The sequence below is a fragment of the Rutidosis leptorrhynchoides genome, chromosome 6 (assembly GCF_046630445.1).
Source record: "Rutidosis leptorrhynchoides isolate AG116_Rl617_1_P2 chromosome 6, CSIRO_AGI_Rlap_v1, whole genome shotgun sequence".
NCBI classification, from domain to species: Eukaryota; Viridiplantae; Streptophyta; class Magnoliopsida; order Asterales; family Asteraceae; genus Rutidosis; species Rutidosis leptorrhynchoides.
In genome coordinates, this window is record NC_092338.1 from 195,457,864 (window position 1) to 195,529,952 (window position 72,089).

The following is a 72,089-nucleotide window of genomic DNA, read 5'->3' on the forward strand; positions in this document are numbered from 1 at the left end:
TTCCCGGTTTTCTTTCACCTATTAACCTTGCTAGGTTACTTACTTCTTGTTCTAGATTTTGAATAGAAGCTTGTTGATTTCTAAATGCTTGAGCATTTTGTTCATTTGTTTGTTTTTGAGATGTGAAAAACTGCGTTTGAGTTTCAACTAGCTTCGTCATCATATCTTCTAAATTTGGCTTTTTATCATCGGTTTGTTGTGGTGGTTTGTTTTGAAAATTAGGTCTTTGCTGATTATAAGTATTATTGGATACTTGTTGATTGCTAGGACCTTGTTGGTTGTTGTATGGAATATTTCGGTTATAATTCTGGTTTTGATTGTAAATCGGTCTTGGCGGTTGATAATTATTCTGATAATTATTTCCAGGCCTTTGGTTTATGTATGAAATATTCTCTCTTTGTTCCATTGTTAATTCAATACTGAGACAATCTTTTGTCAAATGTGGTCCTCCACACTGCTCACAACTAATTCGTATAGCACGAATATCTTTAGTCATCTTTTCCATTCGTCTCTCGAAAGCATCTATCTTTGCCGAAATGGAATCTAAGTCATGGCTAGAATCGGCTCTAGCTGCTTTAGATGATCTAATGATATCTTTTTCTTGATGCCACTCATGTGAGTGGGAAGCAGTGTTATCAATAATTTTGTAAGCATCAGTTTCGGTTTTCTTCATAATAGAACCACCAGCTGCTATATCTATATCTTTCCTTGTAGTGATGTCGCATCCTTGGTAGAATATTTGTACTATTTGACAGGTGTCTAAACCATGTTGCGGACATCCTCTTAACAACTTTCCATATCTTGTCCACGCCTCATATAGAGTTTCATTTGGCTTCTGTGTGAACGTAACAATTTCTGCTTGAAGTCTTACGGCTTTTGATGCAGGAAAGAATTGTTTAAGAAATTTGTCAATTAAAACATCCCATGTATCAATCGCCCCTTCAGGTAACGATTCCAACCAATCTTTGGCTTCTCCCTTTAAAGTCCAGGGAAATAACATGAGATATATCTGTTCATCCTCCACTTCTCGTATTTTAAATAGTGTGCAGATCCTATTAAAGGTACGTAGATGTTCATTTGGATCTTCCTTCGGCGCACCACTAAATTGGCATTGATTAGTCACCATGTGTAGAATTTGTCCTTTGATTTCATAATCTGGCGCATTAATGTCTGGATGAGTAATTGCGTGACCTTGGCCAGTGCGTTTAGCTCTCATTCGGTCTTCCATACTTAAAGGTTCCAGATTCTCCATAATTGAATTTGTTGACTCGGTATCAATAGATGATTCTGTTTTAATAGTTCGTTCCTCAACAATCTCTGTTTGAATGATTGGTGGTTCCGGAGGAAAGTTTAATGGTTCAGGATCTACGAACCGTTCCTGAATATTTTCTGGATTCTCAATTGTGAGTTTGGGTTCAAAAAATGGATTATCGGAAATTTGAACTGAAGTACTTGGTTGACTGGATGACGATTCTAAAGAAAAATCAACGGCGGTTATATTTGTTAAACGATGTCTTGATCGAGTTACAGGTGGTGAACGTACAAAAGGTGATGAACGTCTTGCTCGGTGCATTCACAGAATATCCTATTAGTTTTTAAAAGGAAAGAAAAATTATAATAAGTTATCCAATCAATAGACTTTTCTGATTTTGCCCACGTTTCGAATAGCCAAAAGATGCAGCAGAGGGGCAGGATTCGTTTGGTCTCAATATAATTGAGGACTGTTTGGCTCCAATAACCCGATCCACGTACAAATCCAACTATTACTACGAACCAGAAAATTTTGATGTCTATTAATTTAACCACTTAAAATAAATTTTCGTAATTTTAAGAAATTTAGATAAGAAGTAGAAAAAATTCTAAGTCCTAAAAACTAGAATGGCGAGAAATAAGAGAGAAAAAGAGTTCGTCGCAAAAGGTCGAAAAAGAAAAATGGTTGAAAAATAAAAGGTGACGGAAAAATAAAAGAAACTTATAAAAACTTAAAAATACTTAACTAATTTAACCTTATTACTACAACTAACTTAAAATTATAATCGCAAATTGATATTACTAATTGGAATGATAATTGATACATAGTAAAAGGTCTAAAAATATTAAAGCTTACAGGAGAAACTAAATCCCAAATGGAAATAACTTAAAAAGAAACTAAAACTTAAAAAGGCGTCGCAAAATTCTAAAGCACCTAAATCTTAGTCTAAAGAAAAAGCACTTAAGGAATTCTACGGCAAAGCCTAAAAATCTAGGAGTAAAAATAACTATAGCAAAAATTTAAGTTTAAAATTAAATATGAGCTAAAAAATACAAATATTACGCTACAACGATTAAAAAGGGACAAAATATAAAAATATACAAAAAGTTGTAAAAAGTACAATTTTTATAAAAATATTATTTTTATATTATTATTTAATAAAACTACAAATTTTACAATTTTATTAAAACTAATTTAACTAAAATACATAAATAAAAAGTATAAGTAAAATTAAAACTAATAATAATAATAATAATAATTATAATTAGGTTAAATAATAATAATAATTAAAAATAACCCGTAATCAATGCTTGATTAGGGTTTTGTCCGTGTGTCAGAAGGTCTCCGCGAGTTGCGGTGACTAATGAGGAAAACCCCGCGAGTCGCGGGGTTCAGGAATTCAGTTGACAGCTTTGTGTTTTTACGCGTTTTTCTTTATTTTTTTTTTTTTTTATTTTGTTTTCTGTTTTTTATATAAATAAAAGATTTTAAAATAAACTTATATTTTTATAAACTAAAATAAAAATAAAGAAACTTATAAAACTTAAATATTTAACAAAATCTTAAAAATACTTATATTTTTGTTTTTCTTTTTATATTTTTGAATAATTAAAACGTATTTTTTTTTCAAAAGCGAATTTTTAATAAAAGTAACTAAAAATCTTTTTTTTTTCTTTTATATTAGCGTTGCGCTTCCGGCGTTTAAGAGTTGTTTCCCCGGCAGCGGCGCCAAAAATACTTGATGTGAAGCGAGGTGTATATAAAATAGTTATTATTTTACTAGGAAAACACTATTAAATACGATACAATTTTACACAAGATATTTATTTATTTATAGAATGGATATACTTAAACCTTGCTACAACACTTATAGGCAGTGTACCTAATCGTACAGTAGTGTAGTTTTTAGTAAGTTCGGTTCGTTCCACAGGGAAATCTTTAAACAAAGCTCAACGCTATATTAGTTTACTTTTATAAAAATACAAATATATATATATAAGTAATATTATTATTATAAAGGGGGGTTTTTACCGTTTAATGACCGGTTTGTCGATTTTAAGACTTTAGTCGCAGTTAAAACCTAATGTAAAAAAAATAAATACAAGACTTTAAATTAAAGCGTAAAGTAAATAACGATAATGAAATTGCGAATAATAAAAGTGCGATAAAATAAACTTGCGATAATTAAAAAGTAAGATAATTAAAAGTGCGATAAAATAAAATAAATAAAAGTGCGATAATTAGAAGTGCAATTAAATATAAAATAAAGGAAATTAAATATGATATAAAAGAATTATGCTTATTTAAACTTCCGTAATCATGATGTTTGACGTGTTGATTTTAGTTTTATGCCCATGGGTTAATTGTCCTTTGTCCTGGATTATTTAATATGTCCGTCTGGTTTTTGTCCATAACAGTCCATCAGTCATAAATATAAATTGCAAGTGTCCTTGTCAAATTATTATTATACCCGAAGATAAATATTCCAACTAATTGGGGATTCGAATTGTAACAAGGTTTTAATACTTTGTTTAATGAATACACCAGGTTATCGACTGCGTGTAAACCAAGGTTTTACCACTTTGTTAACAATTACACCAATTACCCTTGAATGTAATTTCACCCCTGTTTTAATTATTCTAGTGGCTATTAATCCATTCCCGTGTCCGGTTAAATGAACGATTATTCGTACATATAAATACCCCGCCCATCGTGTCCGATCGAGTGTTTATGGTAATTTATAGGGACGCCCAATTGTAAATCTTTATATTAACATTAACAAACTTTCATTTAGTTAAACAAATATAAAGCCCATTATTAGCCCATAGTCTAGTTTCCACAAGTGTCGTTCTTTTGTCCAAACCCCAATTATGGTACAAAGCCCAATTACCCAATTTTAGTAATTAGCCCAACATCATGATTACTTCGTTTTAAATAAGCATAATAATAACTTAGCTACGAGACATTAATGTAAAAAGGTTGAACATAACTTACAATGATTAAAAATAGCGTAGCGTTACACGGACAGAATTTCGACTTACACCCTTACAACATTCGCTAACATACCCTTATTATTAGAATTATAATTAAAATTAAAATATAAATTATAAATATAAATATATTTACGTATGAAGAGGAAGAAAAAAGATGATGAAATTTGATCAGAATTCGGTTGGCTTTATAGCCAGACTTGATTTTTGGGGCTCCGCGACTCGCGGCAAAATGCCCTTAAAACTCCGCGAGTCGCGGAGAGGTATTTACAGCTCACACCCTTGGAGTTTCTTGCTGCCGACGGTTTTTATTATATATATATAATATATATATAATTAATATAATTAATTATATATTATATTATATTTATATACATAGTTAACTTGTAATTTTTAGTCCGTTGCGTCGAGCGTTAAGAGTTGACTCTAGTCCCGGTTCCGGATTTTCGAACGTCCTCGCGTACAATTTAATATCTTGTACTTTGCGTTTTGAATCTTGTACTCTTGTGATTTCGAGACGTTTCTTATCAATAATTGGAACCTTTTTGATTGTCTTTTGTACTTTTGAGCTTTTTGGTCGTTTGCGTCTTCAATTCGTCGAATCTGTCTTTTGTCTTCACCTTTTATTATTTAAACGAATATCTCTTGTAAATAGAACAATTGCAACTAAAAGCTTGTCTTTCTTGAGGAATAATGCTATGAAATATATGTTCGTTTTTAGCATTATCATACTCTTCGAATAATTGAATTATCTTATCCATATTCCTCAACAGTAATAAAACTCTATTTATCAGCTCATATTCGTCAGGAAAACATTTTTATTGTTAGCCATGACCATCCCAATCAAATTTCGGGATGAAATTTATTTAACGGGTATGTACTGTGACGACCCGGAAATTTCCGACCAAATTTAAACTTAATCTTAATATGGTTTGACACGATAAGCAAAGTTTGCAATGTTGAGTCTCAAAAAAAATTTGAACTATTTTCATATATGCGATTACCCTTCGACTATTCTCAACGATTCACGAACAATTAATTGTATGTACTTAAATATATATATATAATTATTCACAATATAATTTGAAATATTATACTATTTAGTTATTAGAATTAATTTTGTAAAATAAAATAATATAAGATATAATAAAACATGTTATTAAAAATTTATATATACATATATATATATATATATATATATATATATATATATATATATATATATATATATATATATATATAAAGAAGTTCAAATATGATTATACGTAAAAAAAAATTATTCTATGAACATATTAATTATTAAATATATATATATATATATATTTAATAGCATAATAAGAACTATTATTGAATTGAAATACATAATGTATGCTTAATTCGTAGAAATAAGCCACGGTTATGTGTGTAATCTTGTATGTTAAGATTTGGACTCTATAAGGTTATCCTTCTTCGTTCATGTGGAAAATAGAATATATAGTGGGTGGAAGAGTGGGGCTATTTGAGTCAAATAATGTATGTAATGTGATTAGTGTGAATATGCTCAAAGTTGCATTATGCACAGGAGGTTCCATCTTAATTGTTACTTGCTAATAATTGGTGTTATGTAGAAATATATGACATATCGATTGTAGCTATAGTTTAATAAATAAACTTCCAATTACTCATTCTTTCTTTTTCTCTTTTTATTAATCCAAGATCACAAACCCATAATCCACCATCTTTAGTCTTTATCTCAGCTACATTGTTTTTGGTTTTGTGTCATTAGAAAGAAAAACATGAACTCACATTTTCTTTTATGTTTGTTGTTATCTTAAAAGTGAGGATAGAAAGTCTTCACATTTAGACCCACATTTATTATCTTTACAAATACCATCACATAAGCATTATGGAGACCACCGAAGTCTTTAGATTAGCTCGACTATTTCATTATTATATTCTTGATATTATTCCAATATGTTACCAACACCCTTGAATACAAATTATTGGATTTTCTTATGTTAAGTGTCGGTACCTACTTTTGTTCTATGTTATTCGATTTATGTTGCAAGAACCAAAAACCAAAACTCATCAGTAAACATCACCACACACTTCCTTTACTACTTTATCTTTATGTTGTCACTTCCTATCTATCTATATCTAAATTTATCTATCTATATTATAAGTATATACATATACATATCCATTATACACTAAGAGAACCCACCTCCTTTATTATATTTCTCTTTCTCTTTCTTTTGGAACAACCGAACACTATCCTCCTTGAAACCTATTATCTTCAAATCACCATTAATCAGATGTGTTTCAGTTTTCGAAGAGCTACAAAGCTGTTAAAAACAGCATGTTAACAAAACCATCAAACTGTTTTCTATTTCTACTTCTGTCCAACGAATAAAGACACCAATTAATCACCCTCCAACACTTACTATTCGGTCACGGTTACAGCTGTTTCTATGATTTATTGAACAAAGACAAATTATTGTTGCTTTAATCGAATTCTGCTATCCAGCTGCTAGGTTAACAACCCAAATGAAAACCCACTTCAACTCAAATATACACCGCCACCTTCATCATGATTCCCCACCTTGATCACCACCACAACTAACCACCAACTCGTCACCTTCACTACTAGCTGCGATCTTCTTTTAACTTTCTGCTTTCTTTTGTTTCAGCTCGATCTAAACGACCACCTGCAGCCCCAATTTGTTGCTGCAGTCGCCACCATCAACCACTAAACCATCATAGCTTCTGTTTACTGCTTTTGTTCGAATTAAAACAAGGAAGATATACATACTTGTAGCTGCTATAACCCGTCTGTGTTGCTGCTTATTTGTCCATAAACCATCACCTTCACAACCACACTTTCATTATTATTATATTATTATTTTTTCTTCTGTTTCTTTCAAACGCCATCACCAACTTGATAAGGACCACCATCATCGTCTAAATGATGTTGCAGGTTCGCTGTTGCTACTGTTTTGGCAGCCAAACACCATCGGAGAACCACCAACCCAAAACCCATTGATGCTATACTGCTTTCGTTTTCTGTTTCTGTCCAACAACATCACTCGAACAAACCTACTGTTGTCCTGATCGATCCTTTCTGTCTTTCTACTGTCAAAAACCATCAATTACTGCGCATGTTCAATCCATTTAAAATTACAGATTATACATAAATGAATGAAGATATTAAGAGTATCAATGAACCATCTACTTACTTGATCAATTGATGAACTGATTACATAATCGATTGATGATGATAACGATTAACGATGTTGAAAATGGATGATGACTTTGAACGATGATAAGGATTAATCGATAACCTACGACACATCTATGATTCTTGATTGATCGATCTGATGATGAATCGAAAGATCCCTAAAACCGTGATAGTTTTTTTTCTGTTTCTCTCCTGCGTATTGACCGGATGATCTCGATCTGTTTTGGGAGCCACCACAAAACGCGTAATTTGCCTTTTTATTAGGTATTATTATTATTATTATTATTATTATTATTATTATTATTATTATTATTATTATTATTATTATTATTATTATTATTATTATTATTGTTATTTTTATGTTTATTATTATTATTGATATCATGATTATTATTATTATCATTAATATAGTTTACATTAGTATCATTTGTATAAGTATTATAAGTAATATTATTATTATTATAGTTATTATTATTATTAGTATTTACATGATTTTAAGATTATCATTATTATTATTTTTAACATTATCATTATTATTAAAATTTCATTATTATTATTATTATTATTATTAAAATTATTATTTTATAAGTAGTTTTTAATATTTAATATTAAAAAAAATATAACTTAACATTATTAATATTATTATTATCGTGGATATTATTACTCTAATTATTAATTTTATTAAAAATATTTACTATTATTATTATTATTAAAAGAAAATACCACTTTTTATTTAACAATATTAATTTATCAAATAACTATTAAAAACTATACTCAATACATATAACTTAACCATATTAATATTTTTATATATAAAATGAATATATTTAATTTATTAAGGAAACCTATAAATTTTTTAATATAAATTCATATCACAAATTATATATAAATTTGTCCAATTACAATTATACGTGTTAATATATATTTGATATAGATTCGTGAATCCGAGACCAACTCTGCATTGTTCAATGTCGTCATATGTATTTTCACTAAAAAATACAGTATTGTGAGTTTCATTTTCTCCCTTTTTAAATGCTTTTGCAATATATATTTTTGGGACTGAGAATACATGCGCTGTTTTTATAAATGTTTGACGAAATAGACACAAGTACTTAAAAACATTCTACGATTGAGTTACGAGTACACCGGATATCACCCCTTTATAGTCTGGTAATCTAAGAATTAGGGAATCGAGCCCCTAATTGACGTGAATCCTAAAGATAGATCTATGGGCACTCACAAGCCCAGTCAGAGAATTTGAACTGCTTTAGTACTTCGAAATAGGTATACAACCTCCAGCTTTAAAAGATATGATTTGTTTGTAAGGTGTACACAACCATCATATTTAAAAGAGTGGCCTGTTTGTATGCTTTTGCATGACCGTGCGGAATGCCGGTATGCGGGGGATATTCTATATGCATCTTGTTAAGGTCGATTACCAGGTGTTTATAAATCGTATGAATGATTTTACATCAGTGAGCAAACCTGCACAGATTGTTTTCGAAATATGAGTATCTTGTGGTCTATTATATTATTGAAAATGATTGTTTATGATAAACTAATGAACTCACCAACCTTTTGGTTGACACTTTAAAGCATGTTTATTCTCAGGTATTAAATAAATCTTCCGCTATACATTAGCTCATTTTAAGGACATTACTTGGAGTCATTCATGGCATTTTTCAAAAGACGTTGCATTCGAGTCGTTGAGTTCATCAAGATTAATATTAAGTCAATTATAGTTGGAGGTATTATGAAATGGTATGCATGCCGTCAACTTTCAATGTAAAGAAAATTTGTTTTTTAAAAACGAATGCAATGTTTGTAAAATGTATCATATAGGGGTCAAATACCTCGCAATGAAATCAACTATTGTGAATCATTCATAATCGGTATGAACGGGGCATTTCATTTGTGGCCTTAATACCAGAATTGGATCTAGTTTTAGATCACTTTCAAATCCACACAAACACTCTCATCCATTCTTAGAGAGAGAGAGATTTCTAGAGAGAGATTTGGAGAATTGGGGAAGAAAGAGCTTGAATCGATCAAAAGCTCGAGTGTTAAAGTTGTTCATCTCGCTCCTAGCTACGTTGTGGTAGTATTGGTAAGTTTTAACTCCGAGTTTTCATTATATGATTAGTGTTCATAATTGGGGTTTTGATTTGGGTGTTCTTGAGTAAACCCACTAGTTGATAATTGGGTGATTGAGCTAGTAAATGGTGTTGATAACCATTGTTGGTGGGTTTTGGGTTGGATGATGAAATTGATTAGTTGATAATCATGTTTGAGTGTTGAAATCACTAGTTAACTAAGGTTATAAGTGATTAAATGTGTAACTTGTAAAATGGGTGTTTTGACTTGAGATTAGGTCAAAATGGGTTTTTTTGTCAATTGATGCAAGTAATATGTTTTGATGATGAAACCTTGAGTAAATGAGTTGTTGGAACATAATCACTAGTCGATTGTGAGTATAGGTGTCTTGGGCGAGATTTGACTTAGTCAAATTAGAGGTAAGTGCTAATGGGTCGAAATTGTACTTATGGTGTTTTGGGCATAAGCTAGAGTGTTTAGCTTGTTTGTTTGTGAATTACTTAGGTGATTTTCATTTGGACGATTAAGAGCTCAAGTGGGATTTCTTTTCAAGTAATCGAGGTGAGTGGAATATTTATATGCGTAAGTATATAATTTTGTTGCTTGCGTGCAATGTGGTAAGTGTTATCCGGTAGGATACGCTTTTCGTGGGCCACATTTGGTTTGGGAAAAATATAGTGAGTGGTATCCGTATGGATAGCTCTTCGTTGGCTATATTTGGTTTGCGTTATGTGGTGAGTGATATCCGGAAGGAATGACTCTTTGTCGATGACAATTGGAAGTGAGGCATGTGATGAGTGATTAATGTTTGACCTATCGCTCTTCGTCAGTCACATGTGCGTGTTTGGTTATGTGGCGAGTGATTAATGTTTGACCTATCGCTCTTCGTCGGCCACATGTGTGTATTGGTGTAAATGGTGAGTGTTATCCGTTTGGGGATTCGCTCTTCGTTGGTCACTTATCGTAGGATGGTAAGCGGTTTCGCTTTTCGTCGGCCATCCTTGTGATTGAGGTAAGGGTCGGCCTCATGGTGCGTAGTGGTCAGTGGTTAATTATTTTGACCTACCGCTCTTCGTCGGCCACGTACGCGTTACGATGGGTGGTGAGTGGTTAACGTATTTGACCTGCCGCTCTTCGTCGGCCACCATCGAGTCGAATGTCGACATTGTGTATATCGGGTTGTGTGAGTTTTACTAGCATTGTACGTATGATTATTCGCTTATTGCGATTTGCTAATGATATTGCGTTGTTTGTGTAGGTGTATGCAAGTGATTGAATTATGTATGTATGCGTATAAGTATTGCATTCACTAAGCATTAGCTTACCCTCTCGTTGTTTACATTTTTAGGTTCGGAGGCGGACGTGGCAAGGGTATGCTCGAGATTAGATGATTTCCCCTTTGATGCTTGCTTGGATTACTTTTGGATTCGACTTAGGATTGGGTATTTTATCCCCAAACATCATGCTCGTAGTTTTGTTTGAAACTTAAACTCATATGGTCGAAATTGTAATTTTGTACTTAAGGGTAATTTGGGCATATGTGGGCCCGGTGTCGTAAAACTCATTTTATTATTGGAACGTGTTTGTTTTACCTAATATAAAATGTTGTGAAAAGCGTTTAGTCTAAAAGTGTCGGGAAGTGGGAGATCTTTAATCAAAAAATGGAAATTTCGGACAGAACTGATCAGGCTCTGTGCGCGCCGCGCACAGAGAGGGTTGCGCGCCGCGCACCCTATCTGTTATAAAAAAAAAAACTTTTGCTGCGTATTCGATTGAATAACGGGTTGGGTCGTTACAACTTGGTAACCATCCTAAGTATGTCTAGATACATTTTAGATGTGCATGTTTTCCTATAACACTTATGTGTTATCCTTAATCAAGGCTTAATCGTCATTAATGTGTCATTAGGTGTGATTAACCAAGATTAGTGTTCTAGTGACCAAAACTCCTTTGGGTATGAAGGAGGCAACTATTCTAAGCATGTTTAAACAGGTTTCATAAATTATAGCTGCCCCGAAGTAGTCGAACTAAAAACGGTGGAAATTAGGACAGAACCTTTTACAATCGACCCACGGTTGACCTTGAGGTTGACTGTGCACACCTGATTTCATAAATCAGGGTGCAAGGCTCCACGGTCTGACATGCGGTCGACCGTGGACCTAACCGTGTAGCTTACGTTTTCCTTTTAAGTTTTATTTGGTTTTGGTCTTTTGCTAGAATAAGTGTGGATTAGTGAACTTGTATATTTATGTCAAGATGTCTATCATCACTTCTAGTTATGTGCGTATGTCATCATCAAAATACTTATTGTTATGGGTTAAGATTAGTATAGTCATTAAGCATAATCACATATTAACCCACATTCTCTCCCAACACAGTGGTTGAGGTTGTTTACCTTTTTTTTGCACATGTTTTCATTTGCCTCAGTTTGGGAAGGGGTATATGTCTCTATGTCTCATAAACACAGACTAATTTTCATATTAAGTGATAAATTATGTGACAAAGAAACAATAATTTTATTTACTGAATTAAGGGCGTGTCTACTTTCCACTCAATGGTCTGATCTTGTATAACTCTTAATTTAATCAGTAGAATTGTTGTTTGTTTGTCACTTAATCTATCAGTTGTCATTTGAGTTTAAAATTGGTGTGTTTCTAGTGAAAATAGAATCAGACATTCATTTCCATTAAAAGGCAAATGAAAACATGACATAAGTTAATAGTTCAAACGAGAATCACAAAAAGAGCGAGACCTACGAGAACTTTTAATTTACAATGATTTTTACGTGTGAGTAGATTGAATCACCAATAAATGTTTATGAAGAATAAGAATAAACATAAAATAGTTTAAAAAAAAACTTGTATTTTACCTATATAATCAAATATATAATTTCTCGTTCACATGTGCATAATTGTTTGTGAACATGTGAATATTTTATATAATTAACAATTTAACATGTAAATTGTGAAAATGAACATATGTTTGCTAATGATATGAGTATTAATTAACATTTACATGTAATTTGCCGTATTTAAATGAATAAAAAGTATAAAATTTAAAAAATTTCACCATTTTAACTTTTTTGTGATTCTCGTTTAAACTTGCCCCATAATTTAATATAGAAAAAAATTAAAGGGACAGATTATGGAAAGTAAAGAATGTAATCTGTGACTAGGGTTGTTGCGGTACGATGATATTGGTTATTTTGTAACCAAACCCGACCCAACTGGTTTAACCCGATACCAAAAGGCATTTCACCCGAGCATTTGATCCAACTGATAGTGTCTGCAATCTAACACAAAATGAAAAAGTAAGTCACCAATTACTGCAGCAAAACATGTTTTTCAGATTATCTGATTATTTTCTTTTCGCATATTTTTCTTCTTCCTAAATGTTTCTTAATTTATCAAATAATCTAATTTACCAAAAACTTATAAAATCGATTATTAGATTATTGCGTTATCAAACAACATAATCAAATTTAAACACTATTAATTTATACCACGTTTTTATTCAGCTAATTTTTTAATTATAATTATTCAAAACGCATAATCAAATTTCTAAACGTAATCTAAACACCCGTAAGTGGACATGGAAAATAAACTAAGATGTAACAAGGGTTGTTGTGGTACACTAGTTACTGGTTAGGATGGTATGGGTTATTTTGTAACCAAACCCGACCCAACTGGTTTAACCCGATACCAAAAGGCATTTCACTCGAGCATTTGATCCAACTGATGGTGTCTGCAATCTAACACAAAACCCTGCAAAACAACAATCAAAATCTTCGTAATCATGTTGAAGTTTCTATCAAAAGTGAAGATCGAATTTAACGCCCTAGACCCGCGCACTGCTGCCTGTATGGAATTTTTAGCTCAATGCAATGCTCGAACCGCCAAGGAATCAAACCCTTCGTGTCAATTATTAGTCAAACGCCGCACCGATAGCTTTCCACCGCAGATCTCCGTCACGTTCGTGAACGGCGTCGAAGAGGTTTTTGACGCCACCGCTACACCGGCACAAACCATCCGGAAAATGATTCTGGAAAAAGGAATACAGCTGGAAACGGAGCAAATGTTTCGCGAAGCCGGCGAGAAATGGCCGGTGATTATTCCGGCGGAGGAGCTAACGCAGTCGTTCCCCGGAACTAAGGTAGAAATATAAATATTTAATTCTTAATTATTATAATTCAAAAAGTAATTGTTGTTGTAATGCCCTAATTTTACTTTTTGATTAATATCTATCTGGAGATATTTAAAGGTACAAACTAAATTATAATCACATTAAGTCTGCATCTTTGGATCTATAGCTTGTGAGCAAATTCTACAACAGCCAACACTTATAGCTCTTTACCTTTACCTTTGCAGTTATGTTTTTTAATTACTGCTTTTCATGTTTCTTTTATGGGTTATTAGTTAATTAGTTATTATGAACTTTTTTTCAATTCACACAATTCAAATGAGTTTCCAAGTGTTTGGCTATGTTGTTATTAACTTTAAGGTGACTTGACATTGCTCACTTGGCCGTTTTCATGTGCTTCTAAGTATGATGCATGATTAAGTTCTAGCACCATAAATTCAAAGAGCTATAAGGATACATCGTTTCTGAATCCTTTCGTGCTAGTCAAACGAAGCTTTAAAGTTTCAAAGTACCCTGTAATTAGTACTAAAAAGCTAACTTTCTGTCCAGCACTAAACCTCCTTCCAGGGATCCGGCCCATAAACTCGTCTTAAATTTTATATAGGTGCCTGCACTTTGGGTTAATAAGTTGAGATCCTCCAAACACTCAAATAAGCTAGGAAGTTCAAGAGTATGCCTTGCCTAACAGGCTAACATACTTCAGAATTTCCTTATTTAAAGATACTAAGAAGTTATCTACACCCTTTTTTTTGTTGTGTGTTTTTTTTTTTTCATGTTAATGTTAATATATGTAATATATATTTGTATACTTTTTGACCTTTAATGTCGGTAATGGGAGAACCTCCAAACAGCAAGCTTCTAGAGGAGGTTATAGATATTCTCATGGTTGCAAACGCCCCCGTCTCGTGCCGTTGGGCAATTTGGTGACTAGCCCATCCCGTCTCCGTCTCAACTGTCTCGGTCAAAAGTACAAATGTACAAATTGGTGGCTATCGGTCAAAAGTTGGGCCAGAGTCGGGAAAAGCCGGTCAAATAAGTCAAAATTGACGTATTTTAGTGTTTTTTTTTTTTTTTTTTTTATTATTTTTTTTTTTGTAATAAATTAACGGTGATAGTGATCATAGGTACAAATTTGTCATGGAAAGTAAAATATGTATCTAAATATATATTTATATATATATATATATATTTAAAAGTCAACATTGGTCAACGTCCGTCTCAACCGACCCTTTAAATCTCGACCCCATCAGACGCCTTATCAACCTTGGATATTCTCTTCATCTATCTAATAAATTAATAATAATTAAAAGCTAAGAAAATTGTTTGTCTATATTTAGATGTCCATAATATGTTTCTGTAATATAAAACCTATGGCTGCCTATGAGCCTAATAAATACGATCCCTTGTAACAATGATGATGGGAAAATTTGTAAATATTACAGTAACCTTTCAAAAGGGGAAACATTCCAATATTTTAGGGAAACTTCAAATGGTCAGCTGAGGTTTTCAGTGAGGACTGAGGAGGGACGGTTGTATAAGCTCTTTAATTAATTTCTCATCAATAACCTTATATTTGGTACTTAAGTTGATTATGATCTCTATGTTAATCTCATTCATATTTCTCAGCCAAGGAAAGCAGAAGAAAAGAAGCAATAGTTTTACCAACTTTCTACTTTGATAATGGGATGAAATGCAAGTTAGCGGCATAGAGAAAGCATGGTATGTGGGTGATACTCAGCTTCTCGTTTGCAGATTTATTTATTTTAAAAAGGTTCTGTATTGGAAGCATCATAAAACTTCTTTTAGTAATGAATTTAAACTTGTGATTCCATGAAGTTTATTTTGGCTCTGCCCTGCTATACATTTATGTTGCCCTTTCTTATTGTTATTTTGTAGTAGCATTTATTTATTTCCAGAGTTAAGCAGCTGTTATCAGTTGTATAATAATAATAATATAATAATATAAAACCCTTTGTTGTGATCCCCACTTATATGTCTCGTTTTGTGATGTTTGATTGGAATTTTCGTTTAGTTGGAACTTGGTTCAGCCTTGAGGGGTGGCAAGGTGTTTAGCTTTTCAAACCAACGGGGATGACCGAATCCGAATGCCCCCAACTCCCTTCCACCGTTGCCATGGCGTCGGGGTTCAGTGTCTTCTGCTCGACTTTGTGATTTCAACGTTTTAAAATTTTAATAAAATAAATAGCTGTTGGGGAGCTTGGGTATTTTTTTTTTCCGTTTTCAAAAATGAGACTGTGATTTCAACATTTTAAAATGAAAATTTGAATAAATAGTCGTTGGGGGTGCTTTTTTCTGTTTTAAAAATAAAGGTGAAGACACAATTTAATGGCAGGCAATTTTTTACGAAGATTAGATGGAGGATAGTGAAGGTGTACAGGCATTTTTTTTTTAATTGTTTTATATCTAGGGTAAATGAGTTTCATGGGTCTAAAACATTTGTTTTCCGGGTTTAATTTAAAAAAACATATTGGCCGAAAATTAGAAAAAATATGGGCTTAATTTCTGTTAATTTAATAAATTAAATTAAATTAAATTAATAGTAATTATTCTTTTATTTATATTATATATTATATTATAATTATAATTATAAATATATTCAATAGAATGTACAAATTTACTATTCACAGCATTTTTTTATTCAAAAAGGGCATTTCCGTAATTTGACAACACCCCCTATATATCCACTCCCTTCTCTCCAGAGTTGGGCAGAAGGTTCTAGCGATGGTTGTCTGCCGGTTGTCTGCGGCAGATAAAAAGATTCTGCGAGAAGATTCCAGCCACAAAAAGGGGGGAAAAAAATCTGACCATACTTAGAGCAAGATACGTGAATTAACTCATTTGTTTTTTTTCAACGAAAGTACGGAATCACCAACCATTCACGCGTTCATCTCCCTGTAGTTACATAACCCGTCTTCACCTGCTGCCCAGAGGAAAACCGAACCAATCTGAGGGCATGGGTGGTAAAACCTGAAGGTTTTTCGTATGCCCGAGAGACATATTTAATTAATGTGGCTAATATGTTATGATCCAAGTCGGGTCATACCCAATAACAAGCTTACCGACACTTTACAAGTATTTAATCATAACGGTTGGATCGTTAAATAAATACGCGACACTTGAAATTTAGAAAATCGGTTTTCTAAAATATTATCACTTGAGATAAATTATTTGGATAATTTACACAATGAGGATTTAATTATTTATAGGTGTAAATAATTATAATGTGTTATATTTTATAAATGGTTTTATAAAATATGCAAGTAACAAAATAAATACATGGATTCATATATATATTGTTTTATATACAATCCAAATATATAAAATATAACCCATGATGGATGGCAGTTTTTTGTGTCTCCAAGAGAGCATCTCATGCTTAATTTTTGTTGCTTTTGAGTGCACAACTCCTCATACATGTGCTAGTCTCTATAACCATGCAATTGACTAAAGGGAGAGAGTGATATACACAAAATAGCAACAACAAAATTCTGTTTTCTGCTGTGGTTCTGGCCGAACTGTTTAGGGCAGAAAAAAGAGTGGTTCTTGCTTGGTTAACTAGTGTTTCAAGTGTCTAATTAAATCCTAACCAAAGGCTAGGTGTTGGTGCAAAAGCTTGGGGTATTTCTCCTTGAGGTTTCATAGTTTTGAAGCTTCATTCATCATCATTCTTTCAACTAGCTGCTGTCCAGAATTTTGGGTTCAAAGGAAGTGGGTTTCAAGCTTGGTTTTAAGGTGATTAAGTGTCGAAAATATAATCAAGTTCAATAGTGGTGTTGGTGCATCAAAAGCTTGGGGTTTTAACACACTTGTTCATCATCTTCTTGTATCAAACAACCCTCAACTAGCTTGGGGAGGTAAATAAATCTTCTCCTCTTGTTCTTATATGTAAGTATATATTCTAGACTTGATATTAACATGGAATTTAACTAAAAGGCTAAACATATGAACATGACTTATCATTTGCTTCCGCTTGCTTTAACACTACTAAAATTGGTTTTGTAATTATGTTAACTATAAGAACATGTTTTATGAACTTGTTAAATTTCATCAATGGTATCTAGAGCCGAAGTCTATGGATTATGCTTCTTATATGGTTATTAAACTCACCATGACTTTGCATTTTATGTACATGCATGAATATAGAATGCAAAAATTCATTGGTTTTGGGTGGGTTATGTTTTGGCCGAATTTTGAGGGTTCCAAAATAGGGTTTTGGATTGCCATTTGGTTCATATTTTGTTCATATGTTGTTGTTCACAATCAAGCCTTGACCTTGTGTTTGAATGGTTGAATGGTTGAATGGTTGAATGATTTGTATTATTCATTTGGTATGTAATAATTAATTCATTCATTTGGTTGTAATATTCATTCATTTGATTATGTAATTTATTTTATATTTGGTATGTAAAATAGATTAGGTTGTATTTTCATTTTCTAGAAAAATGTATTAGGATATATTTTTTTGTAAAAATGAAGATGCAAGATGAAGACAAGGAAGATGCAAGATTAAGTGGGAGATTTGAAATCTCCTACTTTGTGTTATAACCCTTAACCGGTGACATTTGTTTTCGGCTAAACAAATGTCTACCAAATTGGCTTGATTGTGAACACATTTGTTTTGCATGCGTGGTTGTTTAATTTCTTGTATGATTGTGGATTGTGTATGTTATACTACAACAAGTTATCACACAAGTTAACAACAAGCAAAACTACAATTTAATTGGTTAATTTATTAACAACATGAAATTTACCAAACTACAATTTAATCGGTTAAATTGAAATGGCAAAAGACGCTAATAAATGGTTATTAAGATCAAGAAAAGGATTATAATAAATGGTTATTGAATCACATATATAAAATGGTTTATATTACACAACATGAAAAATGGATTTTCAAATAAACCATACACTAAATGCATGTTGGTGTATGGCATAAATGTTTTCTCAAACTAGAATTAAAGAAAACTTAAAATCCCTTAATTAACAAGGTAAACAAGTTAAACGCCATCCTTTTGTGCAACACTTAAAAATATTAGGGAATTCATAATGAGATAAAGGTCACCTAACCGTTATGAGCAAACTAATATGATTGAGGTGAATCTCGCACACTTGTGGGATAAAGGTCACCTAACCACTTGTGTGTTGAATTTACACGTTAGCACAAGTAGGACGACTTGATTTGGGAATCATGAACTTAGGGTCACCGAAGCATGAGGAACAAATAGGCGTTGATGGGATAAATATGCCATGCAAAAGGATTGCATGTTCCCATAACTTAGAAATTGCAAAAGGATTGCAATTTTCATATAATGACTACCTAGCTAAATCAAATGACGGGATAAAGGTCACCTAACCGAAATTTGGTTTACCGTTGGATTCTAAAATTTAATAAATATCAATTGGATTTAAAGGGTATTGATTGTTAAATTAAAATTGATACTTAAACAACTTTGTTAAATTTTGTAGATGGCCGCCAATAACAACAACATTCCCAACGCACCAATAAACTTTAACAACCTATCGTTGAGGTCAATCCTCGAAAAGGAAAAACTCAACCATACGAACTTCATAGATTGGTTCCGCAATCTAAGAATTGTCCTCAAACTAGAGGACAGGGCGTATGAGTTGGAAGACCCCATTCCCGATCAACCGGACGAGGATGATACGGAAGGCATGACTTATTGGGAGAAATATTGCACCGATTCATTGCAAGTTTCTTGCCTCATGCTTGGGACTATGATACCCGAACTCCAAAAGGATTTTGAGCATCATAGTGCATATGACATGATCACACAGTTGAAGGAGATGTTCCTTCAACAAGCTCGTGTCGAGCGCTTTGAAACGGTCCGAGCGCTTCATGCATGTCGGATGGACGACTCCCAATCCGTTTCATCTTATGTCCTTAAGATGAAAAGCCTAATTGATCGAGCGAACCGTCTAAACTGCAACGTGTCTAATGAATTAGCCACGGAACTTATCCTTAACTCCTTGTCAAAGAGGTTTGACACATTTGTAATGAATTACAATATGAATGGATGGGATAAGAGCATTGGCAAATTACACCCCATGCTTAAGACGGCCGAAGCAAGCATGGGTAAAAGGGCTTCACCCATGTTTATGATCAATGAAGGCGGGTCCAAAAATAATAACACTTCTAAGCCAAAGGCGGCTAAGAGGAAAGGAACCGCCTACCAAGGCAAGGGTAAGGGAAAGGGGAAGATGGTTACCCCAACCAACAACAACAAGAAGCAAAAGATTGCCGGAAAGGCTAACCCCAAGGAAGACCCGTGCTTTGGTTGCGGTGAAATGGGTCACTGGAAACGCAACTGCCCGGTCTACCTAAAGGAGTTGAAGGAAAAGAGGGATGCAAGGCAAACCTCAGGTAATGTATATATAGTATACATTGAGCTTAGTATTACTTCTTCTAATACATGGGTATTAGACACAGGATGTGGAACTCACATTTGCAATTCTATGCAGGGGTTCAAAAGAAGTAAACAAGAAGCGAGAACATCAAGTCTCTACATGGGTAATGGAGCTAAGGTGCACGTAGTAGCTCAAGGAGACTTTATTCTAAAGCTTCCAAGTGGTTTGGAACTTATTTTGAAAAATGTTTTGTATGCACCCGATTTATCGCGAAACATTATTTCTGTATCCCGTTTGAAACAATATGGTTTTAATCTTAATTTCATTAATGATGATATCCATGTTTCTTTAGATAGTGTGTTCTATTTCAAGGCTTCGCCTGTGAATGGTATTTATGAATTGGTTCATGATGACACATCATACAATAGCTCAATATACCATGCAAACACCAAGAAACTCAAAAGGGATTTGAGTGATTCCTACTTATGGCATTGTCGCCTTGGTCACATAAACAAGAATCGAATGCATACACTTCAAAAGAATGGACTTTTGAAATCAAATGAACTAGACTCGTTTGATGTATGTGAATCTTGTTTACAAGGCAAAATGACTAAAGCACCTTTCAAAGGGACCTATGAAAGGGCTAAAGACTTATTGGGATTAATACATTCGGATGTATGTGGACCCTTTAAGCCCATAACTAGGAATGGTGAAAGATACTTCGTTACTTTCATTGATGACTTCAGTCGTTTCGGATATGTCTATTTGTTAAGACATAAGGACGAAACTTTTGAAGCATTCAAGGAATATCAAAACGAAGTACAAAATCAACTCAATAAGACAATCAAGGTACTTCATACCGATAGAGGAGGTGAATACCTAAGCGACGCTTTCCAAGATCATCTTAGAAGTTGTGGGATTATCTCGCAACTTACTCCACCCGGGACACCACAACTTAATGGAGTTTTCGAAAGGAGGAACCGAACCCTAATGGATATGGTTCGATCTATGATGGCTAGAAGCTCATTACCTCTATCATTTTGGGGTTATTGTCTATGTTCCGCGGCTCGTATTTTAAATATGGCCCCAACCAAGAAAGTGGAACGAACTCCTCATGAGATGTGGTTTGGAAAACCTCCATCTCTATCATACTTAAAGGTATGGGGATGTGAAGCTTATCCTAAGCGGTACGTCCCTAATAAGTTGAATGCTCGATCCATAAAGTGTATCTTCATAGGATATCTCAAGGATGATATGGGATACTATTTCTATGATCCAACCGAGCAAAATGTATTTGTTGCTCGAAAGGCTGAATTCCTTGAAACTAAGTTCCTATTGGAAGGAAATAGTGAAAGGAAGATAGATCTTGAAGAGGTTCAAGATCAAGTAGATGATACACAATTGGTTGACGCTAGCACTCAACATGAAAATGTTGAGAGTGATCAAATGGATGATCAAAATACACAAGACGTTCGCAGATCTGGTAGGATTAGTAATCCTCCTGAGAGATATGGGTTTCTCATGGATGGCTGCTATGTGGTTGATTTGGATGAACCAACAAACTACCAAGAGGCTTTATCAATGATTGATAAGGATAAATGGCAGGAAGCCATGAACGCTGAGATGCAATCCATGTATGACAACCAAGTTTGGGAACTTGTTGAACAACCTACTGGCTCAAGGCTAGTTGATTGTAAATGGCTTTTCAAAATGAAAACCGACATACATGGAAACTTGGATACATATAAAGCTAGACTTGTAGCAAAAGGTTTCACTCAAACTCAAGGGGTTGACTATGATGAAACTTTTCGCCTGTGGCAATGCTAAAGTCTATTAGGATATTACTTGCCATTGCTGCTCATTATGATTATGAAATATGGCAAATGGATGTCAAGACCGCTTTTCTAAATGGACATCTTGAGGAAGATGTTTATATGGTTCAGCCTGAAGGTTTTGTTGATCCGAAATATCCTAAAAAAGTATGCAAGTTAAAGAAGTCAATCTACGGATTGAAACAAGCATCTAGAATGTGGAATCATCATTTTAATGAGGAGGCCAAGAAATTTGGCTTCATTAAAAATGGTGATGAAGCTTGTGTATACAAGAAAGCTAGTGGGAGCACTATCATGTTCCTTGTACTATATGTGGATGATATATTGTTATTTGGAAATGATATTCCGGCAATGGAAGGGGTTAAAACTTGGCTAAGTAAATGCTTCTCTATTAAGGATCTTGGAGAAGCACAATACGTTTTGGGGATTGGAATCTACAGGGATAGATCCAAGAAACTGATAGGTTTGAATCAAAGTGTATACATTGAAAAGATCTTGAAAAGGTTCAAGATGGAGAACTCTAAGAAAGGTTTGGTACCTATTCAAAAGGGAACACTTCTCAGTTCATATCAGTACCCCACCACGAAAGATGAACAGGAGAGAATGAAGAAAGTCCCATATGCGTCTGCCATTGGGTCAATCATGTATGCAATAATATGCACAAGACCGGATGTGTCATGCGCTCTAAGCCTGACAAGTAGATACCAGAATAACCCAGGAAACAGTCATTGGATTGCTGTCAAAAGTATATTGAAATACCTTAGGAGGACTAAGGATATGTTTCTAATATATGGGTCTGGTGAGGAGGAACTCGCTGTAAAAGGTTATGTGGACGCGAGTTTCCAAACTGATCGAGATGATTCTCGATCACAATCCGGTTATGTCTTCACGTTAAATGGAGGTGCGGTCTCTTGGAAGAGTTCAAAACAGGATGTTGTTGCATTATCCAGTACAGAGTCGGAGTACATTGTCGCCTCATTGGCAGCTCAGGAAGCTGCATGGATGAAGAAATTCATCGACGACTTAGGAATAGTCCCTTCCATTCAGGACCCTCTTGAGATCTTTTGTGACAACGAGGGTGCGATTGCTCAAATCAAGGAACCTCGTGCTCACCAAAAGACCCGTCACATTGAGCGGAGATTCAACTACATAAGGGATGAAGTTGAAAAGGGAAAGATATGTATTCGAAAAGTTCACACAGATCTTAACATATCGGATCCACTCACGAAGCTCTTACATGGATCAAAGCATGCAGGACATGTTTGTGCTTTAGGGCTTCGATATTCTAGTGATTGGTCATGATCTGTTTTAAATATTGTAACGGAACGAAATTGTTCAAACTCATTAATATAATTATGGTATTAATTTATTTTGAGTTATGTTCCTATTTTGCATATTTTATCCATGAATAAGTAATTGTTCTAAATTCCGTAGTCGATCACATTTGTAGGAGCAAGTGTGAGGTTTAGACTATTATGAACTTGGATTGGTATACATTCACGGATGAATGTAGGGCAAGGTTGCTACCAAGGTTCATAGATATTTGTGGGATACAAATATTGGAAGACCCGCCCTCAAGATTCACTAAATGGAGCCTTTGTGGTTGATCACATGTAATCTTGAGTAAAGGCGAATATCATTGTATCCTCTGACCTGAGATACATGTTGGGTTCGGATATTTGCCAAGTATTGTGCCTTGATTCTTTCCTTCGCTATTCTGAAATATGGTAGTTCACAAGGAAGAGCTCAGGTATAATGCAAGGTATATATTTAGGACGTATGTAGTCAAGATGGAATTTGTCCCTCTTATTCATTGAGAGTCAGATGTCTAAGGCCTGTTAAAGTTAAATCTAGAAGAGATTGATCACTCTGTATCTCTTGGATTTAACATGACATCTAGGATGAAAGGATATAATGAAAAGATTCACCTATTCATATTCGAGATGGGAACTCGAAAGGGATGATGTTATTAAATGGCACAAAGTCATAACATATTGGAGGTAATGGACAGTCGTTAGGTGGTATCCGTCACGTGCATTAATTTCTTATGTTTCTTGTGCAAGTGGGAGATTGAAGGTTTTTCGTATGCCCGAGAGACATATTTAATTAATGTGGCTAATATGTTATGATCCAAGTCGGGTCATACCCAATAACAAGCTTACCGACACTTTACAAGTATTTAATCATAACGGTTGGATCGTTAAATAAATACGCGACACTTGAAATTTAGAAAATCGGTTTTCTAAAATATTATCACTTGAGATAAATTATTTGGATAATTTACACAATGAGGATTTAATTATTTATAGGTGTAAATAATTATAATGTGTTATATTTTATAAATGGTTTTATAAAATATGCAAGTAACAAAATAAATACATGGATTCATATATATATTGTTTTATAAACAATCCAAATATATAAAATATAACCCATGATGGATGGCAGTTTTTTGTGTCTCCAAGAGAGCATCTCATGCTTAATTTTTGTTGCTTTTGAGTGCACAATGTGGCGACCCGAAAATTTCCGACCAAATTTAAACTTAATCTTAATATGAAATCGACACGATAAGTAAAGTCTATAACATTGAAGTCTTGAAAACTTTGAACTGTGTTCATGTATACAATTGACCTTTGACCAGTTCCGACGATTCACGAACAATTAATTGTAACTTGATAGGTATATATATATAAAAATAATAATTGGAAACATAATTTTAAATATTGTATGTTGTTGTTACAAAAATTTATTTATGTAACGTAAAATAAAAATAGGATATTATAATAGTTATTATTTATATATATATATATATATATATATATATATATATATATATATATATATATATGAAATGTATTGAATATATATATATATAGTTTCGAACTTATTTGGAAAATGATTGTAACACTCAATTATCAATCGATTGATAATAAACAAGTTATAAACGAACTTAGGTGATTTTAAATAAACGGTGATCCGAAAATGAGTTTTATAAATTTTAGGCTTATTAATAATATGTTTAGATGTTGTTTGTCAAATTTTAAAACTTTTTATATTTTACTTGGGGGATGGGAGTGACTAATTAATGTAATTTTTATTTAATAATTTATAATCAAATTTTATACCATAATTATCAAAATAAATAAATATAGTTAATTTTAAAATATGGAATTTTTTCGAAGACTTTTATCCGCCACTGATGATCAACGGAGTACGAAATAATAACTACGCTAATATTGTCGGCAGGTATATGTTAAAAGCACGGCTGCTAACTGTTTCATGATTGAAACAATCTGTTTCATGTCTATTCTAGTTAGTATTAATATATTATTATTATTATTATTATTATTATTATTATTATTATTATTATTATTATTATTAATTATTATTATTATTATTATTATTATTATTATTATTATTATTATTATTATTATTATTATTATTATTATTATTATATAACTTATATTATAAATATATATGTATGTGCGTAAGAAAGGAGAAGAAAAATATCCACAACCCATTTCTTAGTCTTTCTTCTTTGAGAGCATCTTCACCGCTATCATCACACACCACCTTGCACCACCGTCGACCACCACCATCACCGCCTTGAATCAGTTCAATCACCATGATTCGACATTACCTTTCTTCATCTTTTAAATTCTTCGTGAGCCATAGCAATCAACCACCACCGCCACCAATACCTTCGTCAACCTCCAAACCGTCACCATTGAAATTATTTTGATACCACGTGTACTCATTTAATAATAGAAACTCTGTGTGGAATCTTTATGCAAATAAAAGAAATGGGATTTCTTGAAGACACCACGTGTACTCATCTTCTCATCAACATGCATCGTTTTTTTTTATATTGAATTTTAATATCCTTTATGTATATCTCAACCATTTGATGATTTCACCGTCCATTTACACATGTGTAAGATACACATAACAATATCACAAAACCCATATCCTTATTTTTATTCAATATCACAAAACTCATATCATCCAATCGTCGCTAGTTCTTGCTTCCCATATATTCCAGTTGTATTCTCCAAATTTATTTTGTTATTTTTTTTATTACAATTCTACAATCAAGTTGAGTTTTTTTTTTTTTTTTAGAAAGAAAAATAAAAGTGTTCCATCTCCGGTTCAGTCCGCTGTTGATAGCTATGGTTGTGTTCATCACCACACAACCCATCGATTACCTGCAACTATCTTCCTGTTTACTACTCAATTCCAAACCCACCATTCATTATAGCTACTGCTATTCAGTCCCTATTCCAGTTCGGATGGACATCACCACTATTTTCATCAATCATCTAACCTGCAAAATGATTCGTTGTATACGGTTACTGTTACGGTACACTTTAGTTTTGTTTCTTTCATTTCTTGCGAACCAGGCTGCCATGAGGACAGTCCCATTTAAACTACTACTGTGATCGTGTTTCAATTTCGGCTATAACCATCACAAAACACCTCATATTTCGAAACCCATTTACTTTTATTATTATTTTTATTTTTTTTTCTTTCTCTTTATTTCTGTTTGAGACAAACCACTAGAACACCACGAAAACCATCACGACAAGCTGATATTGAACCCAGTTGTTTTGTTTTCCTATCTAGGGTTTCAGTTTCTGTTTTACCACGACAAGATGATGAATAATGAAAAAAAACCAACGATGATGGTGACGAATGTTGAAGATGATGAGCTGTAATGAAGAGGATCATGAAGATAAATGATCAAAGAGTACTGCTACTGCCATGCGTTCCATTTCTTTTTCTGTTTTAAACGGCATGCTGATGACTAACATAATTGAATAACGGTATTGGGTTGATAATGACTTGAAGAAGATAATCGTGAGGTCAGTGGTTATGATGATGATAATCGGATGACGAGTCTATGATGATGATGATAGACGATGTCGTTTGATTATTAAGAAAAAAGATGAACACAGAAAATATGTTAAAGGAAAATAGATTCGTATATAGATAAGAAAAACAGAATTTGCTTGGATGGTTTATGGGTGTGTTGGGCTAACGGGAGGTTGCGTGTTCGAGCCCGGGCAATGGTGTTTTTATTTAAAAGCTTGATTTAAAAGGTAGTTTTATTATCTTTCTTATTATTATTATTATTATTATTATTATTATTATTATTATTATTATTATTATTATTATTATTATTATTATTATTATTATTATTATTATTATTATTATTATTATTATTATTATTATTATTATTATTATTAACATTAGTATTAGTATTATCATTAAGAATATTATTAGTAGTATCATTATTATTATCATTTATAGAATCATTATTATTATTATCATTATATTATTATTAGCATTATTTTTATCATTATTATCATTGGTATTATTGATATGTCAAATAAAGATTTTATATATAAAAATAAATATATTTAATTAAGTTATTAATGAGACACATAATTTATTAAGATAACATTTATAATATATATAAATCTGTTCGATTACAATTAGAGGTGTTAATATATATACTTGATATAGGTTCGTGAATCTGAGGCCAACCCTACAATTGTTCAATGACGTCATATGTATTTTTACTACGAAATACAGTATAGTGAGTTTCATTACTCCATTTATAAATGTTTTTGCAATATATATATTTTTGGGACTGAGAATACATGCGCTGTTTTATAACTGTTTTACGAAATAGACACAAGTACTTAAAAACATTCTACGATTAAGTTATGAGTACACCGGATATCACCCCTTTATAGTCTGGTAATCTAAGAATTAGGAAACCGAGCTCCTAATTGACGCGAATCCTAAAGATAGATCTATGGGCACTCACAAGCCCCATTCAGAGAATTTGAACTGCTTTATTACTTCGAAATAGGTATACAACCGCCAGCTTTAAAAGATATGATCTGTTTGTGAGGTTTACACAACCATCATATTTAAAAGAGTGGCATGTTTGTATGCTTTTGCATGACCGTGCGGAATGCCGGTATGCGGGGGATATTCTATATGCATCTTGTTAAGGTCGATTACCAGGTGTTTATATATCGTATGAATGATTTTCCAGCAGTGAGCAGACCAGCACAGATTCTTTTCAAAATATGAGTATCTTGTTGTCTATTATACTATCTGAAATGATTATTTATGATAAACTAATGAACTCACCAACCTTTTGGTTGACACTTTAAAGCATGTTTATTCTCAGGTATTAAAGAAATCTTCCGTTGTGCATTTGCTCATATTAGAGATATTACTTGGAGTCATTCATGACATATTTTAAAAGACGTTGCATTCGAGTCGTTGAGTTCATCAAGATTATTACAGTTCATCAAGATTATTACTAAGTCAATTATAGTTGGATATATTATGAAATGGTATGCATGCCGTCAACTGTCGATGTAATGAAAGTTTGTCTTTTAAAAACGAATGCAATGTTTGTAAAATGTATCATATAGAGGTCAAGTACCTCGCGATGTAACTAAATGTAATGTATTCGTCCAGATGGATTAGGACGGGTCGTTATAGGTGGTATCAGAGCTGGTATAACGCCGTCCATGTGTGGCGGATTAGTCTTAAAGGAGGTTCTCACAGTGTTACCTGTGATGAAGCATTGGCTCTTACTCCTTGCGATCCCTTACGAGGGTTGGCAGTAGCCGAGAGGCAGGCCCTAAAATCAGTATCTGAGGTACACTCAGTGGTCACCAGGCGGTTAGCTGGGAAGGCACTGGGTGGGACGGTGGTTGTCCCCACTGTAGTTATAGGTGGTATCAGAGCGGTGGTCTTAGCGAACCAGGTCTTGCATTAGTGTGTCTAACTGATAGTTGTTTAGATGCATTAGTGGGTCTGGACTTCGACCGTGTCTGCATGTCAAAAGTTTTGCTTATCATTTTGTGTCGAAAATTACATGCTTATCATTCTTAGTCTAGACACATCTTACTGCATTAATTGCATGAATAGTGTATAGACAAAAGTTAATATCATAGCGTATCTGCTAATTCATATCTTAGCGTATCTGTTACTGTAAATTTGCCTGACATATTCCGTAAATTCCTCCGTAATCTACGAAATCTTATGTTCTATGCATATACATATTATAGATAATTAGAATATCATCCGATAGCCGAAGTTCTTTTCATATCGAAAAATTCTTTATTCAATCATACGAAATGGAACTAGCCACTAGTTCAAGTCCCTCGGATTCTGAATGGAGTTTCACTCGAGCTACGAAAGCAGTGTCACCAGAATGAATCAACCAATCAGCCATCCCCCAATTCATCTGATGGGTTCGTAGCCGACTTAATCATTGGAGACAAGAAGAAGGTGATCCCTTCCATCAACCAAATTCACCTCTTGGTGAAGAACCTGAAACACTTACCGGCGAATCAGTCCGAAACACCACTTTCACCCTCATTTCCAGAGTAGCTCGACACGATTATATTCTATCCACAATTCTAAACCTTATTCATCCGCTCGTTCCGACCGACAATCATTCCGGAATAATAGAAGAAGTCAACGAACTTCGCGCTCGAGTAATCAATTTGGATAATATGGTGCAAAATTTAGCAGCTTCAGCAACATCACCGGCACCAACAGTACCATCAATAACAGCACCAGTACCATCAACAATCCATGCCTCAACATCTCATTCTGTACTTCGAGTATAATCATCGTTCTACGTATCGTTCTACATCATTTATCTTCGTTCGACATGGCGATTATATAATCTCTAATGTTTTAGAGATTATGTATTCTAGTTCTAACGATAAATCAAATGAGATTAATATTATATTAACTCATTAAATCCATGATTACATCTGAAGAAAATATATATGAAAGTATATTTTCATAAAGATTGTAATTAAAAAAACTCTATTGTATAAACTGTTAATGATGAAAATATTTTAACGGGTAGGTAATACCCGAGAAATATTTAGATTTCACATTAATAAGTTACACTGTACATTCTTCAAATCTGATTCAACATTCATTTACTATCCTACTTACATCTACAGAGATACGAATCCGTTCACCACAGAATAACCATTTTCATTCAATTTCATATTTAGATTTTGACCTATCAGAATCCAACAAGTGGCATAATGAAGAAAACATTGGATAAAAAAATAAAATTTGTTAGAAACAAACAAATTAACTATAAGAAATTTTGTTAAGAATCCACTCTAACTGTTCCTAGCTAACTGATTACATTTTATTTATCGCAATTTAATTATCGCAATTTATATTCTCGCAATTTTATTTATCGTCATTTAATTTCTGTTATTTATTTTATGCACTTTAAATATTGGGACACATATACAAGGTTTTGACATATCATATCGACGCATCTATATATATTATTTGGAATAACCATGGACACTCTATATGCAGTAATGCTTGAGTTAGCTATACAGGGTTGAGTTGATTCTACAATAATATATATACTTTGAGTTGTGATAGAGTCTGAGACATGTATACAACGGGTCACCACACGTATTAATTAATTCGAATATTATATATTAAACTATATATGAATTATTGAGTTACTAACTGTGGACTGCTAACTGTGGACTACCAACATTGGACAATTAAAAAATAAATTAAAATATTGATTATAACATATGAAACTAAACATTTCTTGAAGTTTGCAACTTGATTTCATCTTAAACCTCATTTGTATCTTGACGATTACGATGTGCGTTCAAACCTTTCATAATTCTTGAAAACACCTCAATCGAGAGAATGAACCAACTGCATCTCATCTATGGAAGAAAAGATTGATGCGTATAGTTATGCACCTTAAAAACTCTTGGAACCTGAGTAAACGTTTAAAACGTATCTGTGCTAGCTCCTTTGGCATTGTTATTACCGAAAATAATATTTCAATTCTTTTTCAAATTAGCCAATTTTGTCACAGCTCCAGCAAATCAGCTTCAATTTTTCAATCGAATAAACCTTATTATAAAGATTACCCCTTCATCATCGTTACCGGAGAACTTTTATATCCCACCGCATTAGCAGTAAACTTACCAGAAATTTTATTGATCTTAAACTCTCCGAAAAATCATTATATTTATCGAAACCCTATCATGTACTCATCTGTATCTTGTAATGGTAGTTGCCATACCAAAAAGTTTGAATCATTCTCAAATTTCGCAGCAATCCTACACCAACAGTTATATATATATGTATAACGTCTATATCCAAGACTTACATACTCTGAGTGTGAAGTTTCTGAAAAACATCCTAGACTGCGAACTAGTTCTCGAAATTTTGAAAAATGCTGATGAAGCAGCAAAAACTGTAAACGACCTTAACAGCCAAAAGTTTAATGATAAAGAATAGTGGCTGAAGAAGCTCAGAAAAGTTGGAATTGGAAAACGGATTGAGCAAACTATGAAGGAGGCTGTGGACAAATCATAAAGACTAAACCTGCCTTCAAAGAATCCAAATGATTCAGTATCTGCTGAAGTCATTAACGAATACCTTGCTCCTGACTCTACACTTTTACGAACAAATCTTCATCATCATTCATCGATATTAGAAATTCTAATATATCATCGTATCTTTCATTATAAATATCCTCTATATTTCTGAAGATATTTTCATAACTATTCTTATCTGAAATCACCTATCTCTTTGTAATATCAGTGTTACATCAGAAAGAAAACTATTTTAGTTTCTAAATTCTGAAAATCCGAATTTAAATTATGAATGTTTTTGAAGTAGTGTTGAGAACTGAAGCGTGAGTTAGTATAATATAATGACATTTGATCAACGTGATTATATTACAGTAAGTCATGCTGAGTTTCCAATGGAACGTGATGATTCACAGACCATAATGTCATCATGAACCATGTTACACGATTCTTACATTCTACATAATCTCCAAACATATCGAGAACATATCTTCCTGATAGTTCTATCTTTTCTCTTGAACTCTGGTAACTTAACCAATCAAGATCATACCATTACAATCTCTCTCTTAGAACATTAGTCATGTTCATTCGAAACTTCATACCTACGAATTCTGGACCATTATTCGCTTGACTTAAAGTCGGAAGAGAAAACGAAAGTATGGAACTCTAAAATATAAAGGAAACGAAGGGGATGAATTTATAGTGAAATATCTGACAGAGCAATCGAAATATATCATCGCATTTAACCAAAGAGGATTCTAATTTCCTTAAGAATCAAATCTTATTACGAAGATTTTCTCTAAATCCCTTGAATTCCGAAAATTTACCGTGACTATGTCACCGGTTAAGACGAACATGCAATTATTCATTTCACTCTTTTGTGATCGCTTCATTCGTACTCATCGAATAATCGAACTATTTTATCCTTATTACTCAATGGTGATAAAACTCTAATTTCCAACTCATATGAGTCATGAAAACATATTTATTGTTAGCAATGACCATCCCAATCAAATTTCGGGACGAAATTTCTTTAACGGGTAGGTACTGTGACGACCCTAAAATTTCCGACCAAATTTAAACTTAATCTTAATATGAAATCGACACGATAAGCAAAGTCTATAATATTGAAGTCTCGAAAACTTTGAACTGTGTTCATGTATACAATTGACCTTTGACCAGTTCCAACGATTCACGAACAATTAATTGTAACTTGATAGGTATATATATATAAATAATAATTGGAAACATAATTTTAAATATTGTATGTTGTTGTTACAAAAATTTATTTATGTAATATAAAATAAAAATAGGATATTATAATAGTTATTATTTAAAAAGTATCTATATATATATATATATATATATATATATATATATATATATATATATATATATATATATATATAGTTTCGAACTTATTTGGAAAATGATTGTAACACTCAATTATCAATCGATTGATAATAAACAAGTTATAAACGAACTTAGGTGATTTTAAATAAACGGTGATCTGAAAATGAGTTTTATAAATTTTAGGCTTATTAATAATATGTTTAGATGTTGTTTGTCAAATTTTAAAACTTTTTATATTTTACTTGGAGGATGGGAGTGACTAATTAATGTAATTTTTATTTAATAATTTATGATCAAATTTTATACCATAATTATCAAAATAAATAAATATAATTAATTTTAAAATATGGAATTTTTTCGAAGACTTTTATCCGCCACTGATGATCAACGGAGTACGAAATAATAACTATGCTAATATTGTCAGCAGGTATATGTTAAAAGCTCGGCTGCTAACTGTTTCATGATTGAAACAATCTGTTTCATGTCTATTCTAGTTAGTATTAATATATTATTATTATTATTATTATTATTATTATTATTATTATTATTATTATTATTATTATTATTATTATTATTATTAATTATTATTATTATTATTATAATTATATAACTTATATTATAAATATATATGTATGTGCGTAAGAAAGGAGAAGAAAAATATCCACAACCCATTTCTTAGTCTTTCTTCTTTGAGACCATCTTCACCGCTATCATCACACACCACCTTGCACCACCGTCGGCCACCACCATCACCGCCTTGAATCACTTCAATCACCATGATTCGACACCACCTTTCTTCATCTTTTAAATTCTTCGTGAGCCATAGCAATCAACCACCACCGCCACCAATACCTTCGTCAACCTCCAAACCGTCACCATTGAAATTATTTTGATACCACGTGTACTCATTTAATAATAGCAACTCTGTGTGGAATCTTTGTGCAAATAAAAGAAATGGGATTTCTTGAAGACACCACATGTACTCATCTTCTCATCAACATGCATCGTTTTTTTATATATTGAATTTTAATATCCTTTCTCTTGCTATACGTTCAACATGTATATCTCAACCATTTGATGATTTCACCGTCCATTTGCACATGTGTAAGATACACATAACAATATCACAAAACCCATATCCTTATTTTTATTCAATATCACAAAACTCATATCATCCAATCGTCGCTAGTTCTTGCTTCCCATATATTCCAGTTGTATTCTCCAAATTTATTTTGTTAATTTTTTTATTACAATTCTACAATCAAGTTGAGTTTTTTTTTTTTTTTAGAAAGAAAAAGAAAAGTGTTCCATCTCCGGTTCAGTCCGCTGTTGATAGCTATGGTTGTGATCATCACCACACAACCCATCGATTACCTGCAACTATCTTCCTGTTTACTACTCAATTCGAAACCCACCAAACCACCATTCATTATAGCTGCTGCTATTCAGTCCCTATTCCAGTTCGGATGGACATCACCACTATTTTTCATCAATCATCTAACCTGCAAAATGATTCGTTGTATACGGTTACTGTTACGGTACACTTTAGTTTTGTTTCTTTCATTTCTTGCGAACCAGGCTGCCATGAGGACAGTCCCATTTAAACTGCTACTGTGATCGTGTTTCAATTTCGGTTATAACCATCGCAAAACACCTCATATTTCGAAACCCATTTACTTTTATTTTTTTTTTATTTTTTTTTCTTTCTCTTTGTTTCTGTTTGAGACAAACCACTAGAACACCACGAAAACCATCACGAAAAGCTGATATTGAACCCAGTTGTTTTGTTTTCCTATCTAGGGTTTCAGTTTCTGTTTTACCACGACAAGATGATGAATAGTGAAAAAAAAACCAACGATGATGGTGACGAATGTTGAAGATGACGAGCTGTAATGAAGAGGATCATGAAGATAAATGATCAAAGAGGACTGCTACTGCCATGCGTTCCATTTCTTTTTCTGTTTTAAACGGCATGTTGATGACTAACATAATTGAATAACGGTATTGGGTTGATAATGACTTGAAGAAGATAATCGTGAGGTCAGTGGTTATGATGATGATAATCGGATGACGAGTCTATGATGATGATGATAGACGATGTCGTTTGATTATTAAGGAAAAAGATGAACACAGAAAATATGTTAAAGGAAAATAGATTCGTATATAGATAAGAAAAACAGAATTTACTTGGATGGTTTATGGGTGTGTTGGGCGAACGGGAGGTTGCGTGTTCGAGCCCGGGCAGTGATGTTTTTATTTTAAAGCTTGATTTAAAAGGTAGTTTTATTATCTTTCTTATTATTATTATTATTATTATTATTATTATTATTATTATTATTATTATTATTATTATTATTATTATTATTATTATTATTATTATTATTATTATTATTATTATTATTATTATTATATTATTATTATTATTATTATTATTATTATTATTATTATTATTATTATTATTATTATTATTATTATTATTATTATTATTATTATTAACATTAGTATTAGTATTATCATTAAGAATATTATTAGTAGTATCATTATTATTATCATTTATAGAATCATTATTATTATTATCATTATATTATTATTAGTATTATTTTTATCATTATTATCATTGGTATTATTGTTATGTCAAATAAAGATTTTCTATATAAAAATAAATATATTTAATTAAGTTATTAATGAGACACATAATTTATTAAGATAACATTTATAATATATATAAATCTGTCCGATTACAATTAGAGGTGTTAATATATATACTTGATATATGTTCGTGAATCTGAGGCCAACCCTACAATTGTTCAATGATGTCATATATATTTTTACTACGAAATACAGTATAGTGAGTTTCATTACTCCATTTTTAAATATTTTTGCAATATATATATTTTTGGGACTGAGAATACATGCGCTGTTTTATAACTGTTTTACGAAATAGACACAAGTACTTAAAAACATTCTACGATTAAGTTATGAGTACACCGGATATCACCCCTTTATAGTCTGGTAATCTAAGAATTAGGAAACCGAGCTCCTAATTGACGCGAATCCTAAAGATAGATCTATGGGCACTCAAAAGCCCCAGTCAGAGAATTTGAACTGCTTTAGTACTTTAAAATAGGTATACAACCGCCATCTTTAAAAGATATGATCTGTTTGTGAGGTGTACACAACCATCATATTTAAAAGAGTGGCCTGTTTGTATGCTTTTGCATGACCGTGCGGAATGCCAGTATGCGGGCGATATTCTATATGCATCTTGTTAAGGTCGATTACCATGTGTTTATATATCGTATGAATAATTTTCCAGCAGTGAGCAGACCTGCACAGATTGTTTTCAAAATATGAGTATCTTGCGGTCTATTATACTATCTGAAATGATTATTTATGATAAACTAATGAACTCACCAACCTTTTGGTTGACACTTTAAAGCATGTTTATTCTCAGGTATTAAAGAAATCTTCCGTTGTGCATTTGCTCATATTAGAGATATTACTTGGAGTCATTCATGACATATTTTAAAAGACGTTGCATTTGAGTCGTTGAGTTCATCAAGATTATTACTAAGTCAATTATAGTTGGATATATTATGAAATGGTATGCATGCCGTCAACTGTCGATGTAATGAAAGTTTGTCTTTTAAAAACGAATGCAATGTTTGTAAAATGTATCATATAGAGGTCAAGTACCTCGCGATGTAACCAAATGTAATGTATTCGTCTAGATGGATTAGGACGGGTCGTTATACACAACTCCTCATACATGTGCTAGTCTCTATAACCATGCAATTGACTAAAGGGAGAGAGTGATATACACAAAATAGCAACAACAAAATTCTGTTTTCTGCTGTGGTTCTGGCCGAACTGTTTAGGGCAGAAAAAGAGTGGTTCTTGCTTGGTTAACTAGTTTTTCAAGTGTCTAATTAAATCCTAACCAAAGGCTAGGTGTTGGTGCAAAAGCTTGGGGTATTTCTCCTTGAGGTTTCATAGTTTTGAAGCTTCATTCATCATCATTCTTTCAACTAGCTGCTGTCCAGAATTTTGGGTTCAAAGGAAGTGGGTTTCAAGCTTGGTTTTAAGGTGATTAAGTGTCTAAAATATAATCAAGTTCAAGGGTGGTGTTGGTGCATCAAAAACTTGGGGTTTTAACACACTTGTTCATCATCTTCTTGTATCAAACAACCCTCAACTAGCTTGAGGAGGTAAATAAATCTTCTCCTCTTGTTCTTATATGTAAGTATATATTCTAGACTTGATATTAACATGGAATTTAACTAAAAGGCTAAACATATAATCATGACTTATCATTTGCTTCCGCTTGCTTTAACACTACTAAAATTGGTTTTGTAATTATGTTAACTATAAGAACATGTTTTATGAACTTGTTAAATTCCATCAAAACCCCCTCCCACTGCCCCCGCAACACGATGTGCGGAAGTGATGCGTAATTATGACTTTTAAGAACGCAATTTCAATCAAAGCTTTTTTTCTCAAACAGGTCTGGACAATTTGAACAGCAAACCCAGCAAAACATAGTGTAAACATTCAAGAACATGTAACCAAGATAGATAATCTAAACTTCTAATTGATAAAGATATCACCACAATCAGAGATCTAGAAACACTCCACACCATCGATTATAGTTGATAAAGATTCCACCACAACTATAAAATCAGAAATGCAGATTTGGGATTTCACCACAATGTTTGATAAAAAAACATCACAAACACTAAGAAAGAAACCACTCGTAGTCACCAGAATCAAAGATTCGTAAAGACACAGAGATTTTAGTAAATAGATAAGTTATATCAAACTTTCATTCATTCATCAACCAAGTTTTACAATGAGAATCAGCCTATATTTATAGAGGAAACATAACAGCTACTTTTTTTTTTTTTTTTTTTTTTTTAAAGCTAGGATTTCATTCATGAACATAACTTACAAGGTACAAGTGGGTTTGTGAGGAAGCCAAACCCATACCCAAGATTACAAACACGAAATAATTAACACGAAATTTTGACAATTACAATAACGTTAAGTAGACTAGGACAATTTAGCCAAGTTAGCCAATCTATCGATCTCCCACGAAGGCGGTGCGAAATTCATTCGAAGGATTTCACTTGAACTTCATTTAGAGCTACCGGCCCGATCCAACTTTTGTCCCGAAAAATCTTGTTTAATATTTAATATAAAGTAAATAATATATAATATATAAAAGTTTTAAAAATAAAATAAAAAATAATCATAATTAATTAGACATTGAATTAGATATTGAACCATTTTTCCTTTTTTGTCTCAGCGTCTAATTTAAAGTGTCTACCTAGACACTGAAACTCGGTGTAACGATTCCTCGTGCTCGTGCTCTTATAATTTAAGATAATGATTTTTATATGTATTTTTAAAGGTATAACTACTAAATATATAGGAAGTTTAGTAGGTTTAAAAAAAAAAGTTTGATCTGATATTCAAATTGAATAAAAACCAAAAAAATCAAACTGAAGAATTTGAATTTTGATGAAAATGATTAAAAAATATCTTGGTAGGGGAGATCGAGGTCAGCTAGTTAGATGAGCTTTAGTAGTGCAAACTTTGAGTTAGGCTCGAGAAGGATTCGAGATTGATCAAAGTTCATAGATGGCTCGTTGAGATGTTCAAAAATTTATAGGGATGTTAATCAAAATACTCTTTCTCAAACGAACTATACCAAATTGTAAAAGAATGTTTGCAATATGCTCTTGCCATTCACATGCCTTTGCAATTTGCGAATGTCCAAATTTTGCTTGTACATTTTAATAACCACCATCTCTTGAAAATAACTACCTTCAAATGTATCACTATTTAATGCACACATGTATCACTATTAAATGCACAAATTTGTATTTTAATGACAACTCTTAGGGTTGTCATTAAAATTCCTAATTATGAATTTGCTAACAACGATGCTTCGCGGTCGCTAGTGTGTAGGAAATGATTGTACAGGGAAGTAAAATATCGATTTTATATTGGTGGTTACTAAAATGTACAACAGTGGCAGCGCCATAACGAAAATTCAATTTATTAAACATTAGTTTTTTATATTACATGTATTATCTTTGTGTTACCGGTGAAAATATTTTCTTGCTTCCACCCCGAAAAAAAATAGAGTTTAATTGGTGAATGTATGGTGAAATTGAAAATTGATTTCATGAATCAAATTACGGCTCGTTAAATTGTAATTAAAATAGATTGAGTAGTTCGATGGGAATAACCATTTAGAGTTGTAGCGAGTTAAGATCCGAGCCTTGTTGGTGCAATATGGTTGTATGGTCACACTTGAAGGTCTCACATTGTTACCGTTGAATACATCTAAAGTTGAGACTGTTCGAAAGGCCTCTAATTCTTTGTCTTGCTGATGCAGTCTTGGGAAAATTAACCAAAGAAACCTCTGGGGTGCAGGTATTGGACAAGACTTGACCACTTATATATGACAAAATAACAAGACATAATAGTATAACATATAACATATACGAGTAACATATAACATAACATTAAAGACCACCCCTATGGTTAGTTATCCGCCCATTACCCGCGCATTACCCGTAACTAACCATAAGCATCACTTAGTTACCCGCGTTAGTTACCCGCTTTCACCATAGATTTAACGGAAGAGTTATAGGAATTGCGGGTTCCAGTGCTTTTTATTGTTGGACTTGATGCTTTATTGCTTGTACGTTGTATATTAAGAGGAGTATTGTTTTAACCATGATAGGAAGTGTTTAGTTATGAGTTAGTTATAGGATATTGGTGTTGATGTGGCGCTGATATGGAAGGTTAAGAGGATGAATAGTTTAGTTACGATAAGGAGTGGCCTAAAAAAGAAGGAAAATGGGAAATGGTAAAGACATAATTCTAGTCAGAATCAATACACATCAAAATTTCCAAGACGCTGAAGTCAATTTCAGGTTCGCAATCATTCAATAAAAACCAACTCTTAAATCAACTTCAGAATATACACTACATGCTTTTGAGTTTTGAGTTCAACTCTATTTCCCTTTTGCTTCCAGATAGTCACTTTTATTGCTGATGTCATCTATACGAGAGACCAACAATACACAGAAGATGACTCACAATGACCAGATAACAAATAAATAAATAAATTTGTAACCCAGACAAGTTTGGTAGGAAATATATCAAGGAACATCCGAAACAATGCTAACATGATAAAACCTAACTTAGAAATCACATCTTGATTTGATTCATCACTGCTTCCTTTCTTTCTCAACTGATTTCGTTTGAGGCAATGTTCCAAACACCCTGTCCCAAACAGACGATGTTATGCCAAACCCTTTGTTTTGGATTCGAAAATGATGATTTAAATGGTATTTCTGCAAAAAAAAAAAAAAAACAAAAAAAAAACAAAAAAAACACATAAAAACCAATTTAAATTAAAACCGTTATGTCATAAAATTCTGATCAATCAATTTGTTTTAACATTGGAATTTACCTTGAGAATTCGGGGGACTTCACTTTTCGGTTGACTATGGTGCAGATAGTAATGGGTGACATCATACATCACGTAACCCAGCAGAACACCAGCAAATATAGCAGGAGCCACAGCAGGTGTTGATACCAACTTTATGAGGTTCCAGAACTGCGAGCCGTTAAATGTAACTATTAGTAGATTTAAACTTTGATCCAGAATTACCTTCTGCTATAAAAGTCATTTACAAAACAACTAATGGTGGTGCGTTGTTTTGGTTTGCAAAATACCGCTTTGTCACCAACAATGAGGTATCTTACGTATTGTAATGAGCCAATGAGAACTAAAATAATTTCATTAAGAAAGATCACATACGACATGTAACTAGCTTACAATTAATGAGTTCACTCTTGTAAAAACTAGCATGCAGGCTTCATACACAGGATTAGAAATGGTGATTTGTACCAATTTGTTTACCAATTAGTTCGATTTGTTTTAAGTTCTATCTCTCTCATAGTAACATATCAAATGAGACAAATAAAAACACTCAGAACAGAAACAGTTCAACAAGGTTAAAAAACATACAAGTGTGTTTTCTAGGCAGTCAAGTATACAAACTCCCGACTATATCTTAGTACGTTACAGTAAGAGATTTATAATAGTACAGTTTAAGTAAATATATTTAACCACAAAGTAAGATATATTGAGAGGGGGAGGGAAAAATAACATACGGGCACCAAAAGAATAGCTGTTGCGGTAGGAGGAAAAACAAGTCGTAACCCATCCTGAGGATGTTTATGATGACAACCGTGAAGAAGATAATGAGCGGTGTTTCCCCTAAAAATATCAACAAAAACACGTATAACAAGAGCTATGAAAAATGCAGCCAGGCTAACTGTGTGCATTTAAGATGAAAAAAAAGGAGAACATACCAATAGCTCTTTGTTTTAATGTGAAATAGAAAACGATGCAGAGAGTATTCCATGAGTGACCAAATAATAATCCCCATAATAAGTGTCATTGCTATTTGAGGAAGTGAAAGGCCCATCTTGAATGCCTTGTGTGTGTACCAACTCACAACAGGGAGCCAAATGGTTGGAATTACGTACCATTCGTTTTTGGTAAGAAACTGTACCATAAAAAGTAATTAAAAAATGAATTTGTATGTTAAAAAAAATTAATCACTGACAATTATTTTTTGGAAAGAAACAAGTACCTCCCAAAAGTCACTTGCAAAAAACCGAGGACCTTCCTTGCTAACAATGGGTTGGTGAACCCATTCTTGATAAGCTTCTCCAAGATGGCCAACCTGTATATTTAATGATTATTACGATAAGGAGACGGAGGAAGTTTACGAACAAAGAAATGAAACGTAAGAAGTTATATAAAGGAGACATTTCAACCGTCCATGAAAGGAATTTGATGGGCCCACTCAACACAATGACATTATTTTTAACAATGACGATGATGGTTAGGTAAATGATTTTACCTTGACCAAATGGGTCATGCTTATATAATGACAAAGGCCCGGGAAATGGAACACGGTAATATGCGGTCCCATATTTGAAATTACAAATTTTTTGAAAAAAAAAAAAAAAAAAAAAACATGCCATCTCCCCCTAGATCCTACGATCCTCAGCAAATTTTATATTGTTTCCCAAGCATCATAAATAACATAAGAGAATTACAATTTACAATAACAGCACATATTCAAAGCTTATATGACGCTGAACAAAAATGGAATTTAAGATGAAATTCACCTGAAAGACAAGAGGCTTATCTAAATCCACTGTAAATTCTTGTGCTACCATCTTCAAACCTAAAAATCAAACCAGCATTAGAGATAAACAATAAACTGGTAGTAAAACAACAAATACAACACAAAAAGTAATCATGTATCAGAAATAAGAATCCACACAATAGATCTGTTAGACATTGAACAGCTAACAGAGACAATTTCATTTATACCCCTTAGAATTATTATTTTTATTTTTATTATAAATCAGAAATATAAATTCACGCCCATTAAACCAGAACAGGAAAACAAATTCATATATAGCATCCAACAAAGTACACTAAAAAAAAGCCCTAATAACAACCCAAAATTTCACACGTTTAGACACACTACAGGCTAAGATCTAAAAGCCCTAAATTATTCAGTAGATCAATCGATAAACAACTTTCATATTCCATATCAGAATTATATAGAGAGACAATATATATGTATTAACTGTAAACCAGAATTATATAATTATATAGCTAGAAATTACAACACAATAACAAATACGAATCAAAAACCTAAAATGCAGACGATAACAATAGCGGATCGAAAGAGTACTCTCTTTGAGAATAACGATTGCAACAAGATAGATCTAGGAATGTGTGTGTTTTTGTGTGTATTTATTTAAGTAGGTTTATTTAGTTAATTAATAGGGTACAAACGATAGAGTGTTGATATTTTTTTTGAAATGAATCTGAGGGCAGCGATGAATCAAAGGCGTAGATTGTATTTGTATAGCCAACAGGATATGTGCTTCGTTATGTAACTGTAAGCCAGTCTGGCACTTGATAACAACTCATTGTTCTTTCTCATTTTATTTTAGAATTATAATGAAATTACCCGTAAAATTACGGATTTGTTTAAACGAAACAATTTAGTGACATATTTTAGTTATTAATGTTATAAAATATCTAGATTGTATTATAAAATATCTAGATTGGATGTTAATTTTATTATTATTATATTTCTTGCATAGTAATATTTTATATTATAAATAGACATGTATGATAACCATTTAAGGTGTACCATTTCTCTTGAAATATCAATATCAATATTTCTTCTCTCTTTCTTCTCTCTTTTTCTCTCCTTGTTCTTATAACCATTAAAGGTAGTTATAAGCTTACTGAATTATAACACGTTATCAGCACGAAGTGCTCCGTATAATCAAGGTTTATCTAAGCAAGCACACGTCACTAATCAAGGTAAGAAATTATCTAACTCTTATTAACTTCACTAACATTTATATTTATGTTATTTAAGTTATATATGGTCGGTTATACCGCCTGAATTATATTTTCTGTAATCTAACTCTTATTAACTTCACTAACATTTATATTTATGTTATTTAAGTTATATATGGTCGGTTGTACCGCCTGAATTATATTTTCTGTAATCTAACTCTTATTAACTTCACTAACATTTATATTTATGTTATTTAAGTTTTATATGGTCGGTTATACCGCCTGAATTATATTTTCTGTAATCTAACTCTTATTAACTTCACTAACATTTATATTTATGTTAATAAGACCCCATGATTGTACGCAACACGTCATTTGACAACACGGTACTTTATGTACGCAACACGTCATTTGACAACACGGTACCATGGGTCGAGATTAATTCCGATCAATACGAATACGATGGGGTCTTTATATGTTATCTAACATTTATGATTACTTATGCAATTAATCATTATTTATTTCATGCATACTAATGTTTATTCTTAAATTTATAATCTTAAAAGTAAAAAAAAAAAAAAAAAAAAAAAAAGGTAGTTTGTATTTTTATTAAAAGTAAATCTTAAAAGTTAAAATAAGAAAAAGTAGTTTGTACTTTTATTAAAAGTAAATCTTAAAAGTTAAAATACAAAAAGTAGTTTGTATTTTTATTAAAAGTAAATCTTAAAAGTTAAAATAAGAAAAAGTAGTTTGTACTTTTATTAAAAGTAAATCTTAAAGGTTAAAATACAAAAAGTAGTTTGTATTTTTATTAAAAGTAAATCTTAAAAGTTAAAATAAAAAAAGTAGTTTGTATTTTTATTAAAAGTAAATCTTAAAAGTTAAAAAAAGAGATACAAAACACACATACACAAAATGCTATTTTTCTTTCTCATTTTCAAGTAACCAAAATACTTGAAATCTATAATTGGGTTCGGTTTTGGTGGAAATAAGGAAGAAGAAAAGATCCGTTAAGTAGAAGGTATAGATCGAAGCAAGGTTGGAACTTTGGGTGTCTACCGTTTAGAGGAACTCTTCTTTGAGTTTTCAAATTCGATTTTCAAAAGGCTACAAAGGTTGTATTCTAATCTTCTCTCGTTCGATTTCGTTAATTTGTTTTGTTTACTAAAGTTTTGTACAATGATCCGTGAAAGAGTATGATTTTATAAAATTTTAAAAAAATGCTTCCGCTCGCTTTGAATTAGTATCATACTCCAATAGGTATTTGGTTCAATATCTAAACAAATTTGATTTACATAATCCATTTTCTTAAAAGAATTCACACTATTTATTTTATGATGAGAGATTATATGTGTTAATTAAGATGAAAGAGAAGTATAAAGAAAAGAAACACTGCATATATACTTATAAACAAACCAAATAAAAAGGGTACACAAACAAAGCATAGTAATGTAAAACTATTTTCTAATGCCTAATTGTCTAATAATAAAAGGGACACTAACTTGTCTAATAAAAGGGACTCTGATTTGGCGGTACAGAGCCAAACCTTCTAACCTTGAAGATAATGTTCAAATCTTAGAAATGAGACAAAGATTGTTTCAAAGAATGAGAAAGATTGCTCGGTGTAATTGTCTTTCAAAAATAGAAAAAATAAGTAAGGAAATGAAAATGGACATAAATTATTTATGTGTATACAAAGAGCCATAAGCATTATATTAGACTGTTTCTAACTGTGACGGTGACATCAAAGGCAAGTGATGTACTTTTTGGTGATGTGGCAAGGTCAAGAGACGAAGTTAAATAAATGGGGAGTTAAAAAAAAATAGTCAAATTGTTTCAACGAACAAGGGTTCAATTGGATGTCTCTTAAAAAAAAAAAATTCTAAATTTCCAGTTATTTGATTTTAAAAAAAAATCCACGGGTACGGGTGATGGATCCAATGGATCCGCATCCACGACCCGCGGGTGCTATCCCTAATTGTGACAAGTACGAATCAACTAAAAGTCTAAAAGATAAATGCTCTTATAGGGACCAAATGTTCACAATAATCGCCGCTAGATATGAAACAAATAGTTCATCAAGAAAAAAAAATATGCATCTAAAGCTTCTACTGAAAATTAATGTGCAAGGTACAACATATAACTATATGGTCAAATTCATTTGAGCCTTCGGAGTCACAAGTATATGATGTATATATATTACTCAATTAACAAAATAGTAAATCGAAATTAATTCATATGAATAGTAAAACGAAATTAATTAATTTACTATTCACATAAAAAGCGCATATTATAAAAGCGCATATGATGAAAAACGCATATGATGAAAAGCGCATATGATGAAAAGCGCAGCGCATATGATAAAAAGCGAATATGATGAAAAGCACATCGCATATGATGAAAAGCGCATATGATTAAAAGCGCATATGGTGAAAAACACAGCGCATATGATTAAAAGCGCATATGGTGAAAAACACAGCACATATGATTAAAAGCGTATATGGTGAAAAGGATATATGATGAAAAAACACATATGGTGATTTATAAATAAAAAAAAACACATATGGTGATTAATGGAAAACACATATGGTGATTAATGAAAAGTATATTGTGAAAAAGAATCACAAATATTTCTTGAAAGAATTCAAGGTAAGATATATGAACCAATTCATCCATCATGTGAACCATTTTGGTATTTCATGGTTCTAATAGACGCATCTAGCGGATGGTCTCATATTTGTATGTTATCAAGCCGTAATATGGCATTTGCAAAGTTTCTTGCACAAATTATTAAATTGAGAACACATTATTCTGATTACACCATTAAAAGGATGAGACTTGATAATGCTGGTGAGTTAACATCTCAAGCATTTAATGATCATTATATATCTACAGGGATTGTTGTTGAACATCCAGTTACTCAAATGCATACACAAAATTGGTTTAGCTAAATCAATAGATAAACGCTTGCAGCTAATAACTAGACAATTGATAATGAGTACAAAACTATCAATATTTATATGTGGACATGTAAATTTACATGCTGCGATATTAATTCGCATTATACCATGTGGAAGTCATAAATATTTTCACTTACTACTTGATTTTGGCCAAGAGCCAAATATTTTCCACCGTAGAACATTGGTTGTGCAGTGTATGTTCCAATTGTATCACCACAACACAATAAAATGTTTTTTCAAAGAAAGATGGTATTATATTTTGAATATAAAACATCTTCAATCATAAGATATACTGAACCCATGATGGGTGATGTTTTTACAGCACGTTTTGCTGATTGTCATTTTAATAAAACATTGTTCCCTAGATTAGGGGGGTGAAGTAAAAAAAATAATAATAAAATGATGCTTCATGATGTGAACATCAATTAAGGTATATTGAACTCGCACAAAAGAATGTGAAACGAAAGTTCAAAAAATAATGCATATGCAATAACTTGCAAATTAATTACTTTATGCATTTACAGATATAAAAAAAAAGGTGACTAAATCATATATACCAGCGATAAATGCTTCAGCTCGAACTGAAATTCCAAAAGCTGGCAATAATGTCACTGTTGAGTCTTTGCCACGCATCAAACGTGGAAGATCAATTGGTTCCGAAGATAAAAAATCCTCGAAAAAGAAAATCAGCTGATAATGAGGTAAAAGAAAGTGTTCAAGAAGAACCACAAATCAATATTCCTTCTGCAGAGGATATTGATAAATGTAAATACTAAAATTGCGATAAATTATGCAATATTATGGAACCGAAATGAAATTAAAATTTCTATGAGATATTTTCATATAATGTTACAATGACATCATGAATAAAGATGATGATCTGGAACTAAAATCTGTCATTGAATATACAAAATGGACATGATTGAGCTCAATGAAAAGGAACAATACGAGCTGAATTAGAATCGCTCGATAAAAGAAAAGTTTTCGGATCAATCGTTATCACTTTTAAAGATGTGAAACGTATGGGATACAAATGAATTTTTATCCGAAAAGAAATGTGCAAATGAAGTTACAAGGAAAACTAGACTTGTAACTCAATATTTCCCACAAAGACCATAAATGAATTAGGAGGAAAACTTATCCTCCTGTAATGGATACAATTACTTATTAGATACTTAATCAACCTGGTAGTTATTTAAATGCATCTCATGAATGTTGTTACTACTTATCTGTATGGATCACTTAATAATGATATATATGAATATACCTAAAGTGTTAAGGTATCATAAGCATCTAATGTAAAACCCAAGGGAATATATTCCATTAAATCACAAAGATTTCTAAATGGGTTTATACAAACGGGACGTATGTGGTATAACCGATTAGATGACTACTTGATAAAAAAAAGGGTATAAATATAAACTTATTTTGCACGTATGTTTTATAAAAACAATGTTCGGATATGAGATCGTAGTTGTTTATGTCAATGTTCTTAACATCATATGAACAAATAAAGAGATCTATGAAATCATTCAACTTCTAAAGAATTATTTTGAAATGAAAGATCTTGAAAAAACCAAGTATTACCTTGGATTGCAAATTGAGCATATGCCTAATGGTTTACTTGTACATCAAACAACTTATACCGAAAAGATTTTAAAACATTTTTTTTAAAGACAAACTCATTGTTGTTAGATCACTCAATATTGACACTGATCTATTTCATCCCTGCGAAGATCATGAAAATCTTAACAGATCGGAAGTTCCATATTTTAGTGCAATTGAGGTTCTTATGTATCTTATAGATTGTACAAGACCTGACATTTCTCTTGCAGTTAATTTGTTGGCAAGATTCAGCTCAAATGACAATGGAGCGGGATCAAACACATATTTTGATACCCTTGAGAAACTGCTGATTTAAAATTATTTTATTCTAACGTTTCAAAACAAGATTTGGTTGATTATGTATATACAGGTCATTCATCAAATCCTCATAAAGATAAATCTCAAACTCGATATGTATTCCTAAATGGAGGTACCACAAAATCATGGCGTTCTTAAAACAAACACTTGTTGCAACATCATCAAATCATGACGAAGTGATTGCATTATATGAAACTACTCAAAAATGTGTTTGGTTGAGATCAATGACACAAATCATTATTGATTCTTGTGGACTAGAACGCTATAAAAGACTAATAACTATCTTCACCAACAACTATATATGAAGATAATGCAGCTTGCATAATACAAATGAAAGAAGAGTATCAAAAGTGACTGAACAAAATATAAATACTGACGAGGTGCCAAAGCCATAGACGGTCTTAACGGTCATAAGTTTGATGGAAAAGAATGGTATATTGGTAAGGCTCAGAAAAGACTACAAGGGAATAGGAATTGAAACAAGGGTTTGAGCAAACCATGAAGGAGACTGTAGACAAATCACAGGGGCTAAACTTGTACATAAAAGATTTAGATGATACAGTTTCAGATGAAAACCTCAGATTCTTCTCATATACTCAAGATCTCGTAAAAGACAACCAGATTAAAATGAGATACGTTCAATCAACAACTCTGCTGATCTTTATACCAAAGCACTGCCAACTGCTATTTTCAGAACACACGTTCATAATATTGGCATGAGGCATGTTCAGAAGATGTAACAACTCAGGCGTTGCCTACTTGAGGGGGAGTCAACTCTATACTGCACTCTTTTTCCCTTAGCTAAAGTTTTATCCCAATGGGTTTTCTTTAGCAAGGTTTTTAACGAGGCAGTACTAGTTATTCTCTAATAAAATTGTCATCCAAGGGGGAGTGTTATAAAATATCTATATTGTGTTATAAAATATCTAGATTGGATGTTAATTTTATTATTATTATATTTCTTACATAGTAATATTTTATACTATAAATAGACATGTATGGTAACCATTTAAGGTGTACCATTTCTCTTGAAATATCAATATCAATATTTCTTCTCTCTTTCTTCTCTCTTTTTCTCTCCTTGTTCTTATAACCATTAAAGGTAGTTATAAGCTTACTGAATTATAACAATGAAGTGAATGTAAATGCAAAAGTCATTTATTTTAGTGACCCGTTTGAGTAACAAACTTGTCTTTGTTTTTACAAATATATAGAGACATATATTTTCGCATACATATCTAACGTAATTAATTTTGTAAAAAGAATCCATATTTGAATATTGATAATATACTAATTATAATTATAATTATTATATTAATAGTAAATAATAATAATAAAGTTCGCTCAAAGTTGAGTATTTATATTTTTAATAATAATAATAATAATAATAATAATAATAATAATAATAATAATTAATAATAAATATCTTTTAAATTTTTTTAGGAAATTAAATTATAATTTAGGAGATATTAGTATTTTCTTTTATAAAAGATTTCATATTATTTTTTTAATTAAATTAATATATAATTATTGTGACGCTCCGTACTAAATCATCATGTACGGACCATCAACAACAGGATCATTACAAGGTCAAACACTATATGCGTTTTCAAAACAAGTTTGCATCCATATCAAAAGGTGACGTCATAACTAATGTCAATTATTTTACATCAAAAGTATGCTTCAATGAACAGAAGCAAAGGTAACAGTACGTGACCCTTAGGTCGTTACAATTCATAGTTCAAAAGTAATTAAGGTTGAATGCAAGATAAAATAATTCATGCGGAGATAACTCTAGAGTAGCGGGTGTCTACAGCAAGACTAGTACACAGCGGAAGCAAGCAAACCTTAAGCACCTGAGAAAAACATGCTTAAAAACGTCAACACGAATGTTGGTGAGCTATAGTTTTAGTATAACAGTAATGTAAGGTAGGCCACGAGATTTCAGTGCTACCAAGAGCGCTTCAAAACAGTAATCCAAATCAGTATGTTTAAGTATATGCTCAACCGTGGGCACTCGGTAACTAACTTAACGTTTAAATAAATAATACCCCCTAAAAGTACACTTGGCGAGTGCGTATGTTTACGAAGTATTAAACACTCGTTGACTGCTAGCGCGACTAGCCCGAGTGGGGATGTCAAACCCTATGGATCCATATCTAAGATTCGCGCTCATGGTTCAAAAACCAATGATTAAACGTTACCGAGCTAAAGGGAATGTTTATGCCGTTGTATAATCCACACATATATAAGTTTAAGTACTCGTGCCTAGTATGTAAAACATAAAATTCGCATGTATTCTCAGTTTCCAAAATAAGTTAAAGTAAAAAGGGAATGCTATAACTCACAATGATAAAGTAGCGGTAAAGTATGACTCGGAAAGTAAGCAAGTAATGAAGGTTGTCCAAACGGGTCCTCAACCTAAGTCAAATAGTACTAAGTCAGTAAATCGTCCGAAAAGGTTTAAAAGTATGTAAATAAGGTCTTAAGGGTCATCATCATTCATCATTTAACAAAAGGTGTAAAGTAAGTTTCGTTCGTGAAAAGAGTTTAAAACAAAGGCTGACTTCGATCAGTCACCACGGCCTCTACCCTTACTGAATTAAAGTGAGAACAGTGGCCAAGGCTCCGTATATGAGTCCCTTAAGTGTGGTAAAATTTACAGAAGCAAACTCGTCTTTGTTTGACCGTGGCGATGGTCTAAGTGCGAGTAGGTCAGAAATTTCTGCACAACGTTAAAAGGACATAGTGACGATCGGAGGGCCATAAATCCTAAACCGTAACTCGGATTAAGACGAGTCCTATATGAAAAGTTATCTACTCAAACAGAGATATTTGAAAATCATAATCACAACAGCCCAGGTCTTACTTATCAGACCCAGAATACAGAAAACAGACAGGTCAGTAGGTTCCGGTGGTTCTTGGTGTTCGATGCTTATCACGGTTCTCATCCTTGATGCATGTAGCTTCAAGTGTACAACTCATTGATGTGTTTGCATCATTTTCACCAAGGTTTTATCATCATATCCCAAGTGTAAGTCTAAGACATGAAGCACAACTCACTTAAGTGTTGCAAGTGTTTTGATGAACCAAAGTTACATCAAAGTCTTAGATTCAACACATACATGAAATGTAAAAGTAATATTAACCAAGTTTTGACTATTATGACACAAGTGTAGGTCTAAGACATGTAGCACAACTCATTTAAGAGTTGTATGAAGTTTGATGAACCAAAGTTACATCAAAGCCTTAGATCTAACACATACATGAACTTTAAAACTAATAATAAGTTACAAACTTGAAAGTAAACTTATGAAATCAAGATCTTGAGTTGCAAAACATAGTTCTTAGTTTGATCTTGAAGATCCAAGACTCAAAAGTCTAGATCTAACATAAGTGTACCAAGTTATAATTAAAAAGTTTCATTTTCATGTTCTTGAACTAGTAAAGTTAACTTTTAGTTCAAGAGAAATGAGATCAAGGTTAACTAGTAACACTTGACCAATAATAACCAACAAACATGAAATTAAAGTGTATAATATGAAGTAACAAACTAAATAAACAAGTTAATAGGTCATGGTTGTTCATACTTTAAAGATTCAAACCAAAGTTTGATCTTTAAGAAAGTAAACTTTAAAGTTTACTAACATGAATTACAAGTATGAGTTTAACAACTATGAACTTACAAACTTTTTAAACAATAAATGTAGAATCATAAACTAGTAAGTTTATGTTCTTGTGTTCTTGAAAATTAAAGATATTATGAAGAATCAAACTAGTAAGTTTGATCTTGTAACTTGTAAGTAATAATTAATCAAAGAACAAGTAAGTAAATAACTAACAAATACATGTAATTAAACATAACCAAGAACAAGTGATCAAAACAAACAAGAATGATGATGATTATGTGTATATGTATACGGTTTTTAGACAAGGAAAAGAGAAGAGGACTTGTTCATAATACTTACAAGAAAAGAGAGGGATGTTTGAGAGAAAAAAAATGCAAGTAATCTTTGTGTGTGAAAATGAGAGAATGCAAGTGTAAGAAGTAATGTAAAAATGAAACCAAAATCTCCTTTGTACATCAAAACCTACGGCCAAAAATGAGGGGAGGGAGGAGAGAAATATCCACAAGGTTAATGCATGTAAAAGTCTTTAAAGGTGGTTACTAGTGTGCATGGTGTTGGAAGTACAAGTAACTAGATTCCAATGTGCATAAAACTAACTAGTTTCCATCTAAATAATACTTACATGTAAGTATGGGCTTAATTAGTCCACTAAAGAAGTAGGGTGGGCTTCATAGGTCCATTAACATTAATTAAAGCCCAAGTCCAAGTATTTAACAACTTAAGTCCAACAAAGCCCAAGTAATTAACTAAAAACCTCAGTTAATTAAAACGATTAATAAATTAATCATGAATGTAAATAATATTCAAAAATATTATTCGTAAAGGTTTCGTGTGTCACAAAGACGTTTCGGGCAATTAAAGTCAAGTACGGGCAATCATGGCAACATGTAAATGTAATAACATACATTCGTTTAATCACACATATTAATAATAATTATTATTATTAATAAATAAAAGTTGGAATTTCCAGGGTCGTTACATTACCCACCTGTTAAAGAAAATTTCGTCCCGAAATTTTAAGGAGTGACCAACAATGGTACCGTATTCGAATAAGAAGGAGCGTATCATAATTCTGTGAGACCCGTGGGCTCAGAAGTAAGTTATCTACCTTGAAAGGTACTTCGGCGTATGAAAGTGAGAATAGGTATATGCCGTTAATTAAGCCTGTTGTCCTAAGAGGTCAACAAATTGATTTCATTTCTGATTAACAGGAGTATGCCATCTGAATGTATATCCACAAAAGGAAAGATGGTGTGTTTAGCCTTACAGGCACCTTCAGTAAGCTGGATGCGTGAAATGCACCATGAATGTTTCTAAGCTCATCTAAAACATTGAGCGTGTATGTCGTAATATAAGCTGACAGGTAGAATGGGAAACATAGTGATTACAACCATGCAATTTGATGTCTGGATAGCGTTAGCTACAGATTTTACCAACTCTTTGGTTTCGAAAGGAGGCCATAGGCATAGGAACTCGATATTTAAGAACGTTTCATTTGAGTAAGTGAATCAAAATTTTAGCTGAAAGTGACCAACCGAACTTGCAAGCCATAATTATTCATAGTGTCTTCAGAAGGGTCTGAACGAACAATGAGGGATATCACCTAGTTTACCATACTGCAGGTGAACTTACCCTTAGATGAAATGAAAGCACAGTTCTGTAATGTAACTTCATCCTTTCAGTTACATGTTGAAGTTAGGGTTATCATTAACTAGAGCAACATACAGTTGCAACCACTGAAGGAAGAAATATATAGAGTATCCACCTGAGTGTTGCAGATGTTTTAAGCTGTCCCTTCCCAAGGGATAACAAGATTCATAGGTTCTCAGAGTATCTTATATTACATTTCCGAAAGAAAGTCGCACGAAAAGTGTGGTCTTTAAACGAGAGTGAACTCTTGGTCCTAGAGAATGGTTTACTCCGAGTGAAAAGAATCTCCAAAATAACTCTTGTATCTCAACATACTGATTCATAGAGATGATGTTTACAAGGGTGTTGCATTTAGTCGTGAAATTTTGAGAGTAGAAACTCACTTAGTGCCTTTCCTACAATAGGGTGACCACTGAGTGTACCTCAGAAAACTGATTTATTGACTCGCGTTTTATCATGTCTAATTTTAAAAGAACCTTTTATGGGTGCAAGGATTTTCTAACAAATTTTTATAAAACCGCCAACCAAAGTGGCTCAAGAGTTTTTTTTTTTTTTTAACGAAGATCTTAACAGTAAGTTTCATCTCTAACGGAGGGCGAGAAAAAGTGTGATCCATACATGGTGTAGTCTAATATGAAAACCTTTAATAAAATCAACTAAGGGAGTTTTGAAAAACAAAACCTTTAATCATTTTTTGTGACTATGTAAATGGAACGAAGTTCCTAGTAATTTAGAAGTAGGTACAACGTGTACCATTTTTGCACAAAACTATTTGACTTAAGTTGAATAATTCGGTAAAGGAGTGGTCTTTAAGCAAATTGAAGATATAACTTAGTATCAAAATAAGTAAGTATAAATTTATACATACATGATGTTATAAATCGTATAAGTGACAGAAAAGTTTTTAGTACTTTCATTGTCTGTAAATCTTGTGAGGACTGCGCAAATAAACAACGTGTAATAATTTTTTTTTGATAAGTATAGTTTTTCGTGTTTCAAAGGTTACGAGTTGAAAACGATTTGAGTGAAAAAGCTTGGAATCCTTGGGTGACCAGTTACTAGGTAGTGAAACTAATGACATAAATGCAGTTTTGGTAATTATCAGAACACAAGTCTTTGGACCAAAAATATTTACGTGCGAAGCCGTTGCTAAAAGTGGGGTACGAAGGATAAAGTACGAGGATGAGAAGTTAATGGCTTCTTGAATTTGCAAAATGCCAAACAGGTTATGACTAGTATTAAAGCCGGAATAATGATGGTATTAATACCACTAAATGAGGATCTCTTGAAATGAGTCAGGACTTAGAGCCATGTAAGAAAGAGCATTGTTCCAATAGGTGTGGTGAAATAAATCCATGGGGTAACGCAATAGTTTTGAATGGTTTGAGTGTTAGCGGATGCCCGAAGGCCTTGCATGACGTGGTGGTCAGTGCCTTTATCACATACACACGAACCTCTCGATTTCGACAGTTATAAAGCCTTTATGATGACTTGGATACGAATAACACGAAAAGTTTTATATAATAAGCAATGAAAGTTTTATAGAAATTGTTTATGGTGACAATGTAAGAGAAGAAACGAAGTTCTTAGTAAATTAGGGTTATGTACAACACGTACCGTTCAAAGTATAATATCTTTTAAGTGAAAGATTTGATTTGTAAAAGTGAAAGTAAAGTTTCATATGTATTTGTCAAAAGTAATCATTTACTTTATTTTATATAACGGGTACGATTTCAAAAATTTGTATGAATGGCAAACAGAATAAATTTATTTTTATAAAGCCTTGAGAGGATAGCACAGTAAAATAAGGTGTGTAAAATTTTGGCAAATAAAATCTTCATATCTCGGAGGCTACAAGTTGGAAAAGGTTGATGAGAATCAAGTAAAAGACTTTTGAAAATTTCGAGTGATATTTGAGGTAATAAAAAAAACCATTGAATTTATATGTGATTGACGACTATTTGTAGGGCATAAGTCTTTTGACCAAAAATGCTTAAGTGTGAAGTTGTTGCTTATAAGTGAGTTACGAATGGAAGGGTATGAGGATGAGGGTTAACCACTCATTGATTTTAGGAAAATTTCGAACTGGTATGACTAATATCAAGGTAAGAAGGATGATGTTGTGGTTATCATTGAATAAGAATTTCCTCGTAATAAGTTAGGATTTAGAGTTGCGTAAGAATGAGTATCAAATGTGATTCTTGGGTAGTCCTCAATATAGAATTTGAATTGCTGAAGTGACGGGATACAATTTTCTTTAAGTATCGTTGTGCAAGTTTGTCCATTGTATCGGTTTCTTTCATGGCTAGAAAGTGAGCAGTTTTGGTGAGAGGGTCAATAATAATACAGATGATGTCCTAACCGACTTACCGTCTCTGGTAGTTTAGTGATGAATTTCTTCCCATAATAGTTTCACCATTCTTGCGAGGTATACGAATAAATTTTTCCCTCATTATAAATAATTTCCGCTTTCATCCTTGAAAGTCAGTTTGTTCCAACTATTTCATTAAAGCTTCCTAACCTGATGAGTATTAGGTTAATCTCAAAGTTCATCCCAACTATTGCATCCAATTTCCCAAATTGATGGGTGGTAGGTTAATCTTAGGGTTCATTCCAACTAATCTTATTATACTGCTGTGAAAATTTTATCAATCTTCTCAAATAGCATAAGCCTGTACGCAGGTAACTAATCCTTCTCAACTACTACATTAAAACTCCCAAGTTTGGTTAACATGAGGTCATCTCCAAATGACCCACCTGTTAATCTTAAAGTACCACCTTAAATTATTCCACTATCTCTGCCAGCTTACCATTTGCTGGTCCTATAGAATACCTAACTCTCATGGTTGTTGATGGCTTATTATTCATAACGCTAAGGTGCTTAGATATAAGGTTTCTATCGTTCTAGTATTAAACAACTCCGAAACAATAAAACATTGTGATGAAACGTACCCTAACCAAAATCAGGATCCATGCGAGTTTCTATAACTGAGATAACGATTGTTCTACCACAAGTTAGTACAAAGTTTTTCCTATTTGAGAACTTTTTCCTTAAATGTCCAGGGTGTCGATCTCTAATACAAATTTTCGGGTTATCAATTCTGCAATCAAGGCCCTTCTTGTACAGTACCTGGGCTACGTGGTTATTCTTTCCCTACCTTTAACAGGCTACAATGTGTATGCTCAAGTGATTCCTAACAAAATTTTTCCCTGGATCACCCCATATTCCTCATGTAGTAACATTGGAACTTCTGCATGATTCACTTCAATATAATCACGCTGGCCTGGCGTCATTATATTGTACTAAACGTACGTTCATTCCAATATCAATCCATATGGTCAATGTAACGTGATCACTTCCAATTATACACAATTTTATCTAACGGTGCTTTATCTATGCCATCTCAAAATAGAATCGACATAACTAATCTCGCAGTTTCTCGATGTGGGTGCGTAGGTTTCGTAGACCATGTATTAATGCTTAAGTGTCCCGAAGTTTCTTCAAAGGTTCGGATTCAGGTAACGTTGTTAGGTTCCTTCTAAATATTCAATCCGGGTCTCGCGTCGGGTTGTGCGTGTAGCAAGTAGTAATACGATGTGTTTGAGCGTCAGTAGAAGGTACTATGACCTTGTGAAAGGAGATGTCCTCCCGACTTATCCAATGTCTAGGAGTGTTAGGGACCTAAGTCCAGATGTGTTGTTAGATCGTCGAACACTGGTAAGGAATGAAAAAGTTAAGTGACGGTCATGAAAGCGTACAGGGTATGTATCAACTGAACAATCTTCTAGATTGCGTGAAGAGATGTTTCGATCTCTGGAACGGTAGAACAGTAGTAACAGGTGGATTACACTACTAGTTCTTAGGGTTAGACGAGCGGGAAAGTAGTTCAGGAAAACATCTGAACTGGGAAGGATAAGTTCTCCAAGTCGGTATAGCGAATAGTAGGCATGTAGCAAGAGCGTAATCAGGCATATCAATTACAGCAGCCTAGATCATTTACAACAGCACGTAGCAGGGCAATAGTAACGGTATCATACCGAAGTAACATACTAGAAGCAGATAGTAGCACGCAGTAGCGAGAATAAGCAAATGCATACAGCAAGTTTACATAGCAGTAAAAGGAAACGGTAGCATGTAGTAAGTTCATACAGCAGTAGAAGTGAGCAGTGGCATGCAGTAGTAGTAAGCAGTATCATGCAGTAATATAACACAGTAGCATGCAGCAGGTTCCGCAGAAACAAGTAAACTAGCAAGTTGTAGATTAGTCCTATTAGTGAATCCTACTCGGGTCTGTCTTAGACTCACTAATGCAACCTAATTCCCTACAACCAATGCTCTGATACCAAATGTGACGCCCCATACTAAATCATCATGTACGGACCATCAACAACAGGATCATTACAAGGTCAAACACTATATGCGTTTTCAAAACAAGTTTGCATCCATATCAAAAGGTGACGTCATAACTAACGTCAATTGTTTTACATCAAAAGTATGCTTCAATGAACAGAATCAAAGGTAACAGTACGTGACCCTTAGGTCGTTACAATTCATAGTTCAAAAGTAATTAAGGTTGAATGCAAGATAAAATAATTCATACGGAGATAACTCTAGAGTAGCGGGTGTCTACAGCAAGACTAGTACACAGCGGAAGCAAGCAAACCTTAAGCACCTGAGAAAAACATGCTTAAAAATGTCAACAGGAATGTTGGTGAGCTATAGTTTTAGTATAACAGTAATGTAAGGTAGGCCACGAGATTTCAGTGCTACCAAGAGCGCTTCAAAATAGTAATCCAAATCAGTATGTTTAAGTATATGCTCAACCGTGGGCACTCGGTAACTAACTTAACGTTTAAATAAATAATACCCCCTAAAAGTACACTTGGCGAGTGCGTATGTTTACGAAGTATTAAACACTCGTTGACTGCTAGCGCGACTAGCCCGAGTGGGGATGTCAAACCCTATGGATCCATATCTAAGATTCGCGCTCATGGTTCAAAAACCAATGATTAAACGTTACCGAGCTAAAGGGAATGTTTATGCCGTTGTATAACCCACACATATATAAGTTTAAGTACTCGTGCCTAGTATGTAAAACATAAAATTCGCATGTATTCTCAGTTCCCAAAATAAGTTAAAGTAAAAAGGGAATGCTATAACTCACAATGATAAAGTAGCGGTAAAGTATGACTCAGAAAGTAAGCAAGTAATGAAGGTTGTCCAAACGGGTCCTCAACCTAAGTCAAATAGTACTAAGTCAGTAAATCATCCGAAAAGGTTTAAAAGTATGTAAATAAGGTCTTAAGGGTCATCATCATTCATCATTTAACAAAAGGTGTAAAGTAAGTTTCGTTCGTGAAAAGAGTTTAAAACAAAGGCTGACTTCGATCAGTCACCACGGCCTCTACCCTTACTGAATTAAGGTGAGACCAGTGGCCAAGGCTCCGTATATGAGTCCCTTAAGTGTGATAAAATTTACAGAAGCAAACTTGTCTTCGTTTGACTGTGGCGATGGTCTAAGTGCGAGTAGGTCAGAAATTTCTGCACAACGTTAAAAGGACATAGTGACGATCGGAGGGCCATAAATCCTAAACCGTAACTCGGATTAAGACGAGTCCTATATGAAAAGTTATCTACTAAAACAGAGATATTTGAAAATCATAATCACAACAGCCCAGGTCTTACTTATCAGACCCAGAATACAGAAAACAGACAGGTCAGTAGGTTCCGGTGGTTCTTGGTGTTCGATGCTTATCACGGTTCTCATCCTTGATGCATGTAGCTTCAAGTGTACAACTCGTTGATGTGTTTGCATCATTTTCACCAAGGTTTTATCATCATATCCCAAGTGTAAGTATAAGACATGAAGCACAACTCACTTAAGTGTTGCAAGTGTTTTGATGAACCAAAGTTACATCAAAGTCTTAGATTCAACACATACATGAAATGTAAAAGTAGTATTAACCAAGTTTTGACTACTATGACACAAGTGTAGGTCTAAGACATGTAGCACAACTCACTTAAGAGTTGTATGAAGTTTGATGAACCAAAGTTACATCAAAGCCTTAGATCTAACACATACATGAACTTTAAAACTAATAATAAGTTACAAACTTGAAAGTAAACTTATGAAATCAAGATCTTGAGTTGCAAAACATAGTTCTTAGTTTGATCTTGAAGATCCAAGACTTAAAAGTCTAGATCTAACATAAGTGTACCAAGTTATAATTAAAAAGTTTCATTTACATGTTCTTGAACTAGTAAAGTTAACTTTTAGTTCAAGAGAAATGAGATCAAGGTTAACTAGTAACACTTGACCAATAATAACCAACAAACATGAAATTAAAGTGTATAATATGAAGTAAAAAACTAAATAAACAAGTTAATAGGTCATGGTTGTTCATACTTTAAAGATTCAAACCAAAGTTTGATCTTTAAGAAAGTAAACTTTAAAGTTTACTAACATGAATTACAAGTATGAGTTTAACAACTATGAACTTACAAACTTTTTAAACAATAAATGTAGAATCATAAACTAGTAAGTTTATGTTCTTGTGTTCTTGAAAATTCAAGATATTATGAAGAATCAAACTAGTAAGTTTGATCTTGTAACTTGTAAGTAATAATTAATCAAAGAACAAGTAAGTAAATAACTAACAAATACATGTAATTAAACATAACCAAGAACAAGTGATCAAAACAAACAAGAATGATGATGATTATGTGTATATGTATACGGTTTTTAGACAAGGAAAAGAGAAGAGGACTTGTTCATAATACTTACAAAAAAAGAGAGGGATGTTTGAGAGAAAAAAAATGCAAGTAATCTTTGTGTGTGAAAATGAGAGAATGCAAGTGTAAGAAGTAATGTAAAAATGAAACCAAAATCTCCTTTGTACATCAAAACCTACGGCCAAAAATGAGGGGAGGGAGGAGAGAAATATCCACAAGGTTAATGCATGTAAAAGTCTTTAAAGGTGGTTACTGTAGTGACCCGAACTTTTCCATGTTTATATATATTAATTGAGATTGATATTTACATGATTAAATGTTTCCAACATGTTAAGCAATCAAACTTGTTAAGACTTGATTAATTGAAATATGTTTCATATAGACAATTGACCACCCAAGTTGACCGGTGATTCACGAACATTAAAACTTGTAAAAACTATACGATGACATATATATGGTTATATATATAGTTAACATGTTTTTATTATAAGTATGTATCTCATTAGGTATTTTAACAATGAGTTATATACATAAAAATGAGACTATTAATTTAAGAAACTCGAAAACGATATATATAACGATTATCGTTATAACAACGTCTTACTAGGTACATATGAATCATATTAAGATATTGATACACTTGGTTAATTATGTTAAATGATAAGTAAATATATTATTAAGTGTATTAACAATGAAATACATATGTAAAAATAAGACTACTAACTTAATGATTTCGAAACGAGACATATATGTAACGATTATCGTTGTAACGACATTTAACTGTATATACATCATACTAAGATATATTATATATCATAATATCATGATAATATAATAATTTAACATCTCATTTGTTATAATAAACAATGGGTTAACAAAATTCAACAAGATCGTTAACCTAAAGGTTTCAAAACAACACTTACATGTAACGACTAACGATGACTTAACGACTCAGTTAAAATGTATATACATGTAGTGTTTTAATATGTATTTATACACTTTTGAAAGACTTCAATACACTTATCAAAATACTTCTACTTAACAAAAATGCTTACAATTACATCCTCGTTCAGTTTCATCAACAATTCTACTCGTATGCACCCGTATTCGTACTCGTACAATACACAGCTTTTAGATGTATGTACTATTGGTATATACACTCCAATGATCAGCTCTTAGCAGCCCATGTGAGTCACCTAACACATGTGGGAACCATCATTTGGCAACTAGCATGAAATATCTCATAAAATTACAAAAATATGAGTAATCATTCATGACTTATTTACATGAAAACACAATTACATATCCTTTATATCTAATCCATACACCAACGACCAAAAACACCTACAAACACTTTCATTCTTCAATTTTCTTCATCTAATTGATCTCTCTCAAGTTCTATCTTCAAGTTCTAAGTGTTCTTCATATATTTTACAAGTTCTAGTTACATAAAATCAAGAATACTTTCAAGTTTGCTAGCTCACTTCCAATCTTGTAAGGTGATCATCCAACCTCAAGAAATCTTTGTTTCTTACAGTAGATTATCATTCTAATACAAGGTAATAATCATATTCAAACTTTGGTTCAATTTCTATAACTATAACAATCTTATTTCAAGTGATGATATTACTTGAACTTGTTTTCGTGTCATGATTCTGCTTCAAGAACTTCGAGCCATCCAAGGATCCGTTTGTGACAACCCGGAAATTTCCAACCAAATTTAAACTTTATCTTTATATTATTCCGATACGATAAGCAAAGTTTGTTAAGTTAAATCTCAAGAATTTTAAATTGTGTTCATACATTCATTATAACCTCGACCAAATTCCGACGATTCACGAACCGTTATATATAAATAAATATGTATATATATGTACATATATATATTATAACTTGAGAATATTAATAAAGTATTAAACGTATAATACTTTACATGAACGTATTTGTTTCAATATGTTTATCGATGGAATTAGAAGATAATATCAAATGATTGATTTATCAGATACATTATGATATGATTACGGGTCTATGTTATGAGATTCACTGTGATTTAAGAAATCTATTCTTTTTGACAACATTCGGAAAATGGTAAAGTGATTTATAAGTAAGAACGTGAAGTGTAAATAACTTAGATGTTGGATATCGACAAGTTATGTAACTCGACATTTTTCATTAAGATGATTTCATACGTTTATTTAACCTTTGAACTTTATCCCATGCTTCACCAACAAACTGTAATTTAAAAACTTGAAACCTATTATGAATATATATGATTCTACTTTTCTAAAACATTTTATGATATAACGATTTCCATTATTTTAACCTTTAAACAAAATGATTCTTAAAAATATATTTGGTTTTGGAAAACAAAATTATTATATTTATTTGATTTAGTTTCAAACGTACAAAAACGTTTTCAGTTTAAAAAGAACTTTATTATTAAAACGTATATAACTTTTATAAATATCTAGAACCACTTTTGACAACTCATTACTTAACCAGTATGATAAAGATAACGATATTTATATTTTATTTTATTAAATATATATAACGATTTAAATTAATATTATATATATTTATACGCGTATTATGCGTACATAGTTTTATACTTTTACTATACTTAAACTTTACCTTTACTTTATTTTTACTTTACTTTAACTTTAATAATTCACTTTAATAATTCATACTTTAATAATTCACTTTAATAATTCATACTTTAATAATTCACTTTAATAATTCATACTTTAATAATTCACTTTAATAATTCATACTTTAATAATTCACTTTAATAATTCATACTTTAATAATTCACTTTAATAATTCAAAAATCTATTATAAATAGAATTCAATAGGTTTCATTATTTCATAAGAAACTTGAAAATATTTTTCTCTAAACTCTCTCAATCGATTTACATATATATTTACTCCGTATTATTTCAAGATATTATTAATATACATAAAATATTACGTCAGAGTGCTGTCCGAGTGATTTCGAAATTGTTTTTCGAGTGGGATTGGATTAAGGAAATTATGGGTTATAGCTATGGAGGTGATTGGGTATGGTTCATGGGTATGCTCGTGAGATCAAGATAGTGTTTATCATCTCCGTTGCGTCTACGTACCTTTCCTGCAATATTGAATCTCAATATTGATACGTGAGTACTCATAATTTAACTTTTACATACTAATAGTGTATCCCTGACTAGTGCTCGAGTATATAGGATTATGCATGTTTGTACTTTTGATATTGCCTTTAGTTAGGTTATGTTGAATCCTGAATTAGTTATATATGCGACTGAGATAAGGTATAAGATATGCATGTCGTTGGAAAGCTAGCGAAAAATTAAGAACTTTTCATTTAGATATCGAATGATTTCGATGAACGGATTTGAAGTTATAGTCCATCGAATTTTTGTATTATTATTAAAAATGATCATTATTAACGTCGTTATTATCGTCGTTCTAGTTTTATCTTATTATTATTATTATTATTATCTTTATCAATAAAAGGATTTATCATTAAAAATTGTTATTTTTTATTATTATTACTATCGTTATTATCGTTAAAGTTATAATTAGTATTATTATTATTATCCAATTATTATTATTATTATTATTATTATTATTATTATTGGTATTATTATTATTATTATTATCATTATTAATATATATATCATTATTTAAAAATGGTTATTGTTATTATTATTACTATATTATCATTAAGATAATTATTAGTATTATCGTTAATAATGTTATAGTAACTATCATTATTAATATTAGTGTAATTAAAACAAGTATTTGTAACACCTAATTATTTTGATTACTATTATTATCATTATTACGAACACGATATAAAAGACGATTAAAAGCTATTAAACGAAATGATTAGGAAATAATGGGTAAGAGTATCATGATGAAATTAAAATATTATAAGATATTGATTTAGATAAAATTATCGTTCTTATTATTTTTATCATTACTATTATTATTAAAATTATCGTTAGTATTAAAACTATCATTTTAATAAAAATTATCATTTTAATAGAAATGTCATTGTTACTATAAAATATCATTATTATTATTATTATTTTAAATAGAATTATTATTTTAAAGATAATATTAAAAATTATCGTAAATATTAAAGTTATCATAATTAGAATTATCGTTTTATCATAATGTCATCTTAGTAATTATAAATATTGATATTTTTATAATAATAATTATTATTACAAAATAATACAACTTTTACTTACTATCATTATAGATATTAATTTATCAAATAAATATTTGATACAAACATATTTTACTACGTGTAATAACTTACTTTAATAATATCTATCATATTATCTTTATAATATTAAATGAACCCTATAAATTTTATTACTTAATGTACATAAAAGTATATTTTATTATATAAATATAATATAAAATTTTATTTATTAATAAATAAATTATATTATTTACTCTAATAAATCTTTTAAAAATATTTAAAAATATAAAATGACGATATTTAAACTATATATTAATCATGTATAGATTTTTAGAAATTATTTTGAGTCAAATTTACTTTTGTTGACTTTTGCATATTAGTCTCGAGCATTAGGATTGTGGTACACTATGACTTGACCTAATTTGTTAGACAAATATTGACCAACACATAAATATATATAATTAATTTAGGTTCGTGAATCCGAGGCCAACCTTGCACTTGTTCAATGACGTTATATGTATTTTTACTACGAAATACAGTATGGTGAGTTTCATTTGCCTTTTTACCCTTTATATTTTTGGGACTGAGAATACATGCGCTTTTATAAATGTTTGACGAAATAGACACAACTAATTGAAACTACATTCTATGGTTGAATTATCGAAATCGAATATGCCCCTTTTTATTAAAGTCTGGTAATCTAAGAATTTGGGAACAGACACCCTAATTGACGCGAATCCTAAAGATAGATCTATTGGGCCTAACAAACCCCATCCAAAGTACCGGATGCTTTAGTACTTCGAAATTTATATCATGTCCGAAGGAGGATCCCGGAATGATAGGGGATATTCTTATATGCATATTGTTAATGTCGGTTACCAGGTGTTCACCATATGAATGATTATTTTTGTCTCTATGCATGGGACGTATATTTATGAGAACTGGAAATGAAATTCTTGTGGTCTATTAAAATGATGGAAATAAATGATTATGATAAACTAATGAACTCACCAACCTTTTGGTTGACACTTTAAAGCATGTTTATTCTCAGGTGTTAAAGAAATCTTCCGCTGTGCATTTGCTCATTTTAAAGATATTACTTGGAGTCTTTCATAGCATATTTTGAAGAACGTTGCATTCGAGTCATTGAGTTCATCAAAGATTATTATTAAATCAATTTATAGTTGGATAGTGGATATTATGAAATGGTATGTATGCCTGTCAATTTTTGATGTAAAGAAAGATTGTCTTTTAAAAACGAATGCAATGTTTGTAAAATGTATCATATAGAGGTCAAATACCTCGCAATGTAATCAACTATTGTGAATCGTTTATAATGTATATGAACGGGTCCTTTCAGTTGGTATCAGAGCGGTGGTCTTAGCGAACCAGGTCTGCATTAGTGTGTCTAACTGATAAGTCGTTAGGATGCATTAGTGAGTCTGGACTTCGACCGTGTCTGCATGTCAAAAGTTTTGCTTATCATTTCTAGTCGGATATCATCTACTTATCATCCATAGGAAATTACCTGCTTATCATTATTAATCTAGACACATCTTGCTACATTAATTGCATGAGTAGTGTATAGACAAAATTCATATCTTAGCGTATCTGCTAAATCATATCTTATAGTATCTGTTACTTTAAACTTTGCCTGACATATCCCGCAAATTCCTCCGTAATCTATGAAATCTTTTGATCTCTATATATAGATATCCTATGTAAATAGAATACCACCCGATAGCCGAAAAATGATTTTATATCGAAAATCCTTTATCCAATCGTACGAAATGGAATTTGTCATCAGTTCAAGTCACTCGGATTCCGAAATGGAATCTCACTCAAGCTCCGAATGCAGTGTGACCGGAATGGATCAACCAATCAGTCATCACCTATTCTGGATGAATTGGGGATGGATTCGTAGCCTCCTCAATCATTGGAAACAAGAAGAAGGCGATCCTTTCCATCTACCACATTGCCCTCTTGGCGAAGAACCTGAAGCACTTACCGGCGAACCTGTTAGAGACACCATTTTCTCTCTCATTTCCAGGGTATCTCGTCACGATTATATACTACATCAAATTCTAGATTTTATTTATCCGCTCGTTCCGACCGACAATCATCCTGGAATAATAGAAGAAGTCAACGAGCTTCGCGCTCGGGTAGTGGCTTTGGAGAATATGGTGCAGAGATTACAAACACCAGCAGCAGCACCAGCAGCATAACCAGTACCACCATCATCAACGCCAACAGTACCATTACCACCTCCAACCACAACCGCGTTGTAAACCTCAACTTCACAATCTGTCCCACGAGCATCAATGTCATACGCACCATAGATACCAAGGAGTACCAACAACAATAACTGATGAAGTATTAATTCATAACTTCATTGGAGAAACATTCCGCGGCGATTATATAATCTCTTAAGTCTTAGAGATTATCTAATCTAACCCTAACCATAAATCAGTTAAGCGAACCAAAATGATAGAAGGAAGAGTAGAAACCCTGACAAAAATGGTGTGTGATTAACAAGTTAAACTTGTTTTACCAACAGCATCAACAGTACCGTCAACGTCACCAGCATCGTCAGTACAGTCAACATCAGAATCAACAACACCTATAACATCACAAACTCTGTCAGTTCAAGAATCACTGTAGACATCATTACGAATCAATAACGTGTATATTGTATCAACAAGTTATGAAGAATTAACTCATTCCCTCTGAAGAAATTATATATATATTTTATATATATATATATATATATTTTGAAATAAAAAAAATAAATCTTTCCGTGCTAAGCTATTGTGTGTGAATCTTAACTACTCGGTTAATTCATATTACAAATATGCAATAATGTATGTCCCTCGCCCGCAACTTAACCATCGTTAACTACAATCTCTGTCTCAATTCAACAAGTTCCAATTCCTAATAAATCAAGTATATATTTGATTTTACACTTCATCATTGATGTAACCGAAACTTTTCATATAACATCATTCGTACTTTGCGAAGTTCACAAGAATTTAACGAAAACCAACATCACATCTCAACAAATAACGAAGTATTGATTCATAATTTCAATATTATTGAAGAAATACTTATGTAACCTCTAAAGCCTTCAAGGAATTATTCAATTCTAGTTCCAACCGTAAATCGAATGAGTTTAATTTAGTATTAACTCATTAAAATCTATGTTACATCTGAGGAGAATATATACATATATATTTTCATAAAGACTGTAATAAAATTCTTATGTACAAAATATTAATTGTGAAAATTTTTTTAACGGGTAGGTAATACCCGAGAGATATATATAAATTCACAATTAATATGTTACATTCTTCGAATCAGATTAAGCAAATTATCAATTATACTTCCTACTTTCACAATAATATACATTCTTTCATAGAAATCAAAAGAACCATACTCATTCAAACCCAATTACATATTCTGATTTTAAAATCTCAGAATTCAATTCGAGATATAACCGGTACCATCACTTTTTAGATTCCTACATCTTTCAAAGCTATACTTTGACTTCAAAAGTGTGTTAGAACATCAAATGTATACAAACAATTACAATCTGTGTTCAAACCCTTCGAAAATCTCTGAAGACACTTCAAATAATGAGCAATCGAGATGATGATCCAACCACATATTACCCACAGTTATGTACTTAAAAAGCTCTCGAAACCAAAGTCATAATTCAACACATATCTGTGTCAGATCTTTTGGCATTTATTAGCAAAAAAAATAACCTTGCAATTCCTTTGCAAAGTAGCAAATTATATCACAGCTCCAGCAAGACAACTTTGATTTTTTCATTCGGAGTAGCCTTATCATAATTTTGATATATGTGATTACCCTTTTGTTACCGGAGAACCTTTCATATTCCACTACATTAGCAATAAACTTACCAACAACTTCACTGATCTTGGGCATTCCGAAGAATCTTTATATTTATCTAAACCTCATCATTTACTCATCTGCCTCTTGTAATGAGAATTGCCATACGAATCATTGGGAATTAGTAAACAGTATTTTGAAATCTCACAGCATGTTGACGCCAACAGTTATACATAACGTCTATTTCCAAGGCTTACATACTTCGAATGTGAAGTTTCTGAAAAACACTCTGAACCGCGAACTAGTTCTCGAAATGCTGATGAAGCAACAAAAACTATAAACGACCTTAGCAGTAAAAAGTTTGATGATAAAGATTAGTGTATTAACAAAGCTCAGAAATAGAGAAGTTTTGGAACTAGAAAACGGATTGAGCAAAGTATGAAGGAGGCTGTGGACAAATCACAAAGACTGAACCTGCCTTCAAAGAATCCAAATGATTCAGTGTCTGCTGAAGTCATTAACGAATACCTTGCTCCTGACACTAAACCCTTACAGACAATATTCTTCATCATCCTCTGATATTAGAAATTCTAAGATATCATTGTATCTTTCATTATAAATATCCTCCATATTTCTGAAGATATTTCCATAACTATTCTTATCTGGAATCATTTATCTCTTTGCGCTATCTGTATTACATCAAAAAGAAAACTATTTAGTTCCTATACTCTGTAAACCTTTGAGTTTAAAATATGAATGTTTTTGAAGTAGTATTGGAAACTGAAGCATGAGTTAGTATAATATAATGACACTTGATCAACGTGATTATATTACAGTAATTCATGCTGAGTTTTTAAATGGAACGTGATGATTCACAGATCATAACATCATCATGTGCCATGTTATACGACTCTTGTATTCTATTTAACCTCTAAAATATCAAGAAAATATTTCTTGATGATTCGGCCTTTTCCAAGGTATTCTAGTAATTTGACAAGTCAAGATCGTGCCCTCACAATTTTCTTCCTAGAACATTAACAATGTTCATTCCGAAATTCATATCTGTGAATTCTGGACCATTACAAGCGGTGCTTAATCGCAAGAAGAAGAAACGAAAGGACAAAACTCCAAAATAGAAATTGGGGTATAAATTGCAGCAAATAAAAGAGAGCATTAACTGTGGATGACAATGATTATAGAAGATAGAAACAGAGACTTTGAAATATAAGGGAAGATATAAAGCCCAACGACAAACCAAAAATTATAAACCATATATATCGATGCATATAGCAATATAAAGACACGGGAGAACTAGAAACACTATAAACCCAAGAGTATAGTAGAAGTAAATAGATTCTTCCGGCGGTAGATGAAAAAGAAGAATGACCGATATGAAAGTTATAAGTATATCGAGAATCAGAACTGGATGGAGCATATTGATGAATACTTTAAAATATGAGTTGAGGGGGAAAGAATAGAAGGTGATGAAACATGACTAGGAACTTAGAAATCAACAGATTTAACTCACACAATGACAGAATAAGTGAATCAAACCCTCTAGTGAATAGGTTAAGCTTTTTGGGATTAATTTAGTCATACCACAACTAAATCAAGTGTGATTAGATCAACACCTAGAGCTATTATTCACCACCTGGGTGATTTGGGTTGAGAGAGAATCGGAGGAGCTCACCTGATCTGAGTGTGTGTAACAAATGAGATTCTTAACCTAAAATGAAGAACATAAGACTTTATATACCCCTGCTGTTGACTCACCCGTACGATTCATCCATCACACATACGAGTTGGCTTCATCAGCCGTACGGGTGATCACTCACTCGTGTCTTCTCATTTAGGTTGTAATTGTGACTTAGCTCAGTATCAACCGTGCGTATGAGCCTATCAGCCGTACGAGTGAGGCTTCACTCGGACGTCTGACTAAGTCTAACATAGTCAAACATCCAAATCTCGTTCCTGCAGTTGCTGTAACCACATACAAACACGGATAGGATAATAACGAACAATCATGGTGGCCTGTAAACTGTTGTACCTGCAATGGACGTGGGTAGATGTCTAGGGACTTGCATAAAATGCATCAACAGAAGGTGTGAGTTGTAAGAAAAAGAAGGAGGTAAATTTATAAGAAAATCTCCAACGGAACAATTAAAATGGACAATCGCATTTAAAGCGGATCCTAATTCCTTTTGTTATAGTAGAATCAAATCTTATTACAAAGATTTTCTTCAAATCCCTTGAAATCTGGAAATAAATCATATCTATTTCAAATGATAAGATGAATCTACACTTACTCATTTCACTCTTCTATGTTAGCTTCATTCGTACTCTTCATATAAATGGATTGTTTATCCAAATTATTCGCTGATGATAAAACTCTAATTTTCAGCCTGTATGCATCATGAAAACATACTTATTATCATTCACGACCTTTCCACTCAAATTTCGGGACGAAATTTCTTTAACGGGTAGGTACTGTGACAACCCGGAAATTTCCAACCAAATTTAAACTTTATCTTTATATTATTCTGATACGATAAGCAAAGTTTGTTAAGTTAAATCTCAAGAATTTTAAATTGTGTTCATACATTCATTATAACCTCGACCAAATTCCGACGATTCACGAACCGTTATATATAAATAAATATGTATATATATGTACATATATATATTATAACTTGAGAATATTAATAAAGTATTAAACGTATAATACTTTACATGAACGTATTTGTTTCAATATGTTTATCGATGGAATTAGAAGATAATATCAAATGATTGATTTATCAGATACATTATGATATGATTACGGGTCTATGTTATGAGATTCACTGTGATTTAAGAAATCTATTCTTTTTGACAACATTCGGAAAATGGTAAAGTGATTTATAAGTAAGAACGTGAAGTGTAAATAACTTAGATGTTGGATATCGACAAGTTATGTAACTCGACATTTTTCATTAAGATGATTTCATACGTTTATTTAACCTTTGAACTTTATCCCATGCTTCACCAACAAACTGTAATTTAAAAACTTGAAACCTATTATGAATATATATGATTCTACTTTTCTAAAACATTTTATGATATAACGATTTCCATTATTTTAACCTTTAAACAAAATGATTCTTAAAAATATATTTGGTTTTGGAAAACAAAATTATTATATTTATTTGATTTAGTTTCAAACGTACAAAAACGTTTTCAGTTTAAAAAGAACTTTATTATTAAAACGTATATAACTTTTATAAATATCTAGAACCACTTTTGACAACTCATTACTTAACCAGTATGATAAAGATAACGATATTTATATTTTATTTTATTAAATATATATAACGATTTAAATTAATATTATATATATTTATACGCGTATTATGCGTACATAGTTTTATACTTTTACTATACTTAAACTTTACCTTTACTTTATTTTTACTTTACTTTAACTTTAATAATTCACTTTAATAATTCATACTTTAATAATTCACTTTAATAATTCATACTTTAATAATTCACTTTAATAATTCATACTTTAATAATTCACTTTAATAATTCATACTTTAATAATTCACTTTAATAATTCATACTTTAATAATTCACTTTAATAATTCAAAAATCTATTATAAATAGAATTCAATAGGTTTCATTATTTCATAAGAAACTTGAAAATATTTTTCTCTAAACTCTCTCAATCGATTTACATATATATTTACTCCGTATTATTTCAAGATATTATTAGTATACATAAAATATTACGTCAGAGTGCTGTCCGAGTGATTTCGAAATTGTTTTTCGAGTGGGATTGGATTAAGGAAATTATGGGTTATAGCTATGGAGGTGATTGGGTATGGTTCATGGGTATGCTCGTGAGATCAAGATAGTGTTTATCATCTCCGTTGCGTCTACGTACCTTTCCTGCAATATTGAATCTCAATATTGATACGTGAGTACTCATAATTTAACTTTTACATACTAATAGTGTATCCCTGACTAGTGCTCGAGTATATAGGATTATG

At 32.1% G+C, this 72,089-nt stretch overlaps 2 protein-coding genes across 2 annotated transcripts; one reads left to right on the forward strand and one right to left on the reverse strand.

Annotated features, from left to right (window-relative positions):
• Positions 1-13,261: 13,261 nt before the first annotated feature.
• Positions 13,262-15,572, forward strand: LOC139855924 (uncharacterized). The gene is made up of 2 exons (XM_071845165.1): positions 13,262-13,705; positions 15,320-15,572. Exons 1-2 carry the CDS (start codon positions 13,349-13,351, stop codon positions 15,347-15,349), a joined length of 387 nt encoding a protein of 128 aa, XP_071701266.1. The 5' UTR covers positions 13,262-13,348; the 3' UTR covers positions 15,350-15,572.
• A 24,146-nt stretch (positions 15,573-39,718) lies between these two features.
• LOC139852723 (dihydroceramide fatty acyl 2-hydroxylase FAH1-like) lies at positions 39,719-42,625 on the reverse strand. The gene is made up of 7 exons (XM_071842051.1): positions 42,488-42,625; positions 41,907-41,964; positions 41,363-41,455; positions 41,079-41,275; positions 40,878-40,983; positions 40,171-40,317; positions 39,719-40,051 (listed from the first exon to the last, which is right to left on the reverse strand). The coding sequence occupies exons 2-7, from the start codon at positions 41,955-41,957 to the stop codon at positions 39,926-39,928; spliced, it is 720 nt and encodes a 239-aa protein (XP_071698152.1). The 5' UTR covers positions 41,958-41,964; positions 42,488-42,625; the 3' UTR covers positions 39,719-39,925.
• Between the last annotated feature and the right edge of the window lie 29,464 nt (positions 42,626-72,089).

Coding starts and splice junctions, on each gene's coding strand:
- LOC139855924 (XM_071845165.1), top strand. CDS start 13,349: ATGTTGAAGTTTCTATCAAAAGTGAAGATCGAATTTAACGCCCTAGAC. Junction 13,706..15,319: donor AGTCGTTCCCCGGAACTAAG/GTAGAAATATAA, acceptor CATATTTCTCAG/CCAAGGAAAGCAGAAGAAAA.
- LOC139852723 (XM_071842051.1), bottom strand. CDS start 41,957: ATGGTAGCACAAGAATTTACAGTGGATTTAGATAAGCCTCTTGTCTTT. Junction 40,984..41,078: donor ATTAAAACAAAGAGCTATTG/GTATGTTCTCCT, acceptor TGATATTTTTAG/GGGAAACACCGCTCATTATC. Junction 40,318..40,877: donor CAGCTATTCTTTTGGTGCCC/GTATGTTATTTT, acceptor AACGGCTCGCAG/TTCTGGAACCTCATAAAGTT.